Source organism: Mobula hypostoma, chromosome 29, assembly GCF_963921235.1.
Source record: "Mobula hypostoma chromosome 29, sMobHyp1.1, whole genome shotgun sequence".
Taxonomy (NCBI): domain Eukaryota; kingdom Metazoa; phylum Chordata; class Chondrichthyes; order Myliobatiformes; family Myliobatidae; genus Mobula; species Mobula hypostoma.
The window spans coordinates 2,991,169-3,052,116 of NC_086125.1; the positions used below are offsets into that span (position 1 = coordinate 2,991,169).

General features: G+C 41.2%; 2 protein-coding genes across 3 annotated transcripts; one reads left to right on the forward strand and one right to left on the reverse strand.

Moving 5' to 3' along the window:
- Positions 1 to 21,479: 21,479 nt before the first annotated feature.
- Positions 21,480 to 47,013, reverse strand: pin1 (peptidylprolyl cis/trans isomerase, NIMA-interacting 1). Of its 2 annotated transcripts, none has more exons than XM_063036108.1 (4): positions 46,893 to 47,013; positions 28,891 to 29,091; positions 26,943 to 27,053; positions 21,480 to 21,979 (listed from the first exon to the last, which is right to left on the reverse strand). In XM_063036108.1, the coding sequence occupies exons 1-4, from the start codon at positions 46,948 to 46,950 to the stop codon at positions 21,870 to 21,872; spliced, it is 480 nt and encodes a 159-aa protein (XP_062892178.1). In that variant the 5' UTR covers positions 46,951 to 47,013; the 3' UTR covers positions 21,480 to 21,869. The 2 variants fall into 2 exon arrangements, with proteins under 2 accessions (XP_062892178.1, XP_062892177.1); XM_063036107.1 differs by lacking the exon at positions 46,893 to 47,013 and adding an exon at positions 32,047 to 33,021.
- Positions 47,014 to 47,650: 637 nt separating this feature from the next.
- Positions 47,651 to 58,690, forward strand: ubl5 (ubiquitin like 5). The gene is made up of 5 exons (XM_063035759.1): positions 47,651 to 47,739; positions 54,259 to 54,323; positions 56,348 to 56,431; positions 56,677 to 56,714; positions 58,061 to 58,690. The coding sequence occupies exons 2-5, from the start codon at positions 54,268 to 54,270 to the stop codon at positions 58,102 to 58,104; spliced, it is 222 nt and encodes a 73-aa protein (XP_062891829.1). The 5' UTR covers positions 47,651 to 47,739; positions 54,259 to 54,267; the 3' UTR covers positions 58,105 to 58,690.
- The last annotated feature ends 2,258 nt before the right edge of the window (positions 58,691 to 60,948 follow it).

The following is a 60,948-nucleotide window of genomic DNA, read 5'->3' on the forward strand; positions in this document are numbered from 1 at the left end:
TCAGGACCTTGGGAGAACACAGCCTGTTCCTTTCCCAAGTGGCCCATTTCCATCTGAGAGGAGATACACAATTCAAGGTACAACACACTAATCTTACTTCACCTTCTTGGTCACTGCACCAGATAAGCAGCCCAACTCCCTTTGTCTCTCTCTATTTATCTTTAGTACATATAGTGCAAAGACCTATGGACCATTCCTACCTAGAACTGAAAAAAGATTAATCACCCTGGTACAAGAATAACTAACAAATTGCAATGGGTTCAACATTGGTTGTCAGTAACAGAGCGGATAGTGCATCGCTTTGCAGTGCCCAGGTTCCATTCCTGCTGCTGTCTGTACATTTTCCCATGACTGCATGGGTTTCCTGCGGGTGCTCCAGCTTCCTCCCAAACTTCAGACATTTCTTAAAGGTTAGTGAGCCTTGAGATGCTATGTTGGTGCTGGAAGCATGGCGATAATTGTGGGCAGCCAAGCACAATCTTTCACAAAGATGCATTTCACCGTATGTTTCCACGTACATGTGACAAATAAAGCTATTCTTTATCCTTAACATAGAACAGTACAGCACAGTATAAGCCTTTCAGCCCACAATGTTGTGCTGACCCTTTAACCTATTCCAAGATCAACGTAACCCTTCCCTCCCATATAGCCATCCAATTATGTGACATAGGAACAAAACCAATGTGGGTGGACCGGAATTCAGTGCCAGGTCCCTGGTGAGCTTGATGGTCTGGAATAGGTTGATAGCCTAAGAAAACTAGTGGAGGGAAGAGTCTGCATTCTGAATTTCAGCAATGGTTGAATGTAATGTGACTACAAGTTACAACTAAACTCACTTGCTACATGATCGGTATTCAGCCACCTGGCGGCTCCAAGGTAACTGCCCAGCCTGCCGATTTGGGACACTGTCCAAACAAAGCATGATCAACTCTGATCGAAATTCCTGCAGGCTTTTCCCCTCTGACTGACATCCTGGTCCTCTTCCTCTCCTCCCTGCCGTGGGCTGCCCAAACTTCCGTTTATTGATAGGTTCACCAATTAAAAAGCAAACGGACTTCTATGCTCTGCTAGGTAACCATTTTCCTTCTGAAATTCATCCTCAATTAAATTTGGGGAATTCAAAGGAAGTGTGCACTTTTTCTTTAAACATTTATGTTTCCAAGGACTTTTTTCTCCCCTGTGGGTTTATTTGCAGTTTTTTAGAGTTATTCTGCAGCTCGAGGAACTTAGCCCCATCCTGGAGAGCTTTCAAATCCATCATAGCAGTAAACAGTACTTTATAATGAGCAGATAATTTCTAGAGGGGGTAAAAATAGCACTTACTATAATAGTGCATACAATCCATCTCTGCATCCTAGTACTTTGAAAGCAAATACTGCTTGAATGGCATTTGTAGAGCACATCACTGAACTCACAGTGGTAGGACTTGACTGTGTTATCACAGCACCTCCATACACCTCCCTAATGTGACAAGTCCCTGTCAGTTGACAACTGCAGTAACATCACCCTGCGCCGTCCCTAATTGAAAATGGTGACAGCGCACACTGCTACTGTCACAACTCACAGGAGCTGGAGAAGAGAACTGTCAGTGAGCTGGGTCTGGAGACGTTTGCCAGAACAGCTAATGTGTCTACAGTGCAATCAACACCTCCAATTAAACATACAGGCAGAAAATTATTTTCCCCTGTTATGTATGGATAGCCAGGTAAATGAGTTTCAGTAACAGGGAATCACTTCCCTGAAATCTTCCTTGAATGTTTCAGTATCATTCACCGTCATACACTCATAATCACCTGCTTTAGGGGGTCAAACTCACACACAACGTCAATTGGAACAAGGAAATGACTGTGGACTTCAAGAAGGGCAAGTCGGAAGAATACACATCAGCCCTCATCGAGAGGTCAGCAGTGGATCTGGGATGTTGACGCCAGGAACCTAAAACTACAGTCACGAAGAAGGCAAGCTAGCTGCTCCATTTCATTTGGAGTCTGAGATTAGACACGTCACCAAGGTCTCTAGCAAATTTCTACAGATGTACAGTAGAGAATACGCTAATTGGTTGCATTCTGATATGGAGGTGCCAATGCACAGGAATGGATAAAAAACCGCAGTGGGTTGTAGACACAGCCATCTCAATCAGGGGCACTTGCTTTCCCCCTCTCAAGGACATCCTCAAAAGGCAATGCCTCAAAAAGGCAGCATCCATTGTGAAGGACCCCCAGCATCCAGGATACATCTTCTTCTCATCACTACCATCACGGAGAAGGTACAGAAGTGTGAAGACGCATGCTTAATGTTTTAGGGACAGCTTCTTCCCTCCTGCCATCAGATTTCTGAATGGTCCATGAACCCTTGAAAATTACCTCACTCTTTTGTCTCTTTCAGCATTTTTTATATATATTCTTATTATAACATAGTAATTTTTATGTATTGTTGCTTCAAAACAACAAATTTCACAATATATTTCAGTTCTGATCAACTCTAAACCAGGACTGTTAGTGGAGACTGTGCTCTATCCTTCTACATGGCCTCTGTTTTCCTACATGACCAGATACTTGGGAGGCCTTTTCATAATACACACATTTCACCCAAATGTGTAAGCCCTTAGGATTTCAAGCAGCATGTCTGATAATTTATAAATTGCTGCGTGTAATGGAAAACCTGTTGCTAGATGGGAGACGATTTACTAACTGACCTGTCAATAATGCTTGGTAGCCAATTTTAAGACTTATTGGACTGCAGATGCTTGAACCTAGAGCAAACAAAAATAAACAGCTGGAGGAACTCAGTGGATCAGGCAGTGCCATAGAGGGAAATGGACATTCAACATTACAGGTCGAGACCCTTCTTTTGGATCCAATTTTATTTTAAGGCATCCGTTAGTCTTGCGAGACCATGGATCCGTGCCTGGAAAGTCTTCACTCTCCAGGGCGCAGGCCTGGGCAAGGTTGTATGGAAGACCAGCAGTTGCTCATGCTGCAAGTCTCCCCTCTCCATGACACCAATGTTGTCCAAGGGAAGGGCATTAGGACCCATACAGCTTGGCACCGGTGTCGTCGCAGAGCAATGTGTGATTAAGTGCCTTGCTCAAGGACACAACACATTCCCTCGGCTGGAGCTCGAACTCATGACCTTCAGGTCGCTAGTCCAATGCCTTAACCACTTGGCCACGTGCCCAGTCTGATTTTATATGGATTGCTTTAAAGCACATTTCAGATATGCTAACATTCACACCACATCTTTACTGCTTTTTTAAAAAAATTTAGTGACATTGCTGTAGTTTCTACTTCATCTGCACTTCAAAAGGACTGTTTCCAAACATGAAATGCTGGAAACACTCAGCAGGTTAAGCAGCATCTGTGGAGAGAGGAACAGCTACCATTTTAGGTCAAACGGCTTTCATTATATCAGTTTTCTGACTTTGCTGGGGGTCGAAACATCCAATCCCATCTCCCACCCACTGACAGGATTGTAAATTCTTTGGGTTATCATTTGACAAAGGAGAGACTTTCTAAAATCTTTTCTAATGTTGATAGTCATTGTGATAGATGTAAATCGGAGATAGCTACACTGACACATATGTTTTGGTCTTGTTCTATATTGGAACAGTCCTGGAAGTCGGTTTTTTCAACAATTTCTAAAGCACTTAAAATTAATTTACAACCTAATAAATTAACTGTGCTTTTTGGAATAATTCCTCAAAATATTCATGGTATCTCTGTGTCTGACCAACATGTTATTGCATTTGTTACATTGATAGCTAGGAGGGCCATTTTGTTGAAGTGGAAGGATACATCAGCTCCCACTTTGTCACAATAGTTCTCTCAAGTGATGCTATGTCTTAGTTTGGAGAAAATTAGAAGTCGAACCTTTGAACCTTTATTTGATTTTGAGAAAAGATAGGGCTCATTTGCTCGTTATTATCATTTGAGTTAATTGATATAATTTTTCCACAATCTAATAGTAAATTTTTTAGTATATTTTCTTTTCTTGCTGGTGGTTTGATGTTTATTTTTAGAAGCTTTTTGTATGACGCGTGGCTCTGGGGCTGTACACCTAATGGGTTCTTTTTTTTCTCACGTTTCTGCTTAGTAGGTTTTTTTTGTTATCACAATTTTTTTTTCAATCTTTAAGATAAGTTTTTTTTGAGGTATTGTAAGTGTTGTTACTTCAATGTACTCATGTTATTTTTCCTGTATAATATAACAATAAAAAGATTTGAAAAGAAAGGAAGAAATTCTTTGGGATTTCAGAATCCACAATCCAAAATGTCTTTTCTTGCTTCTCCTCAACTCTCAGTCAAATGTGCTTCCCAAAGGCTGGTGCACTGTTTAAGACACTTTAAGGGTGCGATGCGTTTACCACCACTTACGGAAGATCATACCTGTAAGGTAGCAGTTGGAAATCCCATTAGCTCACACAGAACAGAGACCCTTTGGCCTACCACATCCATGCTTCCATTGTATCTATCTAAATTAATCCCATATATCTGAAATAGTGCATAGGCTTTTATGTCTTGCCGATGGAACTGCTAGACTGGGTACTTTGTAAATATTTCACGAGTATCCAGCAGTGATGTGATTGGTCTTGGTTCCCTGGATGTCAACGCCAACATCCTTTATGGCCTGGCTTGTTGTATTCTGTACTCCTATTAGTTACTCTCTACAACACAGCAGATCCTACAGCATGGTGCTCCCAAGTAGGAAGTCAGAGCCTAGATTATTGTGTTCAATGTGTCAAAGCATTGTACACAACCTCAGTTCCACAGATTTCAATCGAATGAATAAGCAAAGTACACTGTGCTGGCACAGAAAACTGAAACAATTTTCTTGGTGTCACATTGGAATATCTTATGTTTTTTTAATGCATTTTCTTCATGTCTATTTTAAGTAAGACTTTGTCATACATAATAGGGCTCAAGTCTTATATTTTAATACAAAATTAATTAAAATGCATGGACTTCAAGGAGTTGCAACTGATGGGTTATTCTTGTTATGCTTAATGCTCCCAGTCACAGAGGAAATTCTGTTCCCATTACTTTTCGATGTACAATTCCCATTCACAATGGAAAGGATCCTATTACGATATATCACAGCTTAATGTGGCAACTGCTCCAAGACTCTCCAAGACTGCAAAAAAATTGCAGAGTTGTGAATACTGCCCAATCTATCATAAGAACCAGCCTCCCTGCACACAGTTTAGTCTACAGTTCCTGGTGCCGCGACAAAGTAGCCTACAGTCAAGGCCTTTCCACCCATCCTTCTCTCTTCTCCCCCCTCCCAATGGTCAGCAGATACAAAAGCTTGAGAGCCAGGATCAAGGACAGATTCTATCCCACTGTTATAAGACTATTGAATAGATGTCTAGTACGATAAAGATGAACTCTTGATTTCACAATTTATCTTGTCAACTCCCTTGCACCCTGTCTACCTAAACTGCACTTTCTCTCTAACACTATATTTATATTTTTTATTTAGAGATACAGTCCGATAACAGGCACTTCTAGCCCAACAAGGTTGCGTCATCCAATTACACCCATGTGACTAACTAAACTACTGACCTGTATGTCTTTGTGAAGTGGGAGGAAACGCACGTGATCTCAGGGAGAACATATAAAATGTGGCAGAATTGAACCCAGGTTGCTGGCACTGTAACAGCATTACTCTGATTGCTTCACTTCCAAGATCCTGCATTCTAGTTTTTTCTCCTTTTCTACCACTTTTATCTACCTGTGAAGGTGACAATTTTCATCGTTATCTCAGTAAATGAGACAATAAAAAAAACAATTAACAATGAATATAACGAAGTATAAAGCATAGAAATCGGCCACCCAGCGCCTCCATAGATGTCTGTGCCGACCACTAAACCAACACAAACTAATCCCTCCACGTTCCTCCATTCCATCTGCTCATTGTGTCTGTGCAAAAGCCTCAGTAAGATTTTTCCCCTCATTGCTACTTCTCCAGCAACCTTTTCCCCTTAACATTCAAAACGTTACCCTATCTCTTCAGATGGCGAGAGAGAGAGTTTGCTGATGACTCTCGAGCTGGGAGAACTTGAAATAAAGCAATGCTGTGAACTGTAACATTGAAACAGTGAGCTGTTGGCTTCCCCTCTCGCTGTGGCAGGAGTGATACCTCTCTCCCTCGTTAGTGAGAGAGAGCCTGTGGCATGTCGACGTGTTGGGATATACAGTGGTTTTTGATGGACTCTAGATCATGGTCTCATTGGAAGCTTTGCATTTGGGGGGTGGGGGATGAGGGGCTTTGGGGTTCTAACAATTTCTGTCATTCACTCTCTAGGGGTTTTCTTTCTGTTTCGTGGATGTCTACAAGGAGCAAGTATTTCAGGTTGTATATTGTACACATTCTCTGCTATTAAATGAAACTCTTGAATATCCTTGGTGACTGACACCCCTCCTCATTGGCCTATTCAATGAATTTCAAAGATTCATTGCCTTCAGTTAAAAAAACTAACTCTTTAATGGCTACCTACTGTGACTAGAACTGTGACACCACCCACCCCCAACCCCCTCCACACACACACTTACCTTCTACATTTAGCCTCCAACCTGATGGCATGAACATCCATTTCTCTACCTCCAGTAACTTTCTCCCCCACCCCCTTTCATTCCCCATTGTGGCTCATCTCATACCTTTCATCTCCTCCTCACCTACCCATCACCTCCCTATGGTGCCCCTCTTCCATTCCCCATTGTAGCTCACCTCATACCTTTTCTCTTCTCCTCACCTACCCATCACCTCCCTATGGTACCCTTCTTCCATTTCCCATTGTAGCTCACCTCATACCTTTTCTCTTCTCCTCACCTACCCATCACCTCCCTATGGTACCCCTCTTCCTTTCCTTTCTCCCATGGTCCACTCTCCTCTCCCATCAGATTGTTCTTCGACAACCCTTTACTTTTTCCATCTAGCACCCCTCCCTTTCTCCTCCTTCCACCACCACCTTATTCTGGCCAAATTCTCCGTTCCCCTACCACCTTCCTTTCTAGACTTGATGGAGAGTCTTGGCCCTAAACGTTGACTGTTTATTCCTTTTCATAGATGCTGTTTGACCTTTTGTACATGTTACTCTAGAATCTCTTGTGCTTGTGATATGCCCATGTGAATTTTGTGCACTTCGATGAGATCATTTCCAATATTGGCGAGACAGACCCACTTTCATCTTTCCTCCTTTCACATGAGTAACTTATAACGTTGTTCAAATCAATATGGTTAGGGGTGAAATGGCAGCAGTGGGAGAGAAGGCTGTATCTCCAGTGTTTCCAAGCTCTGCAGACTCACACAGGTTAAGTTTTACAAATATCACATTGGATTTCTACCCAAGTCATTGAAGGTACTCAATGGGAGGAGGTTATTGTAGCTGGCAGATCATTATTAGAACCAAGACACAAGTTGTCAGTAATGCTAACATTGTCTTCAACTCATCCTGTTTGTCCAAAAAGAATCATGAGTTCATGAACAAACAGAAACAACAGCCATAATGAGTGTGACCCATTGTGCTGTATACACTTCTAAAAAGTTAAAGATCTGAAATAAAAATAAACACGCTGAAGATCTCAGTGGGTCAGGCAAAATCTGCGGAAGAGAAGCAGTTAATACTCCGCATCCATGACATGTAATTATCAGCAGGAATCATATCCACTCCTCCTTGTATTATCTAGGCTTTACAAATGGAAAAGCTAAGGTTTGTTTAACCCCGTAACTTGGACGAAAAGCTATCAAATTCAGTTCATAGCAACACACACAAAATTCTGGGGAAAGTTCAGGAGCATCTATAGAGAGGAAGGAAGAAAAGGGACGTCGCACCCGGAGTTTCTCCGGTTAGCAGACGATTCCCCTCCACGCCTCTCTGACGTAGTGGGGAACCGTGTACGAGGCAAGTTACAGCAGTGGTTTGCCATTGCCTTCTGCCGGGTGAGTTTCCAAACAGATCACCAGCTCATAACCCAGCCCGGATGGAAAGTGTGCAGGGGAGCTGGCTGGATTCGAACTCGGGACCTTTCGTCCCGAAGTCCAGCACTAATGCCACTACGCCACCAGCCGGGTCTCTATGGAGAGGAATATAGTCAAAATTTTGGGCTGATAGTACAAAATATTGACTGATTATTCCTCCAGCATTTTGTGTCTGTTCCTCTGTATTTCCTGCAACTGTAGAATCTATGTTTACAAACAGAATTCACTAGATGTTGATAGCAGAAATGAGAGGAAATTCACTTGTGATTATTTGTGTGCACTGGAGCCCTTGAAACACAGGCAATGTTGAAGTTTTAATCAGTGATCAGCTCTGCTCAAAGGACCTTGACCCCTCGACAAATAGAAGCAAACATCCACTTGATTAACTGAGCAAAAATAATTTCCCTATGTCCATCTGACATTTTGAAAGGATCAGTTAAAATGAGATTTCGGATGAAGCCTCCTTCTTACCATATGCCACTCAGAACCTGCTCTTTGAGCACCCATGTAATGGGGAAAGTCACTACTTACATTGATCGTTGAGCAATGATGCTTTGAAAATTAGATGCTGCTTTCATTGGAAGGGACCCAGTCCAAGGAAGCCTAGGTCATAGTCCCTTCCTGTGATAGATCAAGAACTCCATAAAGGTAAGCAGTCTTCCTGCAGCGCATTCGACCTACCTTTCATACTCCAATCACTAACACACAGAACCAATGCACACTACATTACATGAGCAGTTTACTGTGGTGTTTATGGTTATTTGAAGAAGCTTATAAGTATACTTCTCCGTGGATCGTTACCTTGTCGTTGAGAAGGGCTTGTGAGCTCCTGAGATCACAAGAGCCACGCAGTCTGGAGCTTCCCTCCTGGTAGTGTCACCCAAGGCAGCAAAGTCAGGGGGAGGTTCCAGATAACGAGTGATCCAACAAAGACCTCAATGGTGGAGCTGGTCAAGGACGATGACAAATCACACCAGCAGTGAAAATGGAGGAAGGGTGCAGCAATGAAGGGTCCCCAGTCATCCTGCACGCCACGTCACTGGGCACTGACCCTGATCTGTCAAGGAGTGTGTTGGCTGCCCATGCATCAGTCTCCCCACGTTAAACAAAGTCATGCACAGGCGTTCCCCGTTAAAGGGAATAGCCTCTTAGGAGTACATCATACTTGACTCAAGCAATTACACCACTATAAGACTTCATCAATTAGATCTACTTAGGGCATCGCTGAATGACACTCCAGAATCCCAAAATATTTGGAACACAAGAGAGACTGCAGATACTGGACACGTGCAGCAACAAACACAAAATGCTGGAAGAACTCGGGAAGACAGGCATTATCCTCACAGGGAAATGAATAGTGAACATTCAGGCTTCGTCAGGATGGGAAAAAGAAAGGACAGGAACCAGAATAAAAGGGTGGAGAGGACCATGAGCTAAAACGTGATGGGTGAATACAGGTGAGAAGGGAAAGTAAGGAGGTGAGAGAAGTTGGGGGGTGGGGGTGGATACAGCAAATGATGTGAGAAGTTGGGAGATGAAAAGTGGGAGATATAAAGGGTTGGAAGAATCTGACAGGATAGTTGACCAGAATATGGGAAAATGGTAGGGAACCAGAGGGAGGAAGCTGTAGGGGGTGATAGGTCGTGAGGACAGGGGAGGAAAAACAGGAGTAAAGGAGCAGGAAGGATAAGGAAAAACAAATGGTAAACGAGAAACTACCAAGATACAATATGACATATTGTGCCTCCAATTTGCTCCTGGTCTCACTGTGACAGTAAAGGAGGCAGTGGATAGGCATGACATTTATTGGGATGGAAAGTGGAATTAAAATGACTGGCCACAGGAAGATTCTGGTTATTACAGCAGATGGAAAGTGTTCCATCTACTGAAAAGGCAAAGGATAATTACATTGACTTTTATTTTCCCATTCACACTTTACAATTATAACCCCTACCTCAATACATCAACACTATGTCCACTGTGATTACTTTGCACTGCAACGAATTTTTATTTTGATCCTGATTGCATTCTTTCTTACAAAAATTGAGTAATTTGTTTTTCTTGTGGCCACTTTATTAGGTACAGGTGTGGAACCAGATGCGATCTTCTGCTGCTGCAGAGCATCCACTTCAAGGTTTGTGCGTTCTTCAAAGTCACTTAGATCACATTTCTTCCCCATTCTGATGTTGGTCTGAACAACTACTGAACCTCTTGACTATGTCTACATGCTTTTATGCAATGGAGTTCTGCCACATGATTGGCTGATTAGATAACAGAGAAAACCTGCAGATGGTAAGTGTTGGCTGATTAGATATTCACATATCAAGGTGTACCTAATAAAATGGCCGAGTGTACGTTGCCATGCTCCTGCAATGCTGCTGCAAGTTTTTTTACTGCATCTGTGCATAAATTTCCTTTTGCATATGATAATAAACAACTTTGACTTTTTCATGCCCTTTCAAAATAGTATTAACACAGTAATATCAATGCCATTTTGTTACAACTTTTTCTTCTTTTCACTGATTGCTACCTTGCTTCTGAATGGCAGGATAAATGTTTTCTATTAAATGATTGGCTCAATAAATCCCACTGCTATTGATGCTTCAAGTCATGTACCACAAACCACGATTCCTAGCAAACATCAGCAGGACTTCAATTCTGGTTTGTTTCATTTGAAAAGATTTCTCCCAATTTGGGAGCAACAAGTTTATTTTACCAATGCTGCCCTCTGGTGGCATTAGGAGAACCAACGTAAAAGGCAACAGTGTGAAATGGAAACAGAAAATGCTGGAAAAGCCTATTAAAAGAGAAAAGAGGGCTTCAAGTTGGAGAGCGTGAAGAAAGACAAAAAATTAGTTTAGGTAGCACAGAACATGGGAAAGCCAATGGATGCAACAAAGGCAGTTACTTTCAATAAGGTGAAATAATATGGCCATTAAAAGATTAGCTTTATTTGTCAGATTAACACACACAAAATGCTGAAGAAACTCCATGCGCTATATTGGTTATCTGTCACATCAAAACATGCAGTGAAATACATTGTTCTGTGTCAATGTCCAACAGTCTGAGATGTTTCCTGCACCAACTAGCATGCCTGCACTCACTAATCCTAATAGCAAGTCTTTGGAGTGTGGGAAGAAATCGGAGCAACCACAAGAAACCCATGCACTCACGAGGAGAAAGGACAAATTCCTTGCTGACAGTGGCTGGAATTGATCCTGGATCTTACTGCTGCTGTTGTAAAGCGACTGCGCTAACTGCTACGCTACTGTGATGTCCCTCCTTTGAGGTGTGAGTTGCTAATCCTGTATAGTCTTGTCCACTGAAACAAGTTCAGATCAGATTATACAAAGGAATGCTAGGCAAAAGTAGCCAGTTCTAACAGAATGAGCAAAGTATCAAAAGATGGCAGATCCATCATTGAATCCCGTAAGCTGCATAGTGACCAGATAAAAGATGAGACATTGTTCCTTTTACATTGGATCTCATGATAACAGTGCAGGAGACCACAGCTATAAGCCAGAGTTGGAATCTGGTAGGGAATTGAAGTGACAGATCATTAAGGGCCCCCATTACCCAGGCCATGCCATCTTCTCATTGCTGCCATCAAGGAGGTGGTGATACGAGCCTGAATGGTGCTTGGAGCGATCCAACCTCACATGCAAGTTAGGTAGATAGACATCAAAACTCTTCCATGTCAACTCCTCTCCAAAGCGTTCACTCCAACAGTAACAGCAATACCAACTCAATCTTCGAACACATCTTGAACACATTGTGTTCCGGCTTTGCAGTACAACCCATGCTTTGAAACAACTCTGCCTCCTCTTGTTTCTTCATTGTTTGCAGTGATAGTTGATCACAATTTACTTCAGAACAGGAGTTATTAGTAATGTTTTTATTCATATTTCTTGCCTTCTGAACTACTCGGTAGGCTGTTGCACAACTCCAGTAGTGGCATTTTAAACTGGAAGCTTATATATTTATATATAATTGCAATTTATAGTTTTCTATTATTGCATTTCATTGCATTGTACTGCTGCTGCAAAACAACAAATTTCATGACATACAGCGGCATGCAAAAGTTTGGGCACCCCTGGTCAAAATTTCTATTACTGTGAATAGCTAAGCGAGTAAAAGATGACCTGATTCCCAAAAGGCATAAAGTTAAAGCTGACACATTTCTTTAATATTTTAAGCAAGATTACTTTTTCATTTCCATCTTTTACAGTGTCAAAATAACAAAAATGGAAAAGGGCCCAAAGCAAAAGTTTGGGCACCTTGCATGGTTAGTACTTAGTAACACACAAACACGAGGAATTCTGCAAACGCTGGAAATTCAAGCAACATACATCAAAGTTGCTGGTGAACGCAGCAGGCCAGGTACCTCTTCCTAGAGATGCTGCCTGGCCTGCTGCATTCACCAGCAACTTTGATGTGGAGTACTTAGTAACACCTCGTTTGGCAAGTATCACAGCTTGTAAACACTTTCTGTAGCCAGCTGAGAGTCTTTCAATTCTTGTTTGGGGGATTTTCGCCCATTCTTCCTTGCAAAAGGCTTCTAGTTCTGTGAGATTCTTGGGCCGTCTTGCATACACTGCTCTTTTGAGGTCTATCCACAGATTCTCCATGATGTTTAGGTCGGGGGACTGTGAGGGCCATGGCAAAACCTTCAGCTTGCGCCTCTTGAGGTAGTCCATTGTGGATTTTGAGGTGTGTTTAGATCAATATCCTGTTGTAGAAGCCATCCTCTTTTCATCTTCAGCTTTTTAACAGATGGTGTGATGTTTGCTTCCAGAATTTGCCGGTATTTAGAACATAGAACATACATAGAATAGTACAGCACGGTACAGGCCATTCAGCCCACAATGTTGTGCCGACCCTTAAACCCTGCCTCCCATATAACCCCGCACCTTAAATTCCTCCATATACCTGTCTAGTAGTCTCTTAAATTTCACTAGTGTATCTGCCTCCACCACTGACTCAGGCAGTGCATTCCATGCACCAACCACTTTTTGAGTAAAAAACCTTCCTCTAATATCCCCCTTGAACTTTCCACCCCTCACCTTAAAGCCATGTCCTCTTGTATTGAGCAGTGGTGCCCTGGGGAAGAGGCGCTGGCTGTCCACTCTATCTATTCCTCTTATTATCTTGTATACCTCTATCATGTCTCCTCTCATCCTCCTTCTCTCCAAAGAGTAAAGACCTAGCTCCCTTAATCTCTGATCATAATCCATACTCTCTAAACCAGGCAGCATCCTGGTAAATCTCCTCTGTACCTTTTCCATTGCTTCCACATTCTTCCTATAGTGAGGCAACCAGAACTGGACACAGTACTCCAAGTGTGGCCTAACCAGAGTTTTATAGAGCTGCATAATTACATCGCGACTCTTGAACTCTATCCCTCGACTTATGAAGGCTAATGCCCCATAAGCTTTCTTAACTACCCTATCTACCTGTGAGGCAACTTTCAGGGATCTATGGACAGGTACCCCGAGATCCCTCTGCTCCTCCACACTACCAAGTATCCTGCCATTTACTTTGTACTCTGCTTTGGAGTTTGTCCTTCCAAAGTGTACCACCTCACATTTCTCCGGGTTGAACTCCATCTGCCACTTCTCAGCCCACTTCTGCATCCTATCAATGTCTCTCTGCAATCTTCGACAATCCTCTACACTATCCACACCACCACCAACCTTTGTGTCGTCTGCAAACTTGCCAACCCACCCTTCTACCCCCACATCCAGGTCGTTAATAAGAATCACGAAAAGTAGAGGTTCCAGAACTGATCCTTGTGCGACACCACTAGTCACAACCCTCCAATCCGAATGTACTCCCACCACCACGACCCTCTGCTTTCTGCAGGCAAGCCAATTCTGAATTCACCTGGCCATACTTCCCTGGATCCTATGCCTTCTGACTTTCTCAATAAGCTTAGCATGTGGAACCTTGTCAAATGCCTTACTAAAATCCATATAGATCACATCCACAGCACTACCCTGATGTAGTGATCTCCTGGTGAGACCTCACTTGGAGTACTGTGGGCAGTTTTGGTCTCCTTATTTAAGAAAGGATGTGCTGACGTTGGAGAGGGTACAGAGAAGATTCACTAGAATGATTCCGGGAATGAGAGGGTTAACATATGAGGAACGTTTGTCCGCTCTTGGACTGTATTCCTTGGAGTTTAGAAGAATGAAGGGGGATCTCAGAAACATTTTGAATGTTGAAAGGCATGGACAGAGTGGATATGGCAAAGTTGTTTCCCATGGTGGGGGAGTCTATACGAGAGGGCATGACTTAAGGATTGAAGGGCGCCCATTCAGAACAAAATGCAAAGAAATTTTTTAGCCAGAGGATGGTGAATCTATGGAATTTGTTGCCACGGGCATCAGTGGAGGCCAAGTCATTGGGCTTATTTAAGGCAGAGATTGATAGGTATCTGAGTAGCCAGGGCATCAAAGGTTATGGTGAGAAGGCGGGGGAATGGGACTAAATGGGAGAATGATCAGCTCATGATAAAATGGCGGAGAAGACTCGATGGGCCGAATGGCCAACTTCTGCTCCTTTGTCTTATGGTCTTATGTATATGCCTGGTCACCTCCTCAAAGAACTCTATCAGACTTGTTGGACACAATCTGCCCTTCACAAAGCAATGCTGACTGTCCCTGATCAGACCATGATTCTCTAAATGCCCAGAGATCCTATCCCTAAGAATCTTTTCCAACAGCTTTCCCACCACAGACGTAAGGCTCACTGGTCTATAATTACACGGACTATTCCTATTACCTTTTTTGAAGGGGACAACATCCGCCTCCCTCCAATCCTCCGGTACCATTCCCGTAGACGAGGACATAAAGATCCTAGCCAGAGGCTCAGTAATCTCTTCTCTCACCTCGTGGAGCATCCTGGGGAATATTCCATCAGGCCCTGGGGACTTATCCATCCTAATGTATTTTAACAACTCCAACACCTCCTCTCCCTTAATATCAACATGCTCCAGAAAATCAACCTCACTCATATTGTCCTCACTATCATCAAATTCCCTCTCATTGGTGAATACTGAAGAGAAGTATTCATTGAGGACCTTGATCACTTCCACAGCCTCCAGGCACATCTTCTCACCTTTTTTTAAATCAGTACTACCTTCACTCCTGTCAACCTTTTGTTCTTCACATAATTGAAGAACGCCTTGGGGTTTTCTTTTACCTTACTTGCCAAGGCCTTCCCATGCCCCCTTCTTGCTCTCCTCAGCCCCTTCTTAAGCTCCTTTCTTGCTACCCTATATTCCTCAATAGAGCCATCTGATCCTTGCTTCCTAAACCTCATGTATGCTGCCTTCTTCCACCTGACTAGATTTTCCACCTCACTTGTCACCCATGGTTCCTTCACCCTACCATTCTTTATCTTCCTCACCAGGACAAATTTATCCCTTACATCTTGCAAGAGATCCCTAAACATCGACCACATGTCCATAGTACATTTCCCTGCAAAAACATCATCCCAATTCACACCTGCAAGTTCTAGCCTGATAGCCTCATAATTTGCCCTTCCCCAATTAAAAATTTTCCTGTCCTCTCTGATTCTTTTCTTTTCCATGATAATGCTAAAGGCCATTAAGCAGTGGTCACTGTCCCCCAGGTGCTCACCCACTGAGAGATCTGTAACCTGACCCGATTCATTACCTAATACTAGATGGCATTCCCCCGGTCGGCCTGTCAACATACTGTGATAGGAATCTGTCCTGGACACACTTAACAAACTCTGCCCTGTCTAAACCATTGGAACTAATCAGGTGCCAATCAATATGAGGGAAGTTAAAGTCACCCATGATAACAACCCTGTTATTTTTGCACCTTTCCAAAATCTGCTCTTTGGTATCTCTGTTGCTACCAGGGGGCCTGTAGAATACTCCTAAAAGAATAACTGCTCCTGTCCTATTCCTGATTTCCACCCATACTAACTCAAAAGAGGATCCTGCTACATTACCCACCCTTTCTGTAGCTGTAATAGGATCACTGACCAGTAATGCCACCCCTCCCCCTTTCCCCCCTCTCCATCCCTTTTAAAGCACTGAAATCCAGGAATATTGAGAATCCAGAGACTTGGTGCCAACCAAGTCTCTGTAATGGCCACTACATCATAATTCCATGTATGTATCTAAGCTCTCAGTTCATCACCTTTGTTCCTGATGCTTCTTGCATTGAAGTACATGCACTTTAACCCTTCTACCTTACTACTGTTACACCCTTTATTCTGTTTCTCTTTCCTCAAAGCCTCTTTATTTGTTAGATCTGGCTTTATTCCATGAACTATACTTGCAGTTCTCGCATGACCTTTATCCTCCTCAACCTCACTATCTGCTCTAACACTCTGGTTCCCCTCCCCCTGCAAATCTAGTTTAAACCCCCCCCCCCCCCCCGGAGCAGCACTAACAAACCTTCCCGCAAGGAACACACATAAAAATTGCTGGTGAATGCAGCAGGCCAGGCAGCATCTATAGGAAGAGGTACAGTCAACGTTTCGGGCCAAGACCCTTCGACAGGACGAACTGAAAGAGATAGTAAGAGATTTGAAAGTGGGAGGGGGAGGGGGAGATCCAAAATGATAGGAGGAGACGGGAGGGGGAGGGATGGAGCTAAGAGCTGGACAGGTGATTGGCAAAAGGGATATGAGAGGATCATGGGATGGGAGGCCTAGGAAGAAAGGGGAAGCAGGGGGAAGCCCAGAGGATGGGCAAGGAGTATAGTGAGAGGGACGGAGGGAGAAAAAGGAGAGAGAAAAAATAATAATAATAATAAACAAATAAATAAGGGATGGGGTACGAAGGGGAGGTGGGGCATTAACGGAAGTTAGAGAAGTCAATGTTCATGCCGTAAGGTTGGAGGCTACCCAGACGGAATATAAGGTGGTGTTCCTCCAACCTGAGGGTGGCTTCATCTTGACAGTAGCGGAGACCATGGATAGACATATCAGAATTGGAATCGGACGTGGAATTAAAATGTGTGGCCACTGGGAGATCCTGTTTTCTCTGGCAAATAGAGCGTAGGTGTTCAGCGAAACGGTCTCCCAGCCTGCGTTGGGTCTCGCCAACATGTAGAAGGCCGCATCAGGAGCACCGGACGCAGTATATCATCCCAGCCGACTCACAGGCGAAGTGTTGCCTCACCTGGAAGGACTGTCTGGGGCCCTGAATGGTGGTTAGTCACCCTCCAGTTCAGGTGCAACCCGTCACGCCGGAACAGGTCCCACTTTCCCTGGAATAAGGCCTAATTGTCCAGAAACATGAAGCCCTCCCTCCTGCACCAACTCCTTAGCCATGTATTTAGCTGCAGTATCTTCCTATTTCTAGCCTCACTAGCACATTCAATTTAATTGAATTCATTTTTCCCTCTACCAGTGAAATGTTCCCCCATGCCACTGGCTGTAACACAAGCCCAAAGCATGATCGATCCACCCCCGTGCTTAACGGTTGGAAAGGTGTTCTTTTCATGAAATTCTGCACCCTTTTTTCTCCAAACATACCTTTGCTCATTGCGGCCAAAAAGTTCTATTTTAACTTCATCAGTCCACAGGACTTGTTTCCAAAATGAATCAGGCTTGTTTAGATGTTCCTTTGCCAACTTCTGACGCTGAAGTTTGTGGTGAGGGCGCAGGAAAGGTTTTCTTCTGATGACTCTTCCATGAAGGTTATATTTGTGCAGGTGTCGTTGCACAGTAGAACACTCCAGTCTGCTAAATCTTCCTGAAAGTCTTTTGCAGTCAGACGGGGGTTTTGATTTGCCTTTCTAGCAATCTTACGAGCAGTTCTCTCGGAAAGTTTTCTTGGTCTTCCAGACCTCAACTTGACCTCCACCATTCCTGTTAACTGCCATTTCTAAACTGCATTACCAACTGAGGAAACAGCTACCTGAAAACACTTTGCTATCTTCTTATAGCCTTCTGCTTTGTGGGTATCATTTATTTTAATTTTCAGAGTGCCAGGCAGCTGCTTAGAGGAGCCCATGGCTGCTGATTGTTGGGGCAAGGTTTGAGGAGTCAGGGTATTTATAAAGCTTTGAAATTTGCATCACCTGGCCTTTCCTAACGATGACTGTGAACAAGCCGTAGCCCTAACAAGCTAATTAAGGTCTGAGACCTTGGTAAAAGTTATCTGAGAGCTCAAATCTCTTGGGGTGCCCAAACTTTTGCATGCTGCTCCTTTCCTTTTTTTCCACTCTAAAATTGTACAAAACAAATACAATAATCTTGCTTAAAATGTTGAAAAGAATGTTTCATCTTTAACTTTATGACTTCTGGCCATCAGTTCATCTTCTACTCACTTAACTATTCACAGTAACAGAAATTTTGACCAGGGGTGCCCAAACATTTGCATGCCACTGTAGACCAGTGATATTAAACCTGATTCTGATTCAGAAATTTAAGACTGGAAGTCCATGATTTCCACAAGAGTGAAAGTCCAAGATATAGTGATCATCACTAGATAGCAACTTAACGCTTTCTACATCAATACTAACAGCTTAAAATTATTCATACAATTTAGTGCAAAATATGATGCAGATAGCCTTTAATATTTGAGGATACACTTAGTCACAGAGGATTCCATATTACCGCCAAAACATTACAAAATTGCTAGTAAGTAGTCTGGCCCAGCTGGGAGGATCAATTTAAAGACCGAGAAATTCAGAACTACCTTCACTGAAGAGAAGACACTTGAAAATAAAGGTAAATCAGGTAATGAGTGCTGAAGCATTGTGTAAATAAAATTTTACACTAATACTGCAGGAGTACCATTACCCAATAATAGGTGAGATCACCAAGGTGCTACATAAAGGCAGAATGGGCAAGAATAGCAGACTTCCTTCCCTGAAGGACTTCAGTAAACTAGATATTTTAAAAAATATTCTTTAAAATCAATTACATTTTGCAATATTTGAGAGAAGTACTACTTATGCATGACCATAGGCTTGTAGAGCTGTGTGGAGGATATCCAGTTTTAAACCCATTTAAAGGAATTAACTGAATTAACTTGGTGAGACCACACCTGGAGTATTGTGTGCAGTTTTGGTCCCCTAATCTGAGGAAAGACATCCTTGCCATAGAGGGAGTACAAAGAAGGTTCACCAGATTGATTCCTGGGATGGCAGGACTTTCATATGAAGAAAGACTGGATGAACTGGGCTTGTACTCATTGGAATTTAGAAGATTGAGGGGGGATCTGATTGAAACGTATAAAATCCTAAAGGGATTGGACAGGCTAGATGCAGGAAGATTGTTCCCGATGTTGGGGAAGTCCAGAACGAGGGGCCACAGTTTGAGGATAGAGGGGAAGCCTTTTAGGACCGAGATTAGGAAAAACTTCTTCACACAGAGTGGTGAATCTGTGGAATTCTCTGCCACAGGAAACAGTTGAGGCCAGTTCATTGGCTATATTTAAGAGGGAGTTAGATATGGCCCTTGTGGCTACGGGGGTCAGGGGGTATGGAGGGAAGGCTGGGGTGGGGTTCTGAGTTGGATGATCAGCCATGATCATAATAAATGGCAGTGCAGGCTCGAAGGGCCTATGGCCTACTCCTGCACCTATTTTCTATGTTTCTATGAAAGGATGATCAAATGGCACAATTTTAAACTAATTACATTTAATGTATTTTCACTTAGGGTTGGTGTATCTGTGGGACTGGAAATGAAAGAGATGATTGAATTAATATCTCCCAACTCCATTCGAATACAACCTGACGAAGGGTCCAGGTGCAAAATGTTTACTGTTTATTCCCTCTGACTTTGAGATCCTCCCACACTTTGTACGTGTATTGCTCAAGATCTTCCAGAATCTGCAGAACCTTTCATTTTTATAAAAGGACCTTGCATGGATAAACATGCCCGTTGTCGCAAGAAAGACCATTCATCCACTATTTATCCTTCATATAACCTACAATTGCGGCATATAACTCCATTTGAAAACTCTCCAGAGCTTTAGGCTTTACAATGTGGGATTTGAAAAATGACACGCCCTTCTCAGACAACTAAAGGGTCCATTTCACAAACATCTATAAGTTAATTTTGTCTGAAGTCAGAAAATACATGAAAAACACCCAATGTGATTACCATGCCTCCTCAGTATTGTAATAACAGACATCAGAAACAGGCAAGACTAATAAAAACAATTACTGAAAGTGGAGAGGAGAAACTAATTGTTTTGGTAGGTACAGTTGCTTGTACACATCAGAGGTGCCTATCGGCTGAGTCAGCCAATCATTCTTCATCATCACTCCACAGCCCCACCATAATCCACAGTACTATACCCCTTTCATTATCCCCCTCTTCTTTATACTGGTAATTTATAGTAAATTATAAAATATAGTGAGCACATCTACAAGAAGCACTGCCATAAGAAAGCAGCATCCATCAAGGACAACCCATCCAGGGCATGCTCTCTTCTCACTACAACCATCAAAGTAAAAAGAGAAGCCTTACATCCCACGCCAAGTTCAGGAATACTTATTACCCTACAACCATCAGGCTCCTGAACCAGCGTGGATCGCCTCAACTCTGAACTGATTCCACAACCTACGCACCCATTTTCCTGGATTCTATATCTCATGTTCTCAGTGTTAGATTTTTTAAATTTTCTTCTTTTGAACATTGGTTGCTTGTCAGTCTTTCTGTATAGTTTTTCATAAATTCTATTGTACTTTTGTTTTTCAGTAAATGTCTGCAAGAAAATGAGTATATGTGAATATAACAAATAAATTGCCTTTGACTTCCTCTTCTCCACTGTACAGGGCTTTAACCTAAAATATCAACAATTCCATCTCCCACCACAGATGCTGCTTGACTTGCCAAGTTCCTCCAGAAGTTAGTTTGCTGCTGAAAGACAATCAACTACACCAAAAAACAGACTCCAGGCTGGCTGTATTTTTTTTTGTGGAATTTCTTTATTTTGACTTAGCCAGACAAATATAACCTTACTTTTCCCATAACCTCAGCTTCCTTCCATAGCTTCGGTGTAATTTGAACTGTTCAAAAAAAATGCATGCACACGCAAACTAACCAGCTTAAAAAGATCTTAACAACAGAAAAGAGCAAAATTAAGTTATTCTGTGCTCTCTACCAGTAGTTCTGATATCCACAACAACTTTTCAGAACAGCATTTCTACTGGTATCTTGTGGAATGGTCAAGGATTTGGTGGTGGGGCTGAGGTGGAGAAACAGGGTGGTTCAACTGTACAATCATTGTCCAAGACTCTACAGCAATACTGTATTTCAGGAGCACAGCAGCCAAAGGTTGAGTGATCTAAAGTCCTCCCCACATATCAATGCTTAAGCATTTCCATGGAAGTGGTAAAGAATCCTGCTGTAACTATAAACAATAGCTTAACAGACTACTAGCAATAAGAGATTAAACACATACACCCAATAAACTTCTGCACTAGCGTAACTTCTAATAACTAAAGCAATGCTGAATGATAATACCAGTGCTACACTTTCTCACGATCGCTCTGTGTTGGGAAAATAAACATTAGTTTTGTCTAAATTAAGCCTGCATTACTTCAATAAAATTTAAATTGTCTTTAATACAATGTATAGCAGAAGCTACAACAGTGTAACGGCAGTACAGCTCAGACTGGCACTAACTCACAGTCACCCTACATATTGGATCAATGACTGGACTGCTGAATACAGCATTATCGTAAAGATTCATTTTCTATTATCGTTAAGGTCAATTCCTCCCTCTGCCGTCCCGAGTGCCTGCAAGCGTGCTGGACAAATGGCCGAAGACAAAATTGTTAACTACTAGGGAGACCAGAATATATGATGCAAAGTGGGTGAATGTTTCCATAAAGGTCTTCAGTAGTGGCTGGGTGATTCACTCTGCAAAGACAAACCCAAGGAGGCACCTTAAGCAGTACGGAGTATGATATGGATACCAGAATCCGTAAAAACTGGATTACTCATTTCTCCAATCTTCAGCGAATATGAGGCTTCCTCAAATGGCCTCTGCATTTGACCTACAACACAAAGCAAAATATAAAAAGATCAGTACGTACAGATGTCAAAGATCACAGAATAAAAAGAAAACATCCTCTTTGAAGTCAGAAAATCTCAAGAGTGGCAGGAAAGATCTGACTCATATTGGAAGTATTGTTCTTAAACAAAAAAGACATACAATATAGTCCACAAATTGATGGAATGGATATCTTGGATATCTTGACTGGTCATTGCCACAATCATATTCATAAAATGCTGTGTTCATGCGGGTCAATAAGCAACCCCCCCCCCCATGTCACTGAGAAGACTACCTTGCTAGAAAATAGACTTATGATTTCCTGTAATGCAAAGCAACATCAGTTGTGCATATGTCACAAAAATCCATTTATAACAGACATTTGTGTTAACTGACCCACTGACTCATATTCTGAGAGTGTATTTTATTCAGCATCTCAAAGCCACTTGCGGGCTGCCCAGCACAATCCTCATGGATTTAATTTAATGCATACAACACATTTCACTATGTTCCAATGTATGTGACACAGTAAAACTAAATCTAAAATCCTTGGGTAGTGATTTGTGAATTCCGCAAGAGCAAATTCCCATAACCTGAATGGTCACAACACTGGAGTCATCTGCATTCAGCAGGGAGTTTTATTTCAAAATAAACATCATTCATAAAAAATATACAATGCAGACCATTCAATTCAATATTTTCATCATTTTATTTCTACTATTGACATCAATTATCCATATACATTGTTTGAGCAAAACAACCATGGCATTTTAAACAGATTCCAAATTATTAGTTTGCAATGGCAGGAGGGTGCTGCCCCAGAGTCTTTGCAGTGGTTTCACCCAATTATAGCCCAGAGTCCTCGATCATGGAACATCAGCATGTTTCGAGCACACCACAATTTACTAATCTGAGGTTGCACATCTCCTGAAGATGCCTTATCACAGCTGCTGAGCTGCTAAGGCAAAGGAAATTAGATGACCTTTAATTACAGGTATTGTTAAAAATGTTCGTGGAGAGAGAAAATTAATGTGTCAGGTTTTAGTGGAATGGAACGATTCATCACCTGAAAATGTCAACTCTGATTCTCATTCAATGGATGCTTCCTGGCTGAGAACTTACAGTAATTTCTTAATCTTATTTGAGCGGTATTTTGCTCAGCATCCATTATGGATAATAACATCAGTCAATTGTAACATGGAAAGTGACTGACTGACTGAGAGCCACAACTATTGATTGCAATATAAATATTTAATTTTAATTTAAGAATTGCTTTCAACTATTTAAAATTTAAAGCGTATTCACAAGCTAAATTCTTCATGAATTTGCCACAGCACAAACTGTGATACTGAGACACAAATCCATGTAGTATCACTTTAGTTCCCTTGTGACACAGAAAAAGAGCTGCCCAAGATTCAAACCAACTTCCACTACTATTTTAGGTGCTCAATTTACCAAGAGCAAAAGGTGAACATTCCTGGTTCTACTCTCAAATACTACTTGATGAAAAGGTGTTTATGCTGACTGCCAACCTACGCTGCATGGTGCTGAATCAGGGCCAACGCCCAGAGAAATATAAAGGTTTTGCAGCTCCGTGTATCCCTCCGGGGAAGCAAACAGTTATCCTTTCCTTTCCCAGATCAGCTCCTGTCAAGTCATTCAAGATCAACAATTCATACTTCAGGACTAGAATCAGTTCTTAAAGCTCCGTAGACAACCATTGGCCCAACAAACTATATTCTGATTCCAAGATTGGTCAGTCCCATTACTCTTTCTCCCATGTCCTGCCAATTATTCAATGCTATCCAATTCCCATCAGAAGGCAGTGCTTGATTCCATAGCCACGGTCATGAATTCTAGGACCCTAATTACTTCCACATTTCTTGTGATTCTTTTGCCCAAAACGTTTGAAATTGGTGCTCCATAGCCCTTAAACCATCTGCTAATGACAGAAACTTCTGTCACCACACCCTACCTAATCCAGCCTAAATTCCTTCAAAATCTTCACTGCTTTATTTGCAATTTCCAGAATAAACATTAGAATTCCCAACTGTTGCCAATAAAATGCTTTGTTCGTACAATATTCATAGTTGCAATAATTCAATAGACTGTGTCCACTCTGGCTTGTTTCCAGATAGGAAATACTTCGTGCTTTTGGAACTATACCTATGTCAAGCATTAGAAACAGGGAAACTGACAATAAAACAATGCAATCTACCAGGGAAAAGTATAACGTTCCTCCACCAGTTACTCACACTGGCAGAGGCCAATAGGACACTAATACCAGCTGAAAACTTTCAAATTTCGTTTCACCTCCTTTTCAGGCCTCGATTTTAATGTAAGTGAGAACTTTTGGGCTTGGGATGACTACAAGAAGAGCTGGTCTGTGAGTGGTCAACAACACTTTCAATTTCACCCCATCTTAGGTGCTGGCACTCCAATTATTCATGTTTAGGCACTCAGTGATTTTTCATGCACACTTCACCATCTTATTTGATACCTACAGTGGATGAGCACTTAATTTTACAGAAGACATTGCAAAGTGATAAAAAAGAATCACCACTTTCAAATAGATGTTAATAAAAATTTTAAAATACTCTACGTTATAATAGAGATGAACAGTTTGCCAAAATTATTTAGCATGTTGGAAAGCAGTTGGCTTACAGCCAAATGGAAGAAGATGCAATCCACGCTGTCTTACTTCAACAATGCTCCAAAAAGCTTAAGTGCCCTGTAGAATTATTTTTAAACAGATGTAACTCCACTAAATATCAAGCACCCTGGGTGGACTAACGGAAACCAAATCTGCAAAATTCAAATGTTCATGCCTTTAAACTGTTTGCTATCCAAAACTAAATAAGGTGCTTTGCTTTTGGTTTGCCTTTGGACTCACCCTGGCAGTGGAGAAGCCTGTGAACACACAGGTCAGGGTGGGCATAGAGTATTAACAATATGCAACTGAAAATTCAGCGTGGATGATGTCAACAGAATGCACACCATATCCAAGACCCTAAGTTTAGGCTTAGTCTCACCAACAAATCATAAGCCACATTTTGAGCAGTCACTACAATAACCAGGTCGAACAGGGTGCACGTGAATCTCCACCTCACCCTGGAAAGCCTGTTTAGGTCCCTGGATAGTGATGAGAGAAATGGTGCAGAGACAAGTGCTGCATCCCCTGCAGCTGAAGAGGAAATTACTAGAGAACAGGGAATGGTGAACCTAAATGGATGAGTGGTCAAGGAAGAAACAGAGGTCACTGCAGACAGCAGGAGGATGGGGGAAAGAGGGAAGATGTGACTACTAATGGGATCCCTCTGGAGTTGAGAGCATGAGATTACCAACAAATGTAGTCCAACTTTAGATACCAAAATGAGATGCATATCTGAACAAAACTATTTCATTTTCATGAATGAATCAAAAAACATGCCTAAGACAGAACTGAATAATAAACTAAACTTCAAGTCACAAATAATTAAAAAGGAATGTGAGAATTTAGCTTTTTAAAAGTGAGCCAAGCAGATCTAAACCCATATTTCTAACATTGAAGCTTTTTTCTTTGTCATATTATACCACAAAGTGAGACGACAAGGAGCAAAAAACAGAGCAATTTACCAAACAAGAAGGGATTGAAAGGAACTTGAACGACTGAATAGCATAAAGCTGAATAGCCAGTCTTTTCTCGAAGGCAAGAGAGCACACGACCAGTGACAATGTCTTAAAACGGGGGGGAGGGGAGAATTTAAGAGACCCAAAGGGGTAGCTTTTTCCACAGAGAGAACGGTGAGTATATGGAATGTGCTATCAGAGGAAATGGTAGGCGTGGGCATAATTCCGATGTTCTAAAAGACATCTAGATCAGTGCATGGTTAGGAAAGGTTGAGAGATGTGGGCCAAACTTTGGCAAATGTGACTAGTGCAGTTAGGTAACTTGGTCAGTAAGGACGAGCTGGGCTGAAGAACCTGTTTTCCATGCGGCATGGCTTGATGACTACAATACTTAAGATAATGACAGACTGTAGATTAGAAAAGCTGGGATTGTGCTCTTTGGAAATCTGGGGTGGGGGGGTTGCAAAGGAATCTGACTGAGATACTTCATTCATGAAGGATGTAGATGGAGAAGACAGAAAAATTGTTGCTATTGGCAGAGGCGTTAAGAAATAGGGAAAACAGAATGAAGGAGATTGAAAAAATAAAACGTAATTTCAGGAAAGCTTTTCAATATAGTGAACAGTTAATATTTGAAATACAATAGTTGGTGTTGCAGTGAGGCAGATTCAATCGTCATATTTAAGAGCGAACTAAATAATTATCTACTGTAAATGTAAAAATATCGACAGGACCATGGAGAGAGGGCGGGAGAAGGAGACTAGCTGGACCATTGCAATGGAAGATGGGAACTATGGACAAGACAACAGAAATCAGAGGACCAGAGGAGGATGAGAAGATGGGGTGACAAAGGTAAAACACAATCCTGTTCAATTTGTTACTTGCTTATGCAGCACAGGGCGAAATCAGCAATGGAAAGGTCAGTACTTTAAAAGGAAAAGAAAGCTAGCAGCGGAAAAATCAAATTACATTAATCCAAACCAGTGCCACCTCGGTCGCAATCAGAGAAGTTAACAATAAAATTTCTAAGTTAAGGGATTTACTTTCTTAGAAGAACAGGCAGCAAACAGCTTGTAAATTCATCAACAGATTCCTTGAATGAAATCACCGTGCAGCATATTACAGGTGGGGATTATGAGCATTAAAGGTTCTGGCTATTCACAACAGGAAATTGATAGCCACTAATCCCACACAGTCAAATATGACAAAGTCCCATTTGTATCATGGTGGATAGTGACCAAATGCAGCCTGTGCTATTGCTATTGGGTTATCACTGCAATCAAACTAGTGGAAATGGAAACAGTGACAGCCTGTGACCGGTCATCATTACTGCAGATCATTGAGATATCACATCTTACCTTTGCCAAAGTAGCCTAGATCCCCACCTTCTCTTGCAGAGCTACAATCACTGTATTTGGATGCTAAGCTTTCAAATGATGCATCTCCAGATTTGATCATTTGGATGTACTCTGAATAAAGATACAAAGGTTAATGAAATATTCAACTACTCAGCATTGTTATTAATATCCCAACAGTAGAATATGCCTCTGAACCACACAATCCCGTTATGGGTATTAAACAATAAAGCACTGAAAACTCATATTATGAAGCTGATAATTAGAAACTACATCCAAACAAATCTGAAAAAAGGCCCCGGCATATCACTTTAGGCATTACCCAAGTGGAACCTGGATTTATAAATTATCACAGCAGTCTTATTGACAGAAGAGAAAGTGTTTAACCCAAACCAAGAGTGCACCACATAAAGTACAAATACACAATAAACTCTACAATTAATCTGCTATCTACTGCAGCAAAATCAATAGCCTCCTGCTAACTTATGCCTGAAAATAATAAAGGTCGAATGTCACTACCATTTGATGACAGAATATCCATACTGCTGTTTCAGATGGAATTACCAATTCAACTCCCAAATATTTAGATTGCCATATTTACATCTAGACCAATGTCCAGGATATTGAGAATGAACTCATTACTCTTGTAGACAACATTATTAACAGAACCACGTGAGAACTTCAGAGGACATTGGAAGTCTCTAGGTTAATTGGCTTACAACACTATTATTGTAGTCTTGGCCATGTTCCCAAAACTCAAATAAAAAAGGAACCCTTTCAAGTAGAGAGTGCAGTGTGTTATTTAGCTTACTCAGAAAACATGACAGACCAATATTTGGCTCATGAGAAACCTATGCCAGTCATCACAAAATGACTTTTGCCTCAAAATCCAAACATTAAAAATGTATTTTTACAAGCAATTTCCAACTGTTACAGGTTATATCAGGACTACTTTAATCAGTCAATATATGAGAGGTAAGTTATTTTTACTCTGAGTTGTGGATGCTTGGAAGGTGCTGCCTAGTTTGGTGATAGAAGCAAGTACATTACACACTTTTAAAAGACATTTGGATAGGCACATGCATGTAAAGAAGATGGAGGGATAGGGACATGTGTGTAGGTAGAAGAGATTAATGTTTGGGAAATATGTTTTGCTTTTTAGTTGGTTCGGCACAACATTGTGGGCTGAATGGCCTGTTCCTGTGCTGCACTGCACTATAATGGAAACAGAAAACAATGTATTAAAGGGAACTCCTTTGTTTCAATGAAGTGAAGATTAAAAGTCTATTCACAATTACTGAAGAGACTGCTAACATTACTGCCATCTCAAGGCAATGCAAAGGGAAACTAATGGTGAAGAAACAAGATATGCAACTGTCCTCTGAAATATACAAAAATCAGCAGGTCTATTCCCTATCAATAGAACAATCATCATAACAACTAGAAATTTAGATTACTGTAATGTAGAGTTTCTCATCTCACTTCTAATTGTTGGATTCCTGAGAGTGGGAGATGAGAGCAGAGGGCAAGTACCTCTAAAAGGCAGACATTCTGAATCACCACATTGCCCACACTAAGTGGGGGCATGTTTTAGGGATATCTGGTAACAATAAGCTTGTTGAATCAAAAGCAATGCCCTAGATTTCTTGCTGTGTTCCTGCAAAAGCTTTTCATCAAACTTAAGGTACCATATTTCTCTTCATACATTGCTTATTGAAATTAACACATTTTTGATTCCATATGCAAATGTAATTTTCACTTTCAGCACTTGCCATTGATTTAGATGGCAAAATGTGTAGCATTAACAGGCCTATATAAAGTACAAAGCCAACATTTAAATTTGTAAAACAACTCTGTCATTGGATAGCTATGACAGATCACCAAGCCAGTTGATGGTCCAAGTCACAGAGACTTTGTGGTTTCAGTGAGGTAAGTTTTACCATCCACTTACCATTCAATGTTTCCAATGCCTCCTCTTTACTGCGTGTGATCTCCTCCTGTCTCCAGGAGGATGGTCGTCGCGACTGGTTGTGCTTCACCAAGAGGTGCGAGCACCGGACTTTGTCAGGCTCAACAGAACTGCAGTTCCCACTCGCTTTGGGACGTTCCCATTGGCTCTTATTAGTTATATGATTGAAGAAGTAGATACGACCTACAAAATAAAGGTCAGAGGTATTAATATTCACAAACTACCAACAGTCAAGCAGAATCTTTCAAAATTGTTTTTTCTCTCTTCTCACTAATTAAATTTTCCTTCTTGAAAAGCTCTAGATATAACTCCATATCATAATTAGGCCGTGTCTAGTAATAACACCATCCTTCACCAAAGTGGAAAATGATTGGGTAGTATGCCTTTCGATCATGCTGGTGATCACTCCAAATGATAATTAGCTTTCTTCATTTTATCTCCATGTAATCAACCTTAACTTGCTGCATTATTTTCACATTTATGTAGCACTCCCCACAACTGTAGGATGTCCAAATTCTGTTTTTTAATGTAGTTACTACTTTAATGCTTTGCCAATTTCTCCTATTTCCAAATATATGGCATCAGTTTCCAAGACATCCAGTTTACATGCACCACTACCTCCGGACTGAATAACTAACATCCAATTTTTGAACTGGCAGAAATTTAATTCAACTAATTGAAGTGAAAAATAGTCATCAACTACAGTGCTCTCTCAGATTGATTTCCATTCTGCTCTTTGGCAGTTCTCTGAAACCATACAAGACCACTTCCAATGTGGCAGATATACAAAGCCTAATTACTTTTAGACATAATAATGAGGAGAGCTGGTATATCATCAAACACTCTAATAGATTTATAATGGGGAACAGAACTGGTATGAAGCCTCCAATGCCCAGGATCACAAGAGGCCGAATAGGGTTATATACTCAGTCAGTTCCATCACGGACACAACTTTCTGCACCATGAAATACATCTTCAAGACACAGTACCTTAAAAAAAGGTGGCACCCATTTCAGTACCCTCACCACCTGAGACAGCTTCTTCCCCTCTGCCATCAGATTTCTGAACAGTTCATGACTGACTGCTAGCTTGTTATCTCTTTTTTGAACACTATTTATTTCCATAATTTATAGATTTTTGTCTTTGCACTGAACTGATGCCACAAAACAAATTTCTTAACCTACGACAGTGATAATAAACCTTATTCTGATTCACTCGCTGCTTATCTGCACTCCAAAAACCCTATGTTCTCTGCTCCATTCCATGTGCCACTAAATCCATCAACCACGCCTCTCACATTATGTAGTGCACTCGTGATTCTTCATCTGAATACGAGATTACTTACAGCTGTAAATTGTGTGCCAATGACCAGGCTAGTTAACCTACACTAGTCTTCACATTAACCAACAGCCCGATTTTAAAATGTTCAAATCTCTCCACAATGCAAATTTTTTCCAATTTCTAAAATTACTTCTTGCCTATTACCTCTCCAAAATGTCTACCCTCTTGAATATTATCAAATTTCTATGCTTTTCCACTCATGACTCTATCCCTTTTTGCCTGCTAATTGGTACCGGTTTGATCAAGCTAGTTACTGTCATTCTGCAACACCCGCTTTTGTGGTTTGGTGGCATTTCTATTTGCTAATGCTATCTACTGAATGTCATGCAAAGTGACTGTGGTTCTGTCTTGCATTATTTCCAGGTAAAGACAGCAGTCATTAATTGCTTATTTTGCTGTTCCAAACTGCAACTTGGAGCTAATCCAAACCTCAGAGAAGTTCATTAACTAAGCTTTTCATCCTAGGTGCTTGTTCAAAAGCTACCGAATACAACTGAATTTTTTATGGAACAGGTTATATAAAGTACTGCGTTATTTTTACCGCTAATTTATTCTGGCTTCTGCACAACTTTAGGTTTTGCAATAATCTAAATTAGATAAACACGGATTATATGACCTACAATTATTTTACAGAGTTTAAAGTCATCACAAACAAATTGCCCTATTGCTTATTATTTCCAATGTACTCACCAACAATATAATGGTGAATTTCTCACTTATAGTTTATTACACTACAGGGAGCTCAGCATAATCCATGGATAAATCACTTTAGGGCAGTTCTTAATCCACTGCACAAAATATTTGAAATTCTTCTGACCAAGAAAAAGAAATTTACTTTCATTTCGAACATTCCTGTTAATTAACATTAGTATCAGATCTCCACTTGATGGAAAAGGACCTAATGTCTATGATGGCCCAAACAACTAATTGGTATGAATTGCCAGGAATTGAGAGGGGAATCTAAGAATACAGGAATTTGAGAAAACAATTGGGAGCAGCTGTTTTTGGGCAAGTTCACATCCAACATGCAGAGGGTGCTTAAAGACCAACTGTACAGAATACAGGACACGTATGTTCCAGTCAGAAGGAAGGACATGGATGACGAAGTACAAGAACCTTGGATGCTGAGGCAGGTGATGAATTCAGTCGAGAAGAAAAAGGAAAAGTATGTAAAGCTTTGGAAGCTAGCATCAAACAGAGCCCTGGAGGATTATAAAGTCGTCAGAAAATAACTCAAGGAGGGAATTCGGAAAACCAGGAGGGCCATGAAAAATCCTCGGCAAGTAGGATTAAAGAGAATCCCAAGGCATTCTATAAATACATAGGAGCAGAAGGATAACATTTGCTTAGATGCAAAGGAAGTGAGTGAGGTCCTTAATGAGTACTTCAGCTTAATAATTACCAAGGAGAAAGACATGGAGGATAAGGAGGTCAGGGCTGAGAGTATTAATATGCTAGAGCATTTCAAGGTAAAGGAGGAGGTAGTGTTAGGTCTCCTAAAGAGTATTAAGGTAAGTAAATCCCCAGGGCCTAATGGGATATATCTCAGATTATTGAGAAAGGCAAGTGAAGACATTCATGGGGTCTTGGCCAATATCTTCGTGTCCTCTTTAACCCCAGGCGAGATCCTGGAGGACTGGAAAGAGTAGCTAATGTTCCGGTCAAAATGGCACCTGCATGCAATACTCCTTCAGTCAACATCTTCTGAATAGGTCATGAAACTATATAAAAAAACATTTTTTTATAATCTCTTTTACGTTTGTTTTTCATCTTGAATGTGACTGGAACTGCTGAAACCTGTGATTTGCTGTTTGAAGATCGTTTGGGCGTTCCAGCGCTCTGCAGTCTTTGAGAGGATGCCGGGAGGCAGGAAGAGCAAATCTCGTGGCAAGCCCATGTTCAACTCCATTTCAGAAATTAAAGTTTCCATTGTACACTGATTAAGGCAACAAGGGAGATTGAAACATCGAGGCGAATGCAGTAGATAAGTGTCACCTGCTTGCCTTTTGATCATTGGGGGAAATTGTTCTGCTACAGAGAGGGGAGACTACCTTTTGATCACTGGTGGGATTGCTCTGCTATGGAGAGGGATGCTGCTGTGCCCGGAGAATGTTATGCTTTGGATTTGGACTTGGACCATACTTCTTTCTCCCCAGACTTACAGTTTTTAAATATACTATGTTTTTCACCTGATCATTCTTGTTTTTTTTGTGTGTGTGGGAGGGGGATTTAGGGGTCGATATGCCTGTTCCATTTTTCTTAGTTTTTTGTGAGGGGAGGAGGGATTTGGGGGTTGATCATCTTGCTGCTGTTCTTTTCTTTCTTGGTTTCATGACTACCTGGAGAAGAATTTCAGAGTTGTAAACTTTGATAATAAATGAACATTTGAACCCTTAATATTGCCGTGTTGTTCAAGAAGGGAATTAGGGATAGTCCTGGAAACTATGGATTGGTGAGTCTCACATCAACGGTATGGAAATTACTGCAGGAATTTTTAGGGATAGAATTTATGAGCATTTGGAAAATCATGGCCTAATTAAGGAGAGCCAGCATGGCTTTATGAGGGGCAAATTGTGCCTTATTAACTTGATTCAATTTTTTGACAAGGTGATGAGGGTGATTCACAGAAGTAAAGCTGTGGATGTTGTCTACATGGATTTTGATAAGGTCCCTCATGGGAGGCTCATCCAGAAGATTAAGATGCACAGGATCAATTGTGAATTTGCTGTTCGGACGTTGAGACTTTGTAGAAGGTGCAGAACAGGTTTACTGGGATGATGATCTTCTTCCAAGGTATGAAATATCTAATAACAGAAGGCATATATTAAGATGAGAAAAAGGTGTAATTTGAAAGGGGACATTAGAAGCAAGTTAGTGTGTACATGTACATACATGCGTGTGTACACACACACACACACACAAACACACACACAGTGGTGGGTGGGTGGGTGCCTGGAATGTGCTGCCTGGGGTGGTGGTAGAGGCAGATACATTAGGATAAAGGGAGGAAGCATTTAGAACGTAAAGGCACTGATCCACTTTTCATTCATGCCAAGCAATTTTCAGCTATACATGATGGTTGAGCAAAACACTATGTAGTCAATATTCAAAAAAACAGGAATTCTGCAGATGCTGGAAATTCAAGCAACATACATCAAAGTTGCTGGTGAACGCAGCAGGCCAAGCAGCATCTATAGGAACATCTTCCTATAGATGCTGCTTGGCCTGCTGCATTCACCAGCAACTTTGATGTATGTTGTAGTCAATATTCCTCTGGTGTCCTTTGACTACTGACTTTAATAATTGACTATAGATAGATCGAAACAGCTAACTAATATGAAAGATGGCATTGCACCCAATGAAACTAGTCACTGACAAATTACTTGCTGGCAACTCTCCAGGAACAATGACCAACAGAAGGTGAAGATCCAAGTATTCAAATTATGAATATTCTAACCAGTTTTAAAAGCTGAAAACCCTCAATAATTAAATTTAGTAAGTAAATATTATGATATTTAATAGGCAAACAATTTTAATTAGATTCATTTCTTTTGGTGCTAGTAGGTAAATGATTCAAAATAAATATAATGCTCAACATGTCAAACAGCAACTGTGAAAAGGAAAAGAGTTAATATTACTAGTCAAAGATCCTTTCTCCTTCAGATGGAGGGTTTTCAACTTGTAATATTAACCCTTTCTCTTCTCACAAATGTAACCTGAACTGGTATTTTCTGCTTTCACAGCATTTGATCTAAACTCAAGTGATTCAAGACCTCCACACATACATCACTAATTTTTGATTGATTACCTGCATCTCACACAGGTCCCAAGACAGTTCTTTGTATTTTTTTTTCTTTTAATACCAGCAGTCTGCTACAGTCAAGAAGTGTGGCCAGTAAAGCTCAAGATCAAAACTGGGTACTAAAATTATGTTACGCAATGCAAGGGATATAGCTGTAGTTGGTAGTTGTTTGAAGGAAAGTGTTACTCCTACCATTCTCTAGGGCACCATTAATACATTTCTCTATTATTATGAGCAAGAAAGTATTTATTTCCAACAAAGGATACAATTGCACAAAGTCAGATTCCAAGATTTAAAATCTAAGATGGCAGTCACCCACATGGACTCAAGAACCAGTGGAACAAGGAGATTTGACATTTTAATACAAACCCCACTTCCAGAAAAGTTGGGATATTTTCCAAAATGCAATAAAAACAAAAATCTGTGATATGTTAATTCACGTGAACCTTTATTTAACTGACAAAAGTACAAAAAAACGATTTTCAGTAGTTTCACTGACCAACTTAATTGTATTTTGTAAATATACACAAATTTAGAATTTGATGGCTGCAACACACTCAATAAAAGTTGGGACAGAGTTAAAATAAGATTGAAAAGTGCACAGAATATTCAAGTAACACCGGTTTGGAAGACTCCACATTAAGCAGGCTAATTGGTAGCAGGTGAGGTATCATGACTGGGTATAAAAGTAGCATCCATCAAAGGCTCAGTCTTTGCAAGCAAGGATGGGTCGTGGCTCACCCCTTTGTGCCAAAATTCGTGAGAGAATTGTTAGTCAGTTCAAAAGGAACATTTCTTAAAGCAAGATTGCAGAGAATTTAGGTCTTTCAACATCTACAGTACATAATATTGTGAAAAGATTCAGAGAATTCAGAGACATCTCAGTGCGTAAAGGGCAAGGTCAGAAACCACTGTTGAATGCGCGTGATCTTCGAGCCCTGCCTAAGAAACCGTCATGCTACTGTGACAATTATAGTCACCTGGGCTCGGAAGTACTTCGGAAAACCATTGTCACTCAACACAGTCCGTCGCTGCATCCAGAAATGTAACTTGAAACTGTATTACGCAAGGAGGAAGCCATACATCAACTCTATGCAGAAACGCCAGCGAGTTCTCTGGGCCCGAGCTCATCTCAGATGGACCGAAAGACTGTGGAACCGTGTGCTGTGGTCAGATGAGTCCACATTTCAGCTAGTTTTCAGAAAAAAAACAGGCGTCCAGTTCTCCATGCTAAAGATGAAAACGACCATGCAGATTGTTATCAGCGAAAGGTGCAAAAGCCAGCATCTGTGATGGTATGGGGGTGCATCAGTGCCCACGGCATGGGTGATTTGCATGTATGTGAAGGTACCATTGACTCTGAGGCGTATATTAGGATTTTAGAGAGACATATGTTGCCATCAAGGCGATGTCTCTTCCCGGGACGTCCATGCTTATTTCAGCAGGACAATGCCAGACCACATTCTGTACGGGCTACAACAGCGTGGCTTTGTAGACACAGAGTGCATGTGCTTGACTGGCCTGCTGCCAGCCCAGATCTATCTCCTATTGAAAATGTATGGCACATCATGGAGAGGAGAATCAGACAACGGAGACCACGGACTGCTGAGCAGCTGAAGTCTTATATCAAGCAAGAATGGAGAAAATTTCCAATTGCAAATCTACTACAATTAGTATCCTCAGTTCCAAAATGATTAAAAAATGTTATTAAAAGGAAAGGTGATGTAACACAATAGTAAACATGCCTCTGTCCCAACTTTTGTTGAGTGTATTGCAGCCATCAAATTCTAAATTTGTGTATGTCTACAAAATACAATTAAGTTGGTCAGTAAAACTACTGAAAATCTTTTCTTTGTACTTTTGTCAGTTAAATAAAGGTTCACGTGAATTAACATATCACAGATTTTTGTTTTTATTGCATTTTGGAAAATATCCCAACTTTTCTGGAAATGGGGTTTGTAGTTGTGTAATGCACTTCATAAGGTAATCATTTTTTCAATCATTTAATATATTATAGAACATGATACTTGGCCACCATTTTTAAGGTACGGTTGCACAAAATTCAATAGAGAAACAGGGATGTATTTCTCTCTCAGTAACTGGAGTTTATTAAATATTCAAAAGGCACAAAAGCCTGAGATCTAATCTGATTTCAGAACACTAGAGGAAGCAACTCTGAAAAATTATTAATGCATTTGTAATCACCTTACAAAATTCTTTAGACTCAGGAGTAGTTCTTCTTTTTGATTGGAGGGTGCCAAATATTTCAAAAAAGGAGAAAAAAAATTGAAGAGTATCATTTTAGTAATCCTAAAATTAGTTTTGAAAATGTTGAATGACTTACAAACAAATCATATAACATAATAAAGACAGAACACATGGAAATATTAACAAAGTAGAAAGTGTTAGCATGTGTTTATGAAAAGGGTATCTTGCTTAACAAATTTAAACATTTTTGGGGCAGCACAACAGCTAGTGGTTAGTTCAACAGTTTACAGTGCCATGAATAGCAATTCGAGCTTGATTCCCGCCACTCTCTGTAAGGAATGTGTGACTGTGGGTTTCCTCCAGGTTCTCCAGCTTCCTTCCAAGTTCCAAAGACATATTGTTAGGGCTAGGATTAGTGATTTGTGGGCATGCTACGTTGGAACCAGGAGCAGCCTCCCCCAGCACAATCGTCAGCTTGTGTTGGTCGTTGATACAAACAAGGCATTTCACTGTACAGGTTTCCCCCGCCATCCGAAGGTACAGTGTTCCTATGAAATGATTTGTAAGCCGGAATGTCATAAAGCGAAGAAGCAATTACCATTTATTTATACGGGAAAAATTTGTGAGCGTTTGCAGACACAAAAATAACCTAACAAGTCATGCCAAATAACATATAAAACCAAAATAACAGTAACATATAGTAAAAGCAGGAATGACATGATAAATACACAGCCTATATAAATTAGAAGTACTTCTCTACAACGATTGCCTGCACTGTTCCCGTAGCGAAAATCTCACGCAAGTGCAGTCGGCAAAAGCACGGTGCAAGCGCTCTCGGCAAAACACTCTCTCCAGTAACATTTAAGCTATGAAGCTGCCAAATCATACCAAATAACACGTAAAAATACACAGCCGATATAAAGTAGAAATAATGTATGTACAGTGTAGCATTACTTACCGGAACTGGGAAGACAGCGCCGAGCACACTGATGATGGTGTGTTAGGCTGAGTCGGAGGTTGGGGTGGTGCAGTGGCCCCCACCCTCCGGGCAGCGAACCGATACCGATCCGCGAAGCATGCAGCGGTACAGCGGTAGCCAGGAGGCACACAGCACATCTTTAAGAAAAAAACCGAAACAAACAAGCTAATTAATTAGGTGCCGCCCGGCACGTAATTGTCGGCCCAGATCAGAGGCGATTGCTGCATTCTCCGCGAATCGGTATCTGTCCGCGGCTTGGGGGTTGGGGTGGTGGGACACTGGGGTGTCATCTCATCGTCGTCTGTTTCCATTAGGGCAGGCAGCTCATCTTCTCCTATGACTGCTCGCCTCAATGTCGAAGGTCAAGGTTCGTCGTCTGCTGTGGCTGATGTGGAAGGCTTGCTTGACTGCTTAGCCTCGCACATTTTTAGATCATACAATTCTTTATAAGCACTCAAACCATCCTGCAAATATGCCCTAAACCGACGTACCCTTTCAAAATTAAAGTCGTACTTTATCATTGCAGCAAAAATCTCACGCAGTTGCTTCACGTTCAGTTCCTGAACAACTTCACTTTCGCTACTGCATTCTGTTTCGATTGTTATCCTTTCCTCTTCCAATTGCATGAGCTCTTCATCTATCAGTTCTTGGTCATGGGATGCCAAAACCTCCAACATCATCTTCGTCAACTTCCACAAGCCGAACTCACTTTGTCCTTACTTCGTTCACCACGATCGAAACGCTTAATTATGTCTAGTTTTACGCTAAGTGTAACAGCCTTACGAGCTCTTTCAGGCTTTTCCGATACCTTAGAACTCATCTTGCTAACGGTTGCTCACAGGCACGTGTTTAAGCAATGCCGGCGAGAATGCCATTCCGAATCCGGGGGAGAGCAGCGGCTCAGGGCACGCACTGCCTTTTTATCTCGCACTGCTTTTTTCGTAACAGTAAAAACACCTTCTGTTAGCGAAACCAGGGAACTAATGTAGGTCTTTCATAACAGTGAGGTTTCGTAAAGTGAATGTTCGGAAAGCGGGGGACACCTATATGTTTTGATTTTTCAATGTACATGTGACAAATATAGCTAATCGTTAAAAATTTACTATATATAGCCAGTAAAGGGAGGGAGAACAAATGTATTCAGCCAGGTGAAAAAGGACATGGGTACAATACCAAGAAAGCAAAAACTAAGCCACTTGGTGTCTCTGTCTGCTAAAACAAATGCACACATAGTTCTTGCACTCTTCCAACAGGGCTCAACAAGGCAAAGAAACTACCTGATAAGGAACAACCTTTAATACTTAATATAGAATTCAACAATTCCATGCAAGATTTTCGGTATGAAATTTGAGTAGTTTTGTTAAAAGATCATCCTGTAATACGAACTCTGTTATACTGTCGCTGCAGACACTGCACTTTACTCCAGTTTATCTGAAAGAGACAGCATAATAGAAGATGACTGTTTAGCTGTGTAATTAAGAGAACTCCAAAATCAGGTTTGAACATATAGCTTCTTCCTGTGCTCTTAATCTTCAGTGTTTTCTTTTGCCACCATCAAATGACAACTAGCTTGTACTGCAACCTTAGAAGATTTACTAAAACACAAAATCCAGGTGGACGTGAGAATTCTGCATAAAATCTAGGCTCATTCACTCTCAGAAATAGCTTCTGATGAGATATGCGTATCCTTAGCAACAATCAAAGTTCAAAAGATCAAAGTAAATTTATCAAAGTACATATACATTACTATATACAATCCTGAGATTCATTTACTTGTGGACATATCCAGCAAATCCAAGAACTATAACAGAATCATTGAAAGACCACATCCAACAGGTCGGATAAACAACCAACATGCAAAAGATGACAAACAGTGCAAATACTAAGGAAAAAAGAAATAATAATAATAAATAAATATTGAGAACATGAGATGAAGAATCCTTGAAGATGAGTCAATTGGTGGTGGGAACAGTTCAATGATGGGGCAAATGACGTTGAATGAAGTTATCCCCACTGGTTCAGGATCTTGTTTGAGGGGTAATAACTGTTCCTGACCCTGGTGGGGTTAGTCCTGAGGCTCTTGTACCTTATTTCTGATGGCAGCAGCAAGAAGAGAGCTTGACCTGGGTGGTGGGAATTCCTAATAATGGATGCTGCTTTCTTGTGACAGCACTCTGTATAGATGTGCTGGGGAATACTTCACCCGTGATAGATTGGGCCATATCTACTACTTTTTGTGGAATTTTCCATTCAGAGCATTAGCATTTCCAAACCAGGCTGTGATGCAACCAGTCAATATACACTCCACCAAACATCTATAAATGTTTGTCAACGTTTTAGAAGTCATTCCGAATCTACACAAACTTCTAAGTAGAGGCGCTGCTGTCGTACTGCACTTGCATACTGGGCCCAGGACAAGTTCTCTGAAATAACACCAAGGAATTTAAAGTTGCTGACCCTCTCCACCTGATTCTTTGATGACGACTGGCTCAAGGCCCTTCAATTTCCTCCTCCTGTAGTCAATAATCAGCTCCTTGACATTTGAGAGAGGCTGCTGTTATGGTACCACTCAGCCAAATTTTCAGTCTCCCTCCTATATGCCACCTTTGATTCAGCCAACAGTGGTGTCATCAGCAAATTTAAATATGGCATTGGAGTTGTGCTTGGCCACACTGTCATAAGCATAAAGCAGGTGGAGCAGGGGGCTAAGCACACAGCTTTGTGGTTCACCTGTGCTGATGGAGATTGTGGAGATGTTGTTGCCAAATGAACTGACTAGTGCCTGCAAGTGAGGAATTCCAGGACCCAATTGCACAAGGAGGTATTAAGACCAAGGTCTTGAAGTTTATTGATTAGTTTTGAGGGAATGATAGCATTGAATGTCGAGTTGTAGTCAATGAAGAGCATCCTGATGTAGGCATCTTTGCTGTCTCGTTCCAGGGTTGAGTGAAGAGCCAATGAAATGGTATCTGGTTTGGACCTGCTGTGCGGTAGGCAAATTGGAATAGATCAAGCGGCTTCTCGTGCAGGAGTTAAAACGTTTCATCACCAACCTCTCAAAACAGTTCATTACAGGGGATCTAAGTGTTACCAGAAATAATCAGAAGAACCATGTTCTTCTTAGGCACCAGTATAACTGAAGGGTGCTTAAACCAAATGAATACTTCAGACTGAAGCAAGAGGTTAAAGATCTTGGTGAACACTCCACCCAGTTATCAGCACAAGTCTTTAGTATTTGCTCAGGTTCCCCATCTGGGCCAGATGCTTTTCGTGGGATCATCATCCTAAAGGATGCTCTCACCTCAGCCTCAGAGATTGAAATCATAGGGTTATCAGGGGCTATTGAGAGTTTGTGAAGGTCCTTCCATGTTTTAATGGCCAACGTGAGCATAGAAGGCATGGAGTTCATCTGGAAGTGAAGCCCTCTTATCACTTATGTTGCTTGATTTCGCTTTGTAAAAGGTAACAGCATTCAAGTCAAGCATCCTTCATCGATTTAAGTTTAGTCCAGGAACTGCTACTTCACCCATGAAATGGCTTTCCAGAGATCATACCTGGGGTCTTGTATCTTAATTGGTCACCAGAACTAAATACGTCTGATTGGGCCCTCAGCACCTTTGCCTCCCACGACCACCTGGCTGTTGTCTGAGGTTCTCTCTCAATCATCTATTTGTTGCCTGGAATTCTCTGGAGCCTTGCTCTTTAGCCTCAGTCTGTATGCAAGTAGAAAGATGACAACCAAGTGATCAGATTTCCTGAAATGCAGTCTGGGTATGGAATGGTAAACATTCTCTATCATATTATAGCAGTGGTCTACGGTGCTTGGACCTCTGGCGCTACAGGTTACATGCTGATGGCAATTGGTCAGAGATTTATTCAAACAAACCTATTTGAAATTGCCGATTATAAATACATCAGGCTGGATTGTTTCTTGTTTGGTGACAGCAGCATGCAGTATCTCACATGCTTAATTACATTTGACCAATGGTAATATGTAAACTGTGGTCAGGATCACAAAGGAGAACTTTCTTGGTAAATAAAACAGTCAGCACTTGATCATTAGGTTTTCCGGTTGGAGGAGTATAGGAAAACTGCCACATAGGAGAACCAGAATTTGTCAAGAAACATATCTCCACCTTTTGCCTTTCCTGAATCAGTTCAATCCATCCTGTGCATCAAGAAGCCTTTTGATCTGATCACCGAATCTGTCATGCTCAGAGGAAGACACGTCTCAGTAAAACACAGAACACAATCCCTCATTTCCCTCTGACACAGCAATCTTGTTAGCAAATGTACTGTTGCTGGAGAACAAGAGGCTGGGTAGAGAGGGGGAGGGCCTCATTCTTCTGTGTTTGAGCCTGGCTTGGAGCCCCACCTCCTCCTCGTTTCTAGCCATGACGATGAAACTTCATCCACTTAAAGGTGCCATATCAGCTTCAGTGTCCACTGAGTCCTTCAGATCATGAAATCTGTAGTTCATCAAGATGGTTTAAAAGTGCAGTGCTTAAAGGGATATAACATACTGCAGATTGAGAAAGAGGTATACTGTACTTAGAAGTTTGTAAGCAGTTCGCAGACTATCACCTTGGTTCACCAGTGCCATCTTACCATACAAGATAGCATTTATTAGCAATTCTCAACTGCCAGAATGAATTCTACATCTTATCTATGACAGTACTTCTGGTTAAGATGTGCAAACAGTGATGTTGGTAGAGTTTCAAAATTTCAACCAACTTAGGGATCGATGTGCCTGACCAGTTTTTGCTTGTTTTTGTGCGGGAGGGATTTAGGGGTTGATGATCGCACTGCCTTTTTCTTTCTTGGCTTCACGGCTACCCAGAGAATTGAAGAATTTCAGAATTGGAAACTTTGATAATAAATGAACCTTTGAAGAATGGAGATGCATTTCCAAATCAGGATGGCATGAGACTTGGGAGTGGAAATCTGTAGCTAGTATTGCTCACATACATCTACTGCTCATAACTTTTGTGGAAGAACGTGTTCTTCAGAGTTGCTGGTTGAATTTCCAATTCAAGTATGTTGGCCAGCACTTTGCAGGTGCAACACAGTATAGCCAAGGTGCACCAGCTGGTATGCCTATATTTTGTTTTACCCTAGATGAGGTTAAAATTCACTCATATAGGAAAGTAGAGAGTATTTCATAATAGTTGGGAGCATTGGATGATAAGTCACTCACAAGGTAGATAGCCTTCCATCTGTTGCTATAGCCACATTACCTATACAATTGCTGCAGTTGAGTTACAGGTCAATGGGGACTAAGAAACTGACAGTACTTATGCAAATGAATACCAATTGGGCAAACTCTTGTCCAACACCATCACTGTTTGGCACTATGAATATTACTTGCCACTTTAAACCCATATGCAAGTGTGTCTCGAACTTTCTCCATGCCAATATAAACTGCTCAACTTCTAAGCTGCAAAATAGGATCAAATATCCCCACCAGATTTTATGATGGAAAAAACATGATTGATGGAAATGATAACTGGACCCAAGATGACACTGTCCTTGGGATCTCTTACAAAGACATCCCGTTCCACTCTATAAATTTATACTAACTACTTGCCTCCTAATAATACTTAGCTTTTTAAAATCTCTTCTGTTCTCATTATCCACCAATCCAAACTCTCCTCCCCAGGTTCAGCAATTCAGCTATACTTTTTCCAACTTGATGTACAGCATCCAATGCATGACTGAGCTCTAACAACCACAACTACCATCACTGGAGATTCCCCCACAACATCAATGCCCACTAACTTGTTTTACTACACTCAGTCAAATGCTGTCTTGATATTAAAGGCAATTATTCTCACTTCTTGGAATTATTGTTATTTTTCCATGTGGGTACTGGAAATTAAATGCCATTTGATAGGCCATAGATGGTGCCGTGTTCTATTGCAGCAGCTTCTATGGGGTCAACTGTAACTATCCTTCTTAAACACATTTTACTATTGCAAGACCCTGCTGGACATTAAGAATTTAAAGTACTGCAAGTCTACCCTATGAGTGCGTTGCTTATTGGCAGAGAAAATGAAGGAGCTGGAATTGGTGCGGATCATCTGTGCAGAGGAGTTAGAGTGCAATCTAACATTGAGTGATCTTCGTCATTTTTCTGGTGATTGCAAGACCCTGCTGGACGTTGTTAATGCAGGACTAATTCACTGACGATGGCAGGGATGGACAGTGGGGGGAGCTGCATGGCCTCTATCGTAGTGAGGACTAGGCCTCAGGCCACATTGTCGCCCGTTTACACCCAGGTGAGAGGTGACACAGTCAGTGCGCTCCACCAGAAATGGTGTAGTGCGGCATTCAAACTGGAGTCAGTGCTGCCACACCGTATTCACTCAGAAGGTGTATTGTGGTTGACTGCAGATTTCTGCAACATTTGTGGACTCAGCATCTTGGACTATATTGTTTTGCGTGACTATTCCAGATATTTTATGTGAGCTATATGTGCTTTGTACTGTGTGTGACTTTGCGACTGTTAGTACTGTGTTTTGCACCTTTTCCCCAGAGTAACACTGTTTTAGTTGGCTGTATCCACAGGCATTCATGTATGATTGAATGACAATTAAACATGAGCTATGAACTATATCTTCCATCACTTCACCTTGTGTAGATGGACTGTGCTCTTGCTTTTCGAAGATACACTAAGGCAATTTTCTACAACGACAGGTAGATGCCAGTGCAGCACCTACTGAAACAACTTGGTTAGAAGAGGGCCCAGTTCTCGAATGTGGGCAAAACTGCAGCTAGTTTCTCTAGTTCCACAGCCCATGCTACATAAAGTAAATTATGTGAAGATTAAAGTAGATGAAGACTAGCTCCTATGAGAGTGGCGATTTCCAGTGGAAGCTGAAATAGATATTACACTTGGCACTTTTGACTGGACAACAGTGTGAATTCTACAGTACTGAAACACTGGTTCCACCCATCATTGATTAAAGATAAAAGGATCTTAAGAGATTGGCTTTATTTGCAAAATGTCCATCAATGAAATACAAAAAATTTTTTTTTAAATATTTCTATTGTAATTTACAGCTTTTTATGTATTACAATGTATTGTTGTTGCAAAACAAATTTCACAACATAAACCAGTGATATTAAATCTGACTCTGATATATATCATTTACCTCAATGACCAACACATCGGCAGATTGGGGCCGGGGAAGCACACAAGTGGCGCCACACTTCCCACGCTAACTTAGCATGCACACAACTCAATTATCCCAACCCAGACACATATGTGGAATACGGGAGGAAACCAAAGCACCAGGAGGAAGCTCACACAGTCATGGGAAGAACATACAAACTCCTTGTACAGTGGTGGGAATTGAAACCCAACTGATGATCAGAAACACTACACTACTGTGGGTGGCAGAGTGAAGACACATCTCTATCGAAGAAGATGTAAGGCATTCTTTCCCTCCACTAGCTTGCAGATCACCATTGGGCAAGGTGTAGCAGCTGCTTATTTGCCCCCCACCCCCCCTCCCCACACACCACACACACAATCACAGTCACGCAAAGCCATGGGAGCAAATGGAAGATAGACATATAAGCAGCTAGTGCAGATCACAAGTCCTGCTTATGCGACCACTTACACCAGGCAGGCAATCTCTGAAGAGTATTGATAATGGTTGGGATCATCTGTCTTGTAAAGACACTGCCCAGAAAAAGGCAATGGTAAACCACTTTGCTGGAACAATCTGCCAAGAACAATCAGAATGCTTATGTCTTACAACACAGCACATGATAACCATGTGATACAGTATATATTGTCATGTTCCTGATGTCACCACTTCACCATTACATGATGACATGAATCGGATTGACAAAACCATGTAGTCTACACAGAGGCAACCTTTGTTTGCCGATGCTATTAAGCACAATCTAATCCCCTGCTGCTCCCCACTCCTTGGTTTGCTCATTTTCAGGTTGTGGCTCCGCACATGCTTATCCTGTAGCAGTAGGTCATATGCTTAGATTGTGACGGAGCATCCTTCCATTGCAAATGGTCCACAGAGTCTTCAGAATACCCAGCTTCGAGCTGCTGCATCTACCATGTCGCATTCTGCACTACACTACCAGAGAGCAGAATGGTTTCCACTTTATGAAAACAGGACTCTTGGTCCTTGGGAAACAACATGTCTGCAAAAGGCAAATTGGAAGGACAAGATCACATAGGCATCTCTCTCAGAGTGTTGTGCTCACCACAAACCTAGCCTAACAGCTGTGACTTCAGAGCTCGACTACTACTGGTCATGCACCGATTCATCAGCTGACAAAGAGAGTAGGTGATTGTGTGTGTCAACATTCAGGAACCCAAGGACTGTATATCTTACAGCTTCCTTCAACTGTTGGGTCTGCACTGCCAGCGCTATAGAAAGTACTTAGGGATTATGAGTTGTAAAATTAATCAGCTCCATCATGGGCACTGGCCTCAAAGTCTCCAGCACATCTTCAAGGGGTGACACCTGAGAAAGGTGGCATCTGTTATGAAGGACCCCCATCACCTGGGGCGAGCCCTCTTGTCATTGTGACCATCAGGAAGACACACACTCAGTGATTCAGGAACAGCATCTTCCCCTCTGCCATCCGATTTCTGAATAGACATTGAACCCATGAACACTACCTCACTACTTTTTTTATTTGTAATTTTTTGGACTACTTATTTAATTATACACACACACTTCAATGGTTCAATTTAATATCAGAGAATGTATACAGTATACAACCTGAAATTCTTACTCTTCAGAAAACAGAAAACCCAGAGAATGAATGACAGAAAACGTTAGATCTCCAAAGCACCCCCCCATTTACTGCAATTCAGTTTTTTCTCTATTATTATGCCTTGCAATGTATTGCTCCCACAAAGTTATAAATTTCACAACATATGCAGTCGATATTAAACCTGACTCTGAGAAGTCCATAATCAATAAGACTGGTGTGAACTGTAGGCATCCCAGAGTTAGCAGCTATGATGTCCCTACAGTTTTCTCTCCACTCCATCACCAGATACCAAGGGTAAAGATGCCCAAGTCAGAAAGATCTCAGATGCCAACCCTAATTCCCAGATCTTCAGATTACCCACCTCCCAGTCATTATGAACAAACACCAAGAGACACTCCGCTCCCAATAGTCCCAGCGCACCAGACTGAATAGCCACACTTCAGCACCTCTCCAGACACCCACCCTCGATACCCACCTCCTTAATTTCCAACTCCACCATCTCCTCTATGGTTGTTGCCAAACCCAACATCACCACCTCTGTCAGGGAGTCCAACCTTCCACCCACTACCTACAGTTGCCACCATTCCCCAACCCCCTCCCCTCCCCACCCCACCCCACCCCACCCCAGTACCTTCACTACTCCACCACTCACATTTCCTACAGCTTTTCCCAACTATAGATAATTATCCCTCCACCCAGCTTCGCCTCAAACCCCCACTTTCCAGAACATCCCATCCCTCAACCTCCCCCCATCACAAGGGCCACAAATGCAGCAGGGGCCTACCAACGTCCCGCCTCTCTCTCCCCTACAATCCTCCCACCACCGTTTTATTTCAACCATCATCAGTCTTTTATGGTATTGCTGCTCTGAAACGGTGCTTTTTGGCGTGTGTGTGTTACCTGACTTTCGACTCATGCGCTTCTCCCAGCCAGGGGGCAGCGGCTCCTCTTCAGCCATTGCTTCAGTCGTCGTGCTGCTGCTAATAGACAAGACCAGGCGCAACCTAACCTGCACGTTGCGGGAGTCGACAGCCAGCAACCCGCCTTCGGTAGCTCGAAGCTGATTGGTGAGATTGGCGTCTATCAACGATTCTACCAATCAAACTTCACCATGTAGGCCAATTATTATCTGATCCCGCCCCTCATGCAACCTAGCATAATACCGGAAGCGTGGTTATGGAACATCCCGCCCATCTGTACAGATCCGAGATATTATTGGAAATCACCCTGTCTGTCACGCCACGATTGGTGAAACTGCATCTGCAATAAACGTTTACTCAGTGTTCCTGCGCCGTTTATTGGAAATTAAACATAATTACCTTTCTATTTTAAAATACATTGCAAGAGTCTTGAAAAGACTGACAAAGCATAAAAAAAAATATATATTTTGCATTTATTTATTCCGTACACTTTATTGAAATTCATTATTTCAATTTCTTAAAGCTGATATATTCTGAGGAAATATAATGCGTTGTACTTAACTTTGTTTTACAAATTTTCAGATACTAAAATAAACAGAGTGCTCTCTACAATGTTAGTGGAATTTGGTCAATAAAATCAAGAGTTATGAAAGTGCTTCTCTGAATCTGAGACTCAATAAACGTCACACTATTTTCCTTCGGAGGCGGTGACCAGCACGTCAATCAAAGGGTCCCGGAAGTTGATTGGCTAATTCCATCAGCCAAAGGTGTGGTTACTGGAGATTCGCGGCCTGGTCGTCGTTGCTACGTGAAGTGGAGCCTGAGTGGTAAGTACAGTATCTCACCGGGTAAGTTGTGCTTTTGTCCAAAGCGGTTGCTGAAAGCGTTTATTTTGAATCAAATTAGAAATTTCACCAGTTTTCTAAGCTTCTTTGACTGTGGTTTGTATCATTTGATGGGGGGCGGCCTATGGGCCTCGCGGCGTTGGAAATGTTATTAGCATTGGTCTAAGTAGAGGTAACTTAATTTTGTTAATGTTATCAGATGCCTCGGTGGTGACGTGAAAGGTTTGAATCCACCAAAGTATTTTATTTCATCAATATAATGAGCCCACGAGCACTACGTTGCTGTTTTTTTTCCTTTTGCGTTATTTACTTTAATATTTGCTATTCTAGAACATGGAACATTACAGTACAGGAACAGGTCCTTCGGCCCACTGTGCTATGCCGAACAAGCTGAAAAGTAAAAATCTAATCCCTCCTACCTACACCATGTCCATATCCTTCCATCTCCCTTACATTCATGTGCCTGTCCAAACATCTCTTAAAATCCTCTCATGTATTTGCCTCGACCACCATACCAGGCAGCACATTCCAGGCATCCGCAACTCACTGAGGAGGAAGAAAAACTTGGCCCTTCACCTTTGAACGTTCAAAGGTTGTTACCTGTCACCCTCAATACGTGCCCTCTGGTATTAGACATTACAACCCTGGGAAACAGATGCTCCCTATCTACTCATCGATGCTTTTCGTAATCTTATAAAACTCTATCAGATCTCCCTTCAGCCTTTGCTGCTCTCAAGAAAACAGCCCACGTTTGCCCTGCACATGCCCTCTAAACCAGGCAACATCCTGGTAAACTGCTTCTACACCCTCAACAAAGCCTCAACATCCTATAGTGGGGCAATCAGAACTGTATCTAATCCTCCAAATGTGGCCCAAGAAGCGTTTTATAAATGTGCAAGCTGACCTCTTGACTTTTGAACTCAATGCCTACTCTTTTTTTAAAAAAGGAACCATTCCAAGAGCCTTCTTAACCACCTTATTGACTTGTGTAGCCATTTTCAAGGAGCTATGGACTGGAAACAGTAGCGGTCTCTCTGCTCAGCAACACTGTTAAGGGTCTTGCCCTTAACAGGGTACTGTCTCCTTGCATTTGCTCTCATTTATTTGGGTTAAACTCCATCTGCCATTTCTCTGCGCATATCTGCAACTGATCTATATTGTTCTGTATTCTTTGCCAGTCTTCTACACTATCCACAACTTCACCAATCTTGGATTCATCTGCAAATTTATAATAACATGCTATTTTATGTATTACACTGTACTTAAGCTGCAAAAACAGCAAATTTCACAACATGTAAGTGATGATAAACCTGATTTGAATATTATTTTCCACAGCATTAACTTCCTTATCTATGGTAGAAATGATGTTAAATGGTTACCTTAGAATGGGTTGAAAGTGGTCATGGTGGAAATTATCCTGAGCTAAAAGGTTTAAGTGATATTCATTGTTGAAACTCTTTTTTACCTGGCGTTGCTAGAAACATGGCTGGTTAAGCCCTCATAACAAGCCAGTGGACTCAGCGGTGAGTTAACCACCTTTCTTGAACTCCATACGTCATCAATATGACTTGGCTCCCGCCAGACTGGAAGAACCAGAATGTTTCAGCCACTCGCACCCTAATCTGAGCGAATGCTGTGTAAATCCAGCCCATTTGCTATTACCCGCCAGCAAGAAATAACATTCTACACTGCATACATTTATAGGAAAGGTATATTTATGAATATCATTTAATCAAATGGTTATTACAGGGGAAAAAGAAAATAAAAGGATCCAGTATTACTAGAACAGTCAAATGTGCACAAAGTTGGAGCTCGGATCTTCCAAAAGCTGGAAGTGTCTTTGTGCTCAAGGAACCAACTGCTGTTCACTGATCACCAATAGAAGCTTCCACCTTGGACTCCATTGAATTGCACATTCCAGATGGATTGAATCCTACCGCTGGTTCTTTCGATCTTCTCTCTCCATCTCCCACTGATAAAGCCTCGACCCCCCTTTAGTGTCCACCGCAAAACCTCCACCTAGCTTTCTCTAGAACCTTCTCCCAATTCTCCCATCCTGATTGGCTGACCTGGCTTTCCTAAGCTAAACATCACAACCTCTTACTTTAACGGTGGCCTAAACACTATCAGCAAAACACTCTGCTTCTACAGAAAACTATGAAATGAAATATCCCACAGCATTAGCAGTAAAATCTTAACTAGGGCATTACATTAATATTTTTCATAAGATTTATGACAGAGAAGGCATGCCATATCAGTGAAAATGAGGTGCAAAGCTCATTATTTGTTCCATGTCATGGTTTTTCAAGTGTTCTTCAAGGTGGCTTATTTGCCTCTAGGACAGCACAGCAGTGTTGCAGTAGCATAACACTTTCTAGTGGCAGTGATCAATTTCCCACAGCTCTTTGAAAGGAGTTTGTCCATTCTTCCCACGACCACGTGCCTTTCCTTTGGGTGCTCTGGTTTCCTCTTAGTAAGTTGTGGGCACGCTATGGTGGAGCTAGAAATATGGGGACACTGATAGGCTAACCCCAGCACGTTCATGGAAATGTGCTCACTGAGGCAAACAATGCATTTCACTGTAAGTGTCAATATAGTTTTACTTGTCATATGTAATCTTTTCTCCCCCTTTTGGGAAACTACCATGCATTGATTGGGAGAGTAAATACGCTGAACCTAGCAAATTCTTTCATTTCTTAAGAGCAAAGCCTCTTCAGTTAATATCATAGTCATACAGCACGGAAAGAGGTAATGCTAAGGCAATCAAGTACATGAATATACTAATCATCTATAATCCTATGCTTTGATAATTCAAATGTTTCTCCACATGTTTAAAAGTTCTGAGAGTACCTGCCTTTATCACCTTTTAAGGAAGTGTTCCAGATTTAACTGGACTCAGGGTCCCCTCTAAATCTATGACTTACTTTGAACCCATGCACGTGGCCCTAGACACTGCTGCCTTGGGGTTGTTTGCTCTCTCTCTATGCCTCTCATAATTTGACATGCCTCTGCTATATGGAGACTTACCAGGATCCTGTATGTATTAGAGGGCATGTGCTGTAAGAAGATGTTAGACAATCTTGGGGCTGTTTCCTCGAGAGAGGAGTTCCCAACCTTTTTTATGTCAAGGACCCCTGCTATTAACGTAGGGAATCCCTGCTCTAGAGTAATGGAGGCTGAGGAAAAGCCTAATTGTTTATCAGGTCTATCTATGACACATAGGTAGAAGAGATGCTGGTGTTTTTTTTTCCCAACTCAAAATGTGTAATACTAGAAGGTAAGAGGGGGGAAAATTCAGTGGAGGTACACAGTGGTGGCTGTTAGGTATGCACTGTCAGGATGGTAGAGAAAAATGTAAAGAAGGTATCTAAGAGGCCCTTGGGTTGACACAATGGATTTCCAGAGCAACACCTACAAAACGCTGGAGGGCCTCAGCAGGTCAAGCAACATCTTGGAAATGAATAAATAATCAACATTTCGAGCCAAGACTGTTCTTCAGAACTGGAAAGGAAGGGGTAAGATGCAAGAATTAGAAGATGAGGGGAGGAGAAGGAGGCTAGCTAGAAAGTGATAGGTGAAGCCAGGTGGGTGGGAAAGGTAAAGGGCTGGAGAAGAACAAATCTGATAGGATAGGAGAGGAGAGTGGGCCATGGGATAAAGTGAAGAAGGACTGGGCACGCTGGGGATAGTGGAGGATAGATGGGCAGGTGAGGAGAAGAGGCAAGGGGGAGTATAAGAGGAAAGGTGAGGGGAAGAATTACCAGATGGAGAAATTGGTGTTCATGCCATCAGGTTGGAGGCTACCTAGATGAAATATGTGGTTCATCTGCACTGATCATGGCAAAAGAGGAGGTCATGGACCAACATGTTGGAATGGGGATAAGAGTTAGAATAGTTGGACACTGGTATACTCTGCTTTTGGCAGATAGAGTGGAGTTGCTCGACAAAGCGGTCTCCCAACTTGTATCAGGTCTCACCAATGTAGAGGACGACGTATCAGGAGCAGTGCTGTCAGATTTGCAGGTGTAGTGTTGCCTCACCTGCAAGGACCAGCTGGGGCCCTGAATGGAGGGCAATGGGTAGGTGGGCATTTGGAGGGAGGGAAATTAGTGGAGAGGGGTGAATGGACAAGGGAATCACTGTGGAAAGTGTGTTGGGGGGGAGGTAAAGATGTGTTTAGTGTTAGGATCCATTGTTTCCAGATAATGGAGGGAAGCATATGAAACATATATAGGAGAAGGCATTAGATATTTTTAGCTTAATTAGTTTGGCACAGGATCTGGGGCTGAAGGGCCCCTTCCTGTGCTGTATTGTTTGTGCTTTATCATTGCAAGGAGAACAAGCCCAGTCTCTCATAACTCAAACATTCCACCTAAGGCAATATGCTTGTGGCACTCTCCTGTGCAATTATGTCCTACCCATAGTATCTTGATACAATTAGTAATATATCACCATAATGGTCATCATTTATATCAGTGTTGCTATCAGTCAGTTTTTTTAATATTTTGATAACATTATTGATTTAATCATAAATGCTACTGCTGTTATGGCCTCCTTTGCATTGGGAAACTTGAACATTGATTTAGCCATTATGTTATAGAGCAGCAAATCATAAACCTGAGATTCTGCAGATGCTGGAAATCCAAAACAACACATTCAAAATGGTGGAGGAAATCAGCATGTCAGGCAAATCTATGGAGGGGAGGAGAAGATGGCGACGTGACGCAGTGCGCGCAGCTTCTCCGGTGAATGATATCTGTATTTGTCAAGTAGGATGCCGTGCACAATCTTGATTTGATGGAGACAGATGTGAGAGTACGGAGGAACATCTGGAGAAACTTCTGAAATGCCTGCTTCACTGCCGCTGTTACTGTGCAATCGAGAATCTCCAGAGGGGAAGGCCCCAAATCCTTGGCTTGGCAGCCGGGGCCGGGGTTGAAGCGCTCAGCAGAGATGGTGCTCGGTATCAGAGGGCTGGTTGGAGCTCGAAGTTTTCGGACAGACTCAAGAGTCAGCTGTGGTCGGGTGCTTCCAATGGTGCTGCATCGGCAAGTTTGCGGCGCTGGAGATTCATGGCAGGGAGAGTTTTCTTCCTTCTGCCGTCTGCGTGAGATGATGGGACTTTCGAGACTTTGAGACTTTTTTTTACTGTGCCCATAGTCTGTTCTTTATCAAATTACGGTATTGCTTTGCACTGTTGTAACTATATGTTATAATTATGTGGTTTTTGTCAGTTTTTTTAGTCTTGGTCTGTCTTGTGTTTCTGTGATATCATTCTGGAGGAACATTGTATCATTTCTTAATGCATGCATTACTAAATCACAATAAACGAGGACTGCGTGTCCTGATAATCTCAAAAAAAATGAATAAACAGCTGATGTTCCAGCCAGAGACCTTTTATCAGGACTGAGAAGGAAGGGGGCTGATGCCAGAATATTATGGAGCACTTGTTCAACCTGAAGGAGCAATCCTAAGCCGACCTTTGCTTTCCGTTTTAATTATCCATCCCACTCCCTATCTCACACATCTGAGTGTGGCCTCTACATTGTTGCAGAAGGACCCAATGCAGGCTTGAGGATCACTACTTCCACTTGGCAGAGTGCAGCCTTCTGTACTTGATGGTCACTTGCCCACCTTTGGGTACCTTTTTCTTTACAATTAGCAAATTTAACTACAAAGCTCAATGTGCCCTCAGCTGTCACTGTTTATTCATTTGCTCTCACCACATTCGAGATGTTCCATTTGACCCATTAATCCTCCTAAATACCTGCTCTGCAACTGAAACTTCACCTGCTGAGTGTTTCTGGCTTTGTTTCATTTTTTAGATTTACAACACCTGCGGCTTTTTAAATTGCTTTTGCTGCTAATAACATAACCAATATTATTTTGTATAATCTGAGTATTGTTTTAATCATTAGTCGTCATTAGCATTAATATTGTCTTTAGTGTTATGAACACCAGCACTGTAATTGGTGCTGTTTCTCTATGAACCTACAACTAATTACAGCAGTTGTCTCAGTTAAGACAATTTTTGATTTTATGAAATTTGCAATAATGCAGCACAGCAGGTGATAGTCACAGCTGAAAGTAAAAGAATGGAATTATTTAGAGAAATCTCGCCAAGCCAGGCACAGTGGACTGAGTGCCAACATTCGATGTCGATGTAATGTAAGATGCATCGTCATTTTTTTGTTTGGACGCAAGTTTAGTTCTTTACCCTGTAAGTTAAAGATAATGCAGGGTACCTAATGTAGAACTGAAGAAGTATTACTTCAATGCTGCATCAGTTACCCTGCTTTAATTTCATTACTAATTGCTTTGAACTGCAGTCAATAGCTTAAATCTATTCATCTGTAGATTTGTCTACTTGTTCCTTTAGAATCGTGAAAATCAAAACAGAGCAGAATCATGGTATACATTTCATTGTGAAATAAGAATTATGATTTGATTTTATTCCACATTACATTATTTTCTTAAATCTTTTCTTCCTTGTCTTTCCAGGAAATAAAAATGATTGAGATCATTTGCAATGACCGTTTGGGAAAGAAGGTTCGCGTTAAGTGCAAGTATCCTTTAAGGATGGTTGATCAATGTAACAATTTTTTAAATTGGGTTCTTTCATGTTCTTCACTGGTGGTTGAGTTGGTGTCTTTGGTGCCCCATTTTTCCCCATTGGTTATGCCTCTGCATCCACAAACATAATGAATACCTCTGTATCCATGCAGAGTCGTGTGTGTTAGATATAGGGGTTATTGTGGTGTACATCTATATAAGGCTCTAACTAGTTGCATGAAGGAAATATAGCTTAACTTCTTGGTAACTTGTTATAGTTTCTTGTAGTGCAATGTAAAGGGTTGTCCTTTGCATCTATTTCTCATGACATAAATTTGAACACGCATGGTTTATCAGTGTCTGCAGCTTGAATTATTTTCATAGCAGTAAAAATGATTAGATGTTGGATTAGATTAAATGTTAGATTAATTAGATTAGATTAATGTTAGATCTATATGGAAAACCATGGTCACCAAAGTCCGCATTGGATATGGTACCTCGACAGACAGTAAAAATGTTATGTTTTTAAAACAGACAAAGCAAAAATGTTGGATCTTTCTGCCATCATTCTTTTATCCCTATGGATCGAGAATTCATTTGCTTTAATAAAATAATTCTTTTCTTAAACTAAGTTGCTGAGTTTTATCTTCAACTACTCTTCGCGTTAGGAATAAATTGTGTCATGTGTATATTGTAACCAATTTGCTGTGAGCCATGGCTAACATCATGCTATTCATAGTCACTCTTTGTGAAATACTCAAGTTGGAGTCATGCAAACTGCCCACAAGGTAAATTTTCTCACACAGTAGTTTACTGTGGCTAAATTGTGTGTCATCTCCAAAAAAAAGTTGCAGTTACTTGCCTGGGCAACTTCTTTGTTCAACCTCTACCCCCTAAAACACAAAGGTGGGAGTTACATGAAACATAACTGGGGCAAGTTTCCCTCAAAGTCAATGCATTTCTGACTTGGATACATCCCAAAAATGAATAAGTAGAACAAAGTGCACTGGTGGTCTCATTATTATTCTGCAAAGCATGTGAAGTTGGCATTGACTCACTGTAGTTCTTTCCAATTGCGTTTCAGAAATGTTATTTTTAAAAAGAAAGGGTAACTTAATGCAATGTTTTTGTTTGTTGGTATTAAAGAAACATTGGCATCAATTTAAAGTCTTTGTCTATAAGTTATCTAGTTGTGAGTGGCTATAACCTGCTTATGGTTGTTGAGCGCAGGTCAAGATAGATCTTAAAGCAGGAAAGACATTGGGGGAGGTGAATTTTGGATTATTTAGATGGGGGAGGGTGGTAGTTCCCTGTTTGCCACTAGTGGGTGAAGCAAATGTTTGGTGTGAAGACTGCAGATCAATAAGGACTAACAAAAGTTGTAGTGTTGAGTAAGCTGCTGAGGGGTAAATGGAAGACAGGAAGGGTGAGAGGGTTGTTGGGTGGGAAGACTAGAATGCGACAAGTGGCATTTTGGGAAGAGTGGCGTAATCCATCACATTGAACTCTCTCCGTGACCACAAAGAATGTGCCTGTTCCATAACATAGTTTGTGTAGACACTTGTACTCTCCCATCAGGATTTGGCCCATACTTGATGTCAAATCAAATGTCGAATCTGGAATTCTCGTTCTGTCTTTCTTTCATCACCATGGGGAAATGGATGTTGAGCGTGTTTATTAGGACTATGAGACTCTTATTAATAGGTCTGATGATTTAAACATCGGATATAGCATGTAGTATTATGATTATGGTAATTAAGCTCAAATTCTAACAGTTATTTACAGCCAGGAAATACAACCTCTGGAGTGCCTTTATCAAAAGTTGCTGATTTTATGAATATATTTTCATTAGTTGGGAATGCTTCTGCTGGATCTCAAGATGCACTGATCCAAAGAATTAAAATGACAGGGCTGTACTTTACAGAACTACATCTGGTTTTGGATTTAATTTGATTATAAACCAAGGCCACTTGCAGCACTGTAGGATGGAATGTTTCACATCAATGTGCTTTCTTTCCTTGATGTTTCTATTCCCCAGTCCTGATGATACCATACAAGATCTGAAGAAGTTAATTGCTGCACAAACTGGAACAAAATGGGACAAGCTGGTCTTGAAGAAATGGTGTGTATTTTTACTTGACTTCTATTGGCACTAGTTTCCTTGAGGTCTTTTTTTTCTTTATTTTAAGCTCTGAAATGTTCTGTTGACTTCTCTTTCCCCTTTCTTTCACCCCCCCCCCAATAAAACTCATCAATATTTTTGACCTCTAGCTGAAGCTGAAACAGTTGTCATTCTGGAGTGATCCAAGTGAAAGAAGACTAGTTATCTAACTTCCTTGTGCTAATTTTATTGTTTTCCAATTTTAGGTACACCATTTTCAAGAATCACGTTCAGTTAGAGGATTGTATCCTTTGCTCTTGTGAATATGCTCAGTTCTGAATCTATAGGTGTTGAGAGTTGCTGGGAGGAGGTGGTTGAGATGGGCAAATCTTTGAAATCAGTACCAGATATTATCAAATTTGACCTTAAACTTTGCAAAATGCTGTCTCTGATGAAGGGAAAATTTCAAAAATTATCCTTAGTAAGTCAAGAATACAGAACTAATTTGAAAATGTGTTTTTATTTGATAATGAAAAAACATTCATGAGGTGGGGTGTCTAAAGTGTCTGGCCCTGAATTGCATTGTCCATCCCTAATCCTTCAAATGTGTGGCATGTTGGAACATTTTAGAGGGTAGTTAAGAATACACTTCACTTGGCTAAAGTGGACCAGGGCAACAGCTGCCCTTCCCTGAAAGGTGCCAGTGAAACATTGAAATTTCAATAGTATTTTTGGTAGCCATTATTATCTTTTTGATTCCAGAATATTTAATTATTTGAACTTGAGTTTCTCAGTTGCTGTAGAGTTTGTGGGTTCCCGTTATCAATCTGGTAAATTAACTGGTATACTGTCATATCTTTAATATAATGTAGTGGATGCTTGAACGTGATTACGAGGAATTACTGGTACCATGGAAACTTGCTGGACAATTTTGGACACAGTTAAGACTAAAACACATTGCTCTGAGTCTGGGGAAATACATTGGTCAGGTGTTTATACGAGATAACTTCCCCTGAATAGACATGTAGTTTAATGAACAGCTTTGCTGAAACAGATAACTGACATTACCTTTATAGTTCCAGAGTTTATTCAGGGTGCAGAAGAGTACAGTTAGTAGAGCTGTTGCCTCAGTGCCAGAGATCTAGGTTCTTGAGTACTGATACTGTCTAATTTGTATGTTCACACCATAACTCTGCAAGCAACACACATCAAAGTTGCTTGAATTTCCAGCATCTGCAGAATTCCTCGTGTATAACTCTGCATGCCCAGTTTTCCTCCATCCTGTAGAAGTGTGTGTTAGAACAGTACAAGCCCTTTGACCCATGATCTTGTGCCAACCTTTCAATCTACACTAAGATCAAAGGTCAATCTAGCCCTTCCACGTAGCTCTCCATTTTTCTATCATTGCCTTTCTAAGAGTCTCTTAAATGTCCCTCGTGTATCTGCCTCAGCAACCACCCTCATTCCATATTGTAAGTTAATTGGTCATTGTAACTTATCTCTAGTGTATATGTGAATGGTGGATCCTGGGGCTTTAAATCTTGTGATGTAGATTTTTGTACACTGTAAAAGGTCGCCAGAAAGTTTACTGTGGTATATACTTGTTGCACAGCATTTCAAGTGTGTGCGCCTTAACCAAATTGCCTTCAGATGAGATCCACGATGGAATGAACTTGGAGCTTTATTATCAGTGAAGTGTATTCCAGCCTGAGAAGTTTGCCACAAATAACAGCTTGCGGGGAAATAAGCTTATGGCTTCAGAATGAACACTTGTGCTTTTCTGAACATTACTTATTTTTCTTTAGTTTGGAGAAATTTCTTTGTATTTCAGAATACTTGATTTCTTTGTCCAATACAAGATGCTTTTAATTTCCGGTGTTTATTAGCAAATAAAAGTGTCAATCTGTGTAATTACATGCGTATCTATTCCTTCCCATTCTGACCATAATCTCTTCCACTTAGCGCACAGTATTAGACTGGATTTTGCCTTGAGTATGCTGCTAAATGAGAGTCTTGCAGTTGCTACAGTTTCCGTTCATTTTAAAATACAAGAATCGCCAACAATCTAACTAATTCAGGAGATTGAAGCTTTGCATGATTTTTGAAGTTTAGAATCTCATGTCTGATTTAACAAAGGTTGGAGGAGGATATTTCATTGCATACGCCCCCACCCCGTCTCTGCAGATGCAAGTTCATTAACTAGTTTGCATTGTAGCCGGGTATCAGAAAACCAGTTCTGTGTCACATGTTTGAATGGAATTAAAGTGGAAATGTGCTTTACCTTTTGTGTGCTTTATTTTTAATGTGCAGTTACTTGCCTATGCAGCCTGAATTTGACTGGAATTTTTTTTTTTGTTAGCCAATTTTTTGTTGCTCAATATTCAAGGATTTTGTTTTGAATAATATATTTTTCATTTTTAACTACTGATATGTTATTTTTAAATGATTGTCACCTACCTGAACTTGCCAAAAACCAGTTCGTTCTTCTCCCCACTGGAACACTAAACCCCTTCCGAACTTGATCTTGCCCTTGTATCCATCCTGTTACACAGTCTGCCCAGGCTTCAGCCTGGGATAGCAGAACTTGTGTGTTCACTGGAGTTTAGGAGAATTAGTGCAGAATCCAGAAATTTCTAACAGGACTGAACAATTGAATGCAGGAAGGATGTTCCTAGTAGCTAGGAGTCTAGGGCCAAGGCTCACAGTTGAAGGGTAAAGCCAAGTCTTCCAGTTCCACTGGATCCAAAAACATTTCTCTGTTAAGTAGCAAACCTGTGCTTGTCTCTATTGTCCATTATATCCCATGTCGTATGACCATGATTGTTCTTGGCAAATTTTCCTGTAGAAGTGGTTTGCCATTTCCTTCCTCTGGGCAGTGGGTGACTCCATGCATCATCAGTAGGCTTCAGAGATTGCCTGGCATCAGTGGTCACATAACCAAGACTTGTGATATGCACTGGATGCTCAAATGACCATCTACCACCTGCTTACATGGCTTCATGTGACCCTGATGAGGGAGCCAAGCAGGTACTACACCTTGTCCAAGGGTGACCTGCAGGCTAACGGAGGGAAGGAGTGCCTTGCATCTCCTTTGGTGGAGATGTATCTCCATTCCCCCTTCCCCCACACTGTCTCTACCACAGAAAGCAATTGAATCAAGTCATTTACTAGGCAGTGAGCTGGATGTTCTTGGGACAAGAGGAATCTTGGGATAAAATCTGGAAGGGGGCGGTAATAGATCTCAGTAATACAGTACAAAAACAGGCCTGCATAAGCTAGTCTTATTTGCCCCATATCTTGCTAAACCTTTTTCCTTGATTTGTGATAACTAACAGGTTGAAGTATCTAAGTTGTGTCCATCTTGGAACAGTAAATGGCTGAATATTTGTACCACATGGCTCAGCAGTTTTAAAAAGCTGCAGGTTCACCACTCCAAGATGACTTTGCAACCAGTCTTAGAAAGCATTTGATATTCTCTGAGTGTGAACATACTGAAGACCCTAGTGTGGGGCTGTTTATATAAGCTGAGCAAAAGTTCTCATGCTGTGGTTACATTAAACTCATCGTAATGCACCAACATGATGTGGATTCTTCTCACCATTCCTTGGAACAACCTGACTACATTGTGCGATTATTGTTAGAAGTGTTTCAGTGGCTATACTTCTCTCACCCAGTATGGAGGCTCCGATGCACAGAATCGAAAGAGGCTGTAGAGGGTTCTAGACTCAACTAGTTCCATCATGGGCATAACCCTCCCACCATCAAGGGCATCATCAAAAGGTGGTGCCTCTAAAAGGTGACATCCATCATTAAGGACCCTCACCATCGAACCATGTTCTCTTTGCATTGCTGCTGTCGAGGAGGTACAGGATCCTGAAGATCCTCACTCAACAGTTCAAGAACATCACCTTCCCCTTCAACAGATATTTGACTGACCCATGAACACTACCTCGCTCTTTATGTCTTGCACTGTATTGCCTCAACACAATAAATTTCACAATATGTCTTAAAAATAAAGCTGATTCAGGTAAAACGGCCCCGCTGCTACCACCTCACGTCAACTTGGGATTGTGCTAAAGTACTGGATGTTTTTCAAAAAAAACAAAGCATCCAGTATTTGATCTGAGAGTGCCTTAGGCTTGCAACACAGGAATAGGCTTTTTCATTTGCTCAGTCCATGTTGACCATCCTGTCCTTATCTGTACTGAGTATCTATGCTGATACTGTAATCTTGAAATATGAGGTGCAATTTACCTAAGCCACTGGTAGTGTAAGGGGGTTACTTGCCAACTCAAGCTCAGTTAACTACAGTTGTGTGACTTTATTTATTTTTATCCTACACTGTTGGGAAATGGCAAGAGCATTGTGTGACAAAACAAGGAACATCAGTCCATTTCATGCACTGATCTACAATGTAAAATGCATGTTCTCTATGGTACTTTTATTTGCAGAAAGGACCTAGCCAAAATATGTACATTGATACATTAACTGTAAAATAATTTTTTAAATATTATTGAAAACCTGGGTTGGGTCAGGGA

Excerpts from the sequence above, each read along its gene's own strand:
- pin1 (XM_063036107.1), bottom strand. The coding sequence starts at position 32,263 with ATGATCAAAAGGCAAGCAGGTGACACTTATCTACTGCATTCGCCTCGA. Across the intron at positions 29,092-32,046 it reads CTTCAAACAGCAAATCACAG|GTCGTATCTACTTCTTCAAT; the intron begins GTTTCAGCAGTT and ends TTTATTTTGTAG. Across the intron at positions 21,980-26,942 it reads TCTAGGCTACTTTGGCAAAG|GTCAAATGCAGAGGCCATTT; the intron begins GTAAGATGTGAT and ends TTTGTGTTGTAG.
- ubl5 (XM_063035759.1), top strand. The coding sequence starts at position 54,268 with ATGATTGAGATCATTTGCAATGACCGTTTGGGAAAGAAGGTTCGCGTT. Across the intron at positions 56,432-56,676 it reads AAGCTGGTCTTGAAGAAATG|GTACACCATTTTCAAGAATC; the intron begins GTGTGTATTTTT and ends TTCCAATTTTAG. Across the intron at positions 56,715-58,060 it reads TCACGTTCAGTTAGAGGATT|ATGAGATCCACGATGGAATG; the intron begins GTATCCTTTGCT and ends AATTGCCTTCAG.